The sequence below is a fragment of the Cryptomeria japonica genome, chromosome 9 (assembly GCF_030272615.1).
Source record: "Cryptomeria japonica chromosome 9, Sugi_1.0, whole genome shotgun sequence".
NCBI classification, from domain to species: Eukaryota; Viridiplantae; Streptophyta; class Pinopsida; order Cupressales; family Cupressaceae; genus Cryptomeria; species Cryptomeria japonica.
The window spans coordinates 221,162,461-221,234,549 of NC_081413.1; the positions used below are offsets into that span (position 1 = coordinate 221,162,461).

Below are 72,089 nucleotides of genomic sequence, written 5' to 3' on the forward strand. Positions count from 1 at the left end.
AATGAAATCACTGTTTTTATTGATTATACTCAAAAATTTATTATTTTTCTGCTTTTTCTCAAACATGTACGTATTTGTACGGTCACTTGATGCCAAGAAATGTACATGGAATGATAGTATTATAAGTTATCTTTCTATTGCATTTTATTTGAGGAGTTTTAATTAAGTATTGTGGTTTTTATAAGCATTTCTTTGTAATCTGACTCTACATGGGCAATGACTTTCCTTAGCATAAGAAATTTTTGTTTTGGCCATTCCACCTATTGTATGGAACTATAACTCAGTGGAATGGCATGTCACATTGTATATTTTTTGTTTCAATGCTTGGTAGGGTTTAATATTCTCCTTTGATGGCACTGTGATGATGCCCTAGGTAGATTGAGACACATTCTCAAGTGAAAATGAGAGAAATGAAGTGGGAAATGGATGAATAGAAATTGGGAAGGGTGATGTGAGTGTTCTAAAAGTATGTGCAGACATATTCTAAGGTGATTGAGTAGTTTAAGTGTAGGAAAGTGTGGAAGTGGGATTTCTAATAAACCCTCTTGAAAAGACATAAAAAATAAGGGTTTTGTGAAAATAGTGGAAGATGAAGGTTTCTTGATCCCAGAGTTGGTGATTGTGACTATTTAGGGTCTTCCTAGACTATGTAAGGTGATTTGGTGGGTTGGTAGTGGAGATAAAGAGGGATTCCTTTGTAAATTTGGCCTAATTGGGCCTAGAACGAAGTAGAGCATTCAATGGTTTTCTATTTCTTTACAAAACAACCTAGGTTGGTTTCCATCTATGTTATAGGGCTCCTCAATCGATATTCAATAGTGTTTTCCTTTTTTGCCTAACGTCATTGTATAATAAGTTTATGTGCCAAGTCTCAAATTAGGGGTACAAGGCAGGTAAGAGTGTAAGGTGGAAGGAGTTTCATTGAATTAATTCAAAGGGCAGTTTTGAGGAGTTGAGTTGAGTTGTTTGGGCCATTTAATTTATAGGTTTACATTGAATCATTGTATATTCAGGGGTGCACACATTTTATGTTAAGCACATGCCTAGTCAAGAGGGATTGGTGTCTAGTTGCCAAGTTGAGTCAGGACAATGAACACCATTCGTAAAGTCACTTTTTGTTTTTGTTTGGAGGTGTTTAGAGACCTTCTACATCTCTCCATACCTCCACGTCAAATAACATCAAGTGTAGCTATAAAATCCTATCCAAGAATATACATACAACTGCCAACAAACCACCAATCAAGAATCAATCCTACACCACCAATACATCACTATCAAAAGCTCCCACTAAAAGTGTAACCAATAAATAACCAAGCTATCATGACATCATGATAAATCACATGCTACAAGTCCTAACACCAACTATCCAGGTACCAAAAACATAATCCATCCTCTCATCTCAATAAAAACACATCAAAGCATAAATGACTACAGACAAAGCCAGCTAACAAGCATGCACCATAATAAATCAAACTTGGTGGATATAGACAGTCCACAACCAAGTCACCCACTGCAATCAATAGATTGCACATCCTATAAATCATACAACTCGTAGATTGAATCATTGAACATGCAAACTCATCATCACATTAGTAACTGCAAACTGAGATATCAAGGAGAATAATCATGTAGACCACGTGACTCAAACACCAAATCAACATCTAATTTGATTTTCCAAACATGTCCACAACCATATACCATAGCCAAGGAACCAAATAAGCATCACGGAGATAAAAACAACCTCCTAACATCAAACCAAATCACCACAAACATGACTAGGTCGTGTCAATGCAAAACATGTACTTGCATACCCATGACACCATAATCATAACCAATGTTGTACCTACACTCAACTGTAACCCACATAAAACTCCAAGTCTCAAACCATGTCCAACCATGTCCTCAAACCGAGAACAAACTGTGTACTTTTAAACCTATACCAAGGAGTACCAAATCGGATAATCAGTTGTAGCATCATAAATATCTCATAAAAACATGTACTCCCTCAAGGTTTTGTCTCATGACTCATATGGAAGCACTTACACTTACCCCCCAAATCTCAAGTACCTACAAGTGATCAAACAAGTACACACCTCTCCAAACTTATCAAATTGATAAAATAACATGAATGAATAGTCAACTAAACGTGCTTTCCAACGCCTATTCGAAATCCAAAATCTAATTTCATATGAAAAATTATGACCAAAAATGTGTAAAGGAGAATATATGGATTCATGACCCCAAAAACTAATTAAAAAGGTAAGATCATGATACCAAACTTGTACCATACTATAGTGCTTAGAATCATCTTTCGAATGAGTACAAGAAGTTCAAAATTCAATATCTCGGGTGAAAGTTATGCTCCATTGAATCAAAACAACCCATTTCCTTTTATGGAAATAATTTGTAGATTTAAAAATTTTCCGTTTCAAATTCACATTTTCCAGACCTGAAATATTATAAATCATGGTTTGATAAAATGTGTGGCAGATTTAATTTTTTCTTTTAATGACATTAAAAATGCATTTAACATATTTTGTGACGGTTTTATTTTATTGTTTTTAACGTGGGCGTTTACACCCGCCACGAGGTTGCTCCCTAGGTGGTATTGGATTGGGAGACAAGCCTCGATGGCCAGTACCCCTGGCGATAGTTGTGGCAGTGTTGTTGTAGTACTGCCACAGTAGTGCGACAATACTGTCGAAGCCCTCTGCACAGGGAGCGTGGGCACACAGGGTATGAAATTTTCTTCCCCTCCCCCCTCCCCCCCCCCAACATGCAATTGTTATATTTTTTTCTTTCAAAAAAAAAAAATTCAATCTCCCAACGCAAAAGATAATTAATTTTTTTCAATTTTATTTTTTGCAGGTTGAAATTTTCATCAATTGGACAAATATTTCATTTTCTAAATTTTGCAGATGGCTGTCACAAATTTGATAGCCGTCAAGGTCAACCATACAATAAAAATTGCAAAATTTTCAACTTTGACAAAATAAGGCAAATTTTTTATTAATTTTCATTTCTCAACCAATTTGGATCCAATGGTGAGGTCCATTTTGTCCCACGGAGTTATTTCTGTAAACTCCCCCCAAAAACCATCACTTAAATGTATATCCAAAAGAAACCCTTTTGACCCAATATTTTCCAAACCCCAAATCTACAAACAATCCATCACGATAGCAACCCTAAAGACCTTAGATCTGCAATAAAACAACCTACAAGTTTGCCTCATACCTTGTAATGTCTCAATCTTTTCATGCATAGTCATGGCTTCCACTTTGCACCTCTTCCACTCAATTTAGGGTTATAACTTCAAATCAATCAAGAAAGCTTGGATACATTTCATACAAAACCCATGAGAGAAAAACATGCATACAAGCTCACAGAATCACAACAATGCAAAAATCAAAACAGACAAGCCACAAGATATATCTTGTGAAAACACTCATGAGGGAAAAAACCAGCCTCTACAAGCAACCATACTCCATTGTATTAATCAACCATAAAACAACATAGAGTTACAATGAATACCTCTAAATCATCAAGCCCTCCAAAGCATTCACATGTGTCCAAGTATGAATCCACGCATCCCATGCCATGCCATGCTTCACAAATGCAATCCTCCAAAGGACTCAATAGAATGACAGCCCAAAACCACTAGCCTACCTTAACCACTAAACATGTGCTTGCTTATATAGACCAAATCACACACAAAAATAACTAGTTGTACAGTAAAACCATGTGCTTACCTATCCGTTGACCCCACATTTAATATTGGTTACTACGTTTTCTCTCTTTAAATATTTTTTCCAAATATTAAACAAATACAATACAATAATCCTAATGTTACAATACAACTCATCAAGTGGTCCTGAGAATATTCCCAAGGAATTTCTACATGCTACATGTCCATGTGCAACATCAAATAAATAAATATTACATTTACAACATTATTATGCAAGGTGTACAACACATATCTTTCCAACATTTTTAATTATAGATTTTATTTTATTTTGTACATAAATTTAGTATGATTTTTATTTTTGAGTTTATAATAATTTTATTTAATACAATACAAAACAATTGAAAAGGGTTATTAAATAGATAAATATTTTTACTAATCTTTTCTATTATATATTGGTTAAAAATATAATAAATACTAATTAATTGAAAGATTGGTTAATATTGACTCATATAGTAGATAATTTATATTTGAATTTTTAATACAAATTCAAAATAACAAGCTTTTAACAATTGACATAATCAAACAATTTAAAATTAAATGGTCAAAATTTAAAATTATAAATAATTTAAATAAATATTAAATCAAACAAATCAATCAACATGAAATTGCAGACCAATGAAGACTACGAAGAGTTGTTTCACTCCCTTAGGGATAATTGGAAACTTATTGAATGAAGCTATTTGTCCTTGGTGGTGTTGCTTTATTTCTTTATGTTTCTTATTGTTTTTTTTTGTTGCTTCTCTAGTTATGCTTTTTGCACAGGTCTACGTGCCACCTTCTATTATTTCTAGTGTTTAGTTGTGTCGTCAAGCCTATGTGATTGTTTTGAGTTTTTGGGCTTATGTGCCCCTCTTGTTTTCAAACCTTAGCTTTATTGATGTTATTGTGAATGTTTGGGTTCATAGTTCTTTCCTTGCCAATTTTATCAAAACAAGACATAATATTTTAATAGCCACAAAAATAAAAGTTTAATACATAAAATAATAAATAATATTTTCATATAAACACTTAAAAAATGAACATAGAAATATGATTTAAACAATTAAAAATATAAAATACAATAAAATATTTAACTACTTAATAACACTTTGAAAATGTTATATTCTTCTAAACTTGTAAATAAGTGAAAATTCAAAGATGCATTGGGTGGGAATGACTGTTTCTATGAGCACATATATTTACTAAAATGGAGGGTGGTCAAATATTATGTTTATTTTTATTGGATTGAAGAAAATAAGAATAAAAATAGCAATAGGTACATAGTCATGCTAGAATATAGTCAAATCAACCCACGATCTCTCTATTACACTTTTTCATAACCTTTTCATTTTCAACACACTTTCCTATTAAGTAATTGAAATAAAATTGTAGTTTAACTTAACACAAACCAACAATTAGAAAAATAAAATATAAAAGAAATTGATTCACAAAATTAATGCTCATATACACAAATTTACATGGTTCACAAATACATGGTTACATCCACAAGAAAAGTAGAGTATTCATCTTTTATCATTCATAGTGGTGGAATAACTAAATTCCTTATCCATATGATACAATGTTCCATTATCCAATATATAGATGCATATAGAAAGGAAGATGAAATTTTTTTGTTGAATCTTGGTCAAGAATGAACATTGGACTTGACAACCGAACATTACTATTTCATCCTTGTAAATTCCTCAATGGCATGGATGCTTGTTCTTTCAACACTATGGAGAATGTGTAATTCATGAAATTCAAATCATGTCAATTTTGTTTTTATATGTTTAATATAATTTGATGTTGAATACATATGAAGAATGTGATAAAGTATTTGACAAACTTACTAGAAACAAGTATCATGGTCATAATTTTTAGATATTATACTAAATGATAATTATTTTGATTCATAAATCTTGATTTGTATAATTTATCATAATTAACATGCTAAAACTTTTATTATAAAATTTAATATTTTATTGTGATTTAATATCAGTAAGGTTGTTTGATGTGTGTTTATCTATCATAAAGTAATAAAAAAATAATAATTTTTTTCTGAAATTATGTTACAATACTTATTGATATTTAAATTGATCTCTACTTTATAAACGACTTTTTCATACAATGTTTTAAGTAACATTGTGAAACAAAAATAAAATTAATCTTCAACAATCTTTTGATATTAAAATGTAGTATATAATTTTCTATTTCTTCCCTCACTTTGGAAAATTATAATTATTTAATTTCTAAATCTAAATTACCAATAAGTAATTAATTTATATATTTAAAACTATTTTATTAAAATAATAGATATATTTAATTGACATTAAAATTTATTTTTGATTCGTAAGAAAGAAAGCCATTGATCAAAAATAACTCATTACATTTTGGAAATAAAATTTAGTGCATCGTCCCTCTAATCCATCCCAAACCCATCATTGTAAACCTTGCTCACATAGGTACCACTTAGGGTCGAGTACATTGAAAGCTATTCTAAAATTCCTGACAAACACACTGTCACCACAAAACAATAATTGATATTTCTAAAAATAATCTATCTACGTCTCTTACTAGAGATATCCAATGCTCTGACGAAGAGAGAAGAACACTGGTTAAAAAATTGGCACTAGACAATCCGAAGGAGTCATCTTTGAATGTGTTGGTCGTTGTTTAGAGGCACTAGACACAAGACACCAAGAAGGTTAGCAAAATAGAGAAGCTTCCCTGCGCAGGTCAGCGAACTTCCACCATCCAAATGAAGACCACGAAATCATCAATCCAGATCCAATTGATATTGGTCTCAAATAGCTTCATTTCCTTCAAAAAGCTACATCATTTCTCTATACTATCTATTCTAGTCCAACTTCGCCCTTTCCAGGTCAAGCAAAAAAGGTAACCATTCAACCACGACATTCAAGACAAGCAGCCTGAAAAGCTCCATAGGCTAACGAATTTTTATGCGAGGATGGGCGAAAATGATTACTATTGGCATGTTAATTTTCCCCATTGCTTCTTGTAGACGTATAAATATGACCACATTCATAAACAGAGTTGCCGATGCAATGGTCATTATCGCCTCGCTTCTACAAATTCCAGATAAATAGGATTGTTATGAATTCTTGGTGGAGCAATTGTTTTCCCCCACCTATGACAATTCAACATCCCAAGTCATCTGAGCCCTAACCAATTCTCATTCCCCTCTATACGGGAAGATATATTACTATCTCAAAAACAATACCCTCTCACCCGACCTATCTCGCAACCAAAAACGAAGCTTCATCCGACAAGTCACCCGCTATACCTTAACCGCTGACACACTTTACTATCGAGGTCTAGATGGTACTCTTCTTTGATGCCTTGATCATAATGAATCTGACTCCGTCTTACATGGGCTTCACGAAGGTATTTGTGGTATACATTCAAGTGGTCCTACTCTCACCATGAAACTTTTGAGAATGGGATATTACTGGCCTACAATGGAAAGAGAAACCTATCAATTTGCTAGGAAATGTCCTAAATGCGAAATTCATGGTAACCTCATACATGCACCAGCACAGGAGCTACAACCATTCACCACATCTTGGCCTTTCTGTCAATGGGAACTTGATCTAGTGGGAAAGATTCATCATTCCTCCTCAAATGGACATAAGTTCTTTATCACCGCCACTGAGTACTTTACCAAGTAGATCGAAGAAGTCCCAATGACCACCGTGACTAGAAAGAAAATCTCATCATTTATCCTCAACTATCTCATTTGCAGATATGGCATCTCTAGCTCCATTATCATGGATAATGGGCGTCCTTTCAAGAATCGGGATGTACGAGAACTATGCGAGCAATTCAATATCCAACGCTTCTTTTCCACACCATACTACCTACAAGGGAATGGCCAAGCAAAAGCATCAAACAAAACAATCCTAAAAATCCTCAAGAAAATAGTAAATGATGCTGGCAAAGAGTGGCATGTACAACTCAATGTGGCACTTTGGGTATACAAAACAAGTATTCGCACACCTACAGAAGCTACCCCATATTCATTGGTGTATGGTTCATAAGCAATTCTGCCACTTGAGGTAGAAATCCCATTGCTTTGAGTATCTTTGAAAGGCCTCATTATGGATGAGTATCGAGTCAACAAGCTGCAGGAGCTAGAGCTTCTTGATGAGAAACGACAACGTGCCTATGACCATCTCAAAGCATATCAACAACGCATGTGTCGAAGCTATAATCACAAGGTCATCCCAAGGGCTTTCAAAATTGGTGATCTAGTCCTCAAAGAAAATCCTAGAAATTAGCAAGACTGAGAAAAGAAGGGGAAATTTGAACCCAACTGGTTGGGACCCTTTGTTATCATATCTACCTATGGATCAGGAGCATATCAGTTGTCAACCTCAGAAGGGGATGTGTTTGAAGAGCCAACCAAAAGTCTCCATCTAAAGAAGTTCTACACTTGAGTCGTCCAATGCACGGATCAAGCGAAAAATTCAAAAAAGAAAAAAAAAATTAAAAAGTATCAAAAAATTGTCACTAAAGTGAAAACCTGGCAAACAGGCACTTTATGATACAAAAAATAAATAATCAAAAAATCAAAGGGTGCAATAAAAAAGAAGTGGTGAAAACCTGGCCACATGCGCTATTTGTGAGAGATTGGCTCTTCCATCTATATATACTCATTTTAAGCCTATAGCCATCACAACATTGCTCACAACTACCAATTAGCATTCAGGACACACTTAGCGTCGTCACTATCCCTGCTTCTCTGAGTCAATTATCTTAAATCATATTCCACCATGGCTTGGTGATCGCTATATATATCCATAATAAAAGGTTGTGTCAACACTTGGGGCAAAATCCTGATCTCAGTAAGGTCAAATCCATTTCAAGTTCCATCACACAGACAACTAGCAATAGAGAAAAACACGTCAAAACAAGAATCAAAACACATCTCGGATAACAAAACCAAGGCCAATGATCAGAATCCACATCAGGCTTTGGGACGAGCTCGTCAGCATCAACTTTCCAACTCAGTGCAAAACAAGAACACAATGGATGATTTTTTTTCTGAATAATGACTTGTTTACATGTAGCATAAAGCTTTGACCATTTGTATCTTGATTTCTGAATTATTAGATCTCCTGAGCTACTCAAGGATGCACTAAGCTAAAGAAGCAACAAAGGAATCTGATATTTTCTTTATCTGCTATTTGCGAGTCGATCATTGATATTGTGTAAATTTGTCTTAAGACATGATTGGAAACATATCATTGAAGACATTTCCTATTTTACACATAAAAATGGTTAACTCTTGTCTGTTTTACGCAACCAACACTCAGGTCGTTTTGGTTCAATTATACCTCGATGCTTGTGTCGTCTTGCAATATCAAAACCCATGTAAATTATACTCAGGTCATTGTGGTTCAATTATACCATGATTCTTGTATTAACTTCAACATATCAAATGTTCAATGATGACAAAAAGAGTACAACAAGTGACTAACAAGAATGACAACAACAAAAATAAAGTGATCATTTAGTTGCATATTAAACTTGCATTTAGTCGCATATCATATTAAATTTGCATTTAGTTGCATATCGTATTAACCTTGCATTTAGTTGCATATCATTTTAACTTGCATCATTATCATTTACATCTCATTTTCAAGATACATCTCACATCATTATCATTATCATTATCATTATCGTTTACATTTCATTTTTAGGATACATATCAATAAAACAGCATCGCATTATCAAAACACATCTATATCCAAGATACCATCATGAACCAAGCATCATAACATCATCATATATATGTCTAGGCATCTCATTAATCTCATAAGCATCATCATATTTGTATAAACATCAATCATCATCATGACACATCACAAGTGGATCAAGAAAATCGCTATATCATATATCAAAAAGGTCACAAATGTACATCTTAGTCGCATGTCTATAAGTACAACAAATGATCAATGTAAAAGAATGAAGTGTGGCTATCTCCTAAGGCAGACGGTCTCGCAGCAGATGTCCCTACTCTCGGATCCCCACCAGGCATATCACGCCACGTTGGTCATGTCACCCCTCTACTCTCCATCTGGGAATGACTACGCTCGGAGCGAGTAAACGCCACTGCAGCATTACTCGGAGCTCTATTCTCTCGCGGGACCATCTCCTAATATAAACGCCTATAATACTCAACCTCCTTGGCTGAATAATGGATCTCTCAGTGTGTCCCAGAGTGAACCACATGTGCCTGCTCTATCCAGTCTGTCAACAAGGGCCTCTACTCGTCCCTGCCGCTCAATGATTGTATCCCTCTCGACTTGTAGCTACGTGATATGTCACTCCTGTGCTAATGCCTGTAGCTGTTGGACCGAGACCTGTAGCGCTCTAATCTGTACGTCCAGCTAATGGGATGGCACCCTGATCTAAATGGGAACCTATGTTATGATCCCCGCTACACCTGTCCCTGCCATCGACGTTGGTTGAGGTAGAACATCTAATCTCCTCCTCTGTGCACGCCACCTCCCAACCCCATCTCTACCTCCACCACCCCCTCCTCTCCCATCTCTACCTGCAAAATCTCCTCCACCACCACCTCCACCATCTCCTCCACCACCACCTCCAACATCTCCATCTCCACCTCCGCCATCTCCTCCATCTCCACGTTCGCCATCTCCTCCACCACCACCTCCTCCATCCCCCCTACTCTCCCTCATCCTGCTCTCTTTGCCTCGGTCCAACTCGCCTTTGGGGTTGCTCCTCGTCATCATCATCAAAAGCAGGCAACGCCTCTGTTGGATTTGATATTTGTGCCACTGCATGTGCCATGAAATAGGTCGAGAAATCCTCTATCATACCCGTATCCACAACCCCGACTCCGTAATCCTAGATCTCTCCTGTCAAGGTCATGTACTTGGCCACAGTTGTTGCGCTATCTAAGGTAGGCCCCCACTCCGACACATCCTGTTGTCGACGCGCATACAAACAGGCTCCCTATGGCATCCCTTGTTGTCTCTTGTAATGCCTTTGGACCTGACTATGTAGATACCTCTTGATAATAAAGGGCATCCGCCCAATCAAATACCTGGACATGTACACATAGGTCATCTCCGGCCCATCCTCCGCGCACACCTCGCAATCCATATATGGTCTCCAGAGGACCGTATCGATGTCATTCAAAGCCTTGCACCAGTGCTTTAGTTTTCCCAGCTTACGTTGGACAACTATACCTATATAACCATAAGCATATGCTCAGCCAACTGGTCTATCCCTGTCTGCAAGCGGTCATGTCACGGGTAGGTTCTCCCAAGCCCACACCTATCAGAGTGTAACCTTGGCTAATAGACTAGTGTATCCCAAATACACTACCTGGTGAAGCTCTTTGTATAGATGGGCCAACATACAAGACCCCCATGCAAACCCGCGTCCTTGAGTCACCATGTCCTCCAAGACCAATCCCCATCCAACAGTCAATCCCTTCGACCTACGGTCAGGACATAGGAAACCACCGATGAAACCTATCAGTACTGATGGCAGAGGAGTGTAACCTAAATCTAAAAACTCATGCCATGGGATATCGTAACCACTAATGTGCTCATCTTGGAACACTTGTCGGAGAGCCTTTGTGCCACCCTCCTCGATTTACTCGTATGGTAGCAAATATCCTACCACAAGAATTCGTAGAATCCGATAATAATCCTCTAGTGTAACTGTCATCTCACCGATCACCAAATGAAAGGTGTTCATGTCACTATGCCACCTCTCTGCCAAAGTTGTCAATAGACTTCGGTTAATGGTATACCAGGGCATATCTAGTAAGGAGGATAAACCACATCTCTCTATCACATATCTGTCAATTTGTGATAAGCGTGGGATAAGTGTCAACGGCTTCAAGAATCGTTCCCGAGACTGTAACATACCAAGATCTGCCTATAAAACACAACATATCTATCATCAATTCTCGATTTGATCAAATTTATCAAAAACAAGTCATCTCAAAAATGAATCATATCAGCAAGAAACATATCAACATCATATCAGTGAACCATATCAGTGCATCATATAAAGACTCATCAATCAGTCAGTGAACCATATCAGTGCATCATATCAAGACTCATCAATCAATCAGAGTACCATTACAAAGCAATCCATATCAGCATCATCAGTGTAACGAAATCAGGACTCAAAACGATATCAGGACCCATATCGAATCACAAAATTAGGACCCATATCGAATCATGACTCATAACGAAATCAGGACCCATATCGAATCAAGACTCATAGGACCCATATCGAATCAAGACTCATAACGAAATCAGGACCCATATCGAATCAAGACTCATAACGAAATCAAGACCCATATCGAATCAAGACTCATAATGAAATCAGGACCCATATCGACTCGGATTCATCACGAAATCATGACCCATATCGACAAATGATCCATATCAACAACTTGATCCATATCGACAACTTGACTCATATCAAAAATCAGACTCATATCGAAAATCAGACTCATATCGACAACTTGACTCATACCAAAAATCACTCATATCGACAACCTGACTCATCAAAAAGTGACTCATCGAAACTTAAAACCCATATCGAACACAGACTAATATCAAACAACATATCGGAATCACGCATCATAACAAAATAGGGCTCACATCGAATCACGGTCCATATCAGACAACTGACAACGTCTACACAACCTATCCAATTCATTGGACTCGCGACGCATTTTCAAAAACAAATTTTTCAAACTTTTTTGTCGTACGCGCTAAACCAGGGCTCCAATGCTCTAAGTTGCCACGTATGCGCTAATATTTTTCGCGTATGCACTATCAAATAAACCCTATGCACTATTTCTTTATCACATGCTACAACTTGGCTTCAATGCGCTAGCCTGTTTACCCGATGCATTGTTTTACCCTATGCACTACATGTCATACCCTTTGCGCTAAACATTGACCCCTATGCGCTAAAACGCACTACGCGCTAACCTACACCCCTAAAGCGCTAGCATTCGGAACCCAGACACTAAACCTACCTAGGGTTTGCTATGCACTAAATTTTGTTTCATATGCACTAATTTAGGGACCCGATGCGCTAAACCGGCAAAATCCGACACAAAAAAAATAAAAACGTGACAAAAATCAATGGCATTAATCAAAAAAGATGGGGATTCTAGTCACTTACTGGTGGGCCATATACGGAAAGTCTCCGGTATCGTCTGACGCACTCGAATCGATGAGAAGTGTATGGAATCGGCATCGTGGTCAGAGCTCCAAATGTCACAATCACAAGAAGACAAGTGTGCAAAAGACTTTTCAAAATCACTTTTTGCCTTCTTAAAAGGGTAACAAATAGGGTTAATAAGTGGGGCATATATTTTCACACCACTTTTCCAATTATTAACCTTATCCACATCATTTTTTCAGGAGATGAATCAAATTGTGCATCCGACATTATCCTATCACAATCAACTCGACATATCCTCAATTTTCCAAATTTTTCACGCATGCTCTTGATTCATCTCCCGAGGGGGCATCATCATATCAATTTCATATCAACATTAATTCCATATCAACATTTGCATATCGAATCCACATCTGGGGCATCATATCGATCAATTTTTGATAGCATATCCAACGACTTTCTTTGAATCAACATGTGCACACACGCCACTTCAAAGAGGGGCAAAATGTAGACGTATAAATCTAACCACCTTCCTAAATAAATATTTAATATTTATTTAAACCATATCCCCTTATTAATTAAATTCTATTTAATTAATTTCTTTGCATTCATCTATTCGATTAAATAAATTACTCAATTTATTTAATTAAATTCAGATAAACCTTTTCTAGCCTTTACTTAAATAAATCACTTTATTTAATGAAATCCCCTTTCTCCCTTTTTAATTAAATTTACATTTAATTAAATTGATCCTTGCACATAAATAAATCTAATTTATTTATAAAATTCTTCCACTTGTATTTATGCAAGTTACATCTATTTTAGTTGAAATAAATCAATTTAATTTTGATTAAATCCTCTTTTTTTCCTCACCCACTTGCATTTTCCTACATCTCCCACTTGCCTCCTTAACCTCTTCTAGAGCCTTCCAGATTCTTCTAAACCATCTTAATTAGCCTTAATTAACCTTAATCCTATCATTTCCCCAAGTTTGAGGTCGTCACTTCTCAAAATTGGAGGAAAGTCTTCTAAAAGCAAATAAAGGCTTTATCCATTCAACAAGCTAACTTGTTGAGTTCCCCCAAATTTGGAAGGACTCTGACAAATTTGTCCCCAAAGTCTTCCTAACCATTAATGGTTAACCCAACATTCCCACGTGGTTAGAGACTCTCTCTAACTTAACCCTCAACTAACCCAAGGGTCTCATCAAACACTCATGGCTTTGACCCTAGTTATCTTTTTAACCCTTGCACAAGAGTTTACCCCTTGGGTAAAAGCTTTATCCAATGGATAACTCTAACCTAACCTTAACCCTTACCCCCTAAGGCAACCTTCATGTCTCCTCGGGCATTTAATGTCTCTTGCATCTCCTCTCAAGCCCTCTCAAGGTGACATTTGTCAACTGGGGATCGGATTGAATCCCTCACATGGATTGATAACTTTCAATCCTAGCCCTTGTTGAGATTACTCAATCTCAACCATCCATTGCCCTATTTTGCCTATAAATAGAGCTCTCATTCCTCATTCTCCATATCCAAGTTGTATGCATCTACATTATAGTCTAGTTTACTAAGCATTTTAAGCCTCTCCTTGTTAAGATGTCATCATAGCATTTAGAAGCATTTTTCCATATCATAGAATATTCATGCTAGGCTAGTATATCATGTTTAGGATAATTTATTAAATCTTTTATTATATCATTATCTTCATCTTAGCTTAATCATCATAGTTTTAACACATCATATAGATCTTAGAATGCATTCATGCATATAAATCACAAAATCACTCATTCCTGGAGTTGTCATTCCTAAGTCATTTGCTCAATGATCTGAGAGCAAAGCATTGGCTTTAGGGATCCTGTGAGATAGAGAACAATGGGACACACCTTGAGAAGTTAAACTAGTCTAATTTAGTTTATACTTGCACCAAAAGTCTCATTGGTATGTAGGTTATTGTATCTTGATTTATTCGTTTTGATCGCCACGTTTTCATGTGTACACTTCTATACTTTTGGCACGTTAATTCAAATGCAGTGTTTTCTAGTTTTGCATGAGTATATGTAAATATTTCTATTTTTAACTTTTTTTTCATGAATTCAGAACTTCTATTTATTGAGGCAATTGTAGTGCTTTATTTGTGTTGATCTCTATGATCAGTTGATTCTTAATCTTGTGATCATGAGAATTTGTAATTCATTGAATAAATATTAAATTTTATTAATCATTGAACAACAATTTTTGCGTGTTTATTGTTATGTAACAATTTATCTTTGTTTTAATTTCCTCAATTGCTATCAAAGCTATTAGATTTTACAATTTCACCCCACCTAAGAACTCCACTCTAGTCATTTGTCTCACAAGGGCCAAGACCAATTTGTCTGAGCTTGTTAATGTATAGGAAAGCTCCAACAAAGAGAGAGGCTAGGTCAAAGTTCACCTTGTATCTGTCTCTTGAGTGGAGAAATTCCCTACCTAGGACTAACCTTATTGCTAGTATTTGAAATCTGCCCAAATCTTTAAAGGAAGACTTCAATCTCTGATTCGACCCTTCCCCAAAAAAAAATGCCATCTGCCTCCTAGCACACACAGGTCTAATGGGAGTTTCCACGACCACTGATCTTTGAAGAAAAGCTAGCACGCATGACCTTATATATTTCCTTTCCATTGATGCTCTGCACGCTTGACCTTGTATATTTCCATTCTATTGTTGCTCTGCATGCTTGAAATTAATGCAATAATAAAGTGTTGATACTCACCCAAAACAAATGTTTCTAAACAATACTTAAGATTCCACCTATGCTAGCTGTGAAAACAAACCTAGACCTTACCCTTGAAAATATAGCTACTCCTAAGGACTCAAATATGTAGATTCGACCTTGTGCTAATTAAAATCAAAGGGACCTCTTCCTTCACCATTAAGCACAACTCCACCCTCTCTGCTCTCGAGTTAGCCAATTTCTCTGCGTATTTATTGATTAGCACAATAGCATATCTTATTTGATTATCACATTTTGATATCATATTATTATTTTGTTAGGCATGACTAGATGTTATTTGCTAACTTAGTTTAGCACATTATAATATGCTATTACGTTGATAGGCACATTATTGAGACATCATGATAAACATGTGTTAGATATTACTTTCATAATTGCTACACTTATGGATCTTATGAACTCTAACTATCATTGATGATTATGTGCATGATTATATTATAATGTAAATTATTAGGATGACTATGATAGTTTCGTGAAATTATTTTAGCATGATTACATGCATATACGCATTTTAATGTGGATTATTAGAGGTACTATGCTGGTTCATAATATTATATTCATGTGATTTTTTCACATGTTCCTATTAGAATGTGGATTATTAAGTATATCTATGAATGCTTCATAAAAAAAATGTTTTATTATTTTGATTATGGTTTAGATGCATGAATTAAATGATGTTCAATGTGAATGTGAATGTGAATGCAATAGATATAAGTATTTATTATTGAACATCTTAACATTTGAGTCCAAATTTTTCGGTGCCTAATTCCATAGGCAATACAGTTTTATCAAGAAAATTTTAAAAAATTAAAAAATTAATTAAAAAGTAAAGAAAATTTAATTAAGAATATATTGCATGCTACAGTATAGAAAGGAAAATTTAATAAGTCGGAAAACTAAAGTGATTGGATTGCAATTGCTAAAGAATTCAAGGATTAAAATTGGGTCAAGGATTATTTTTAATTGTTTTAAAATTTAGTAGGGACATGGAGGTAAGATCTTATATGAAAAAATTGTAGAGAATTTCATTTAGGTTTAATAAAATGAATGTAGATTTTTGTTTGTTAAAGAGATGATATAATTTTTAATTTTTATCTCTCCTTTTTAACATGTTTATTTCATCAATAATATATAACTAAATAGACTAATTATTCATGAAAGAGAAATAGGGAATTTAATTTTGTATATGTGATTTTAGAAAATTTATTATGAAAGCATTGAAATTTGTTTCATCTAGATTGGAATTTAAAAAGACATCTAGAGATTTCTTGAGAAAGAAGAGATATGTAGAAACAAGGAAGTATCAAAAAATTAGAAAGGTTTTTGTTTTAAAAATTTTGAAAAATGAATTAAGAATGAAAATTAAAACAAATATTGGTTCTCAAATTTAGTGTGTAAGTTTGAAACTTATATGTAACTATGAGATCCATGATATGATTTGAATTTTTAATGTTGATACAATTACAAATATTGTTCTTAAGGAAATTAGTTTATCATTGTATGGGGTTATTTTTATGACTAAATCAATAAAAAAAAGTATCATACATAATATTCAAGAGATTTTTTTTACATGAAATTGAGGAGTTTGGGAATTGGGGATTAAAAATGTAAACTAGATTACTCATTGTATGGGGTTAGTTTTGTAACTAATTTAATAAAAAAAAAAATTATCATACATAATATTTGGGAGATTTAAAAAAAAAAATTACATGAAATCGAGACATTTTGGAATTAGGGATCTATGTTATTAGAAATGAGAAATAAAAATGACAATGACAAAGACAACATTAGAAGAATCTAGAGGTCACATGTAAGAAAAGGATATATGTATATATGTATATGTATAATATGTGTGTGTGATTTCATCATAGTTTTTTATTGTATTAAAATGAAAAATACAGTCAAGTTATATATAAATTCAGTTTGATTATTAAATTTTATCTCACATAAAAAGATGCAAAAGAAAAATATTAAAATATCTTTATAATAATATTAAAAAATTGAATAATTTTTAAATGTTTTCAATTATAAAATAAAACAAATTATAATTTATTTAATAATATATTATTTTTTATTAACACATAATTAAATAAAATCAAAACTATTTTTAGCAATTCCATCCAGTAAAACTATTTTTAAATTTTTTATTTTTTTAAAGAGCAGCAAACCTGGTTCTTATATGATGAATCTGTAGTAGTTTAATGATAAAAAACCAATACATAACTCTTACTCCTAACGAGTTTGCTGGTAGTTAGGTAGGAAAAGTCTAAAAAAATCATAAATAAAATTGAAGCTGTAGTGTAAAAAAAAGATAAAAGTTTATTAAAAAATATTAAGAGTCCGAACTTCGTGACAATGATTTGGGAACGCCCCAGACAGCTTGAGACCGCCCGCAATAGGAGACACATTTCAACCGTTGAAATGTGAAACACTGCCCTCATTTCAAGTTTAGGGTACCTAAGTTTGGGATTAAAAAGCTTTAAGTTAAAGTAATATTAAAAAAGATACCGTGGTTGGGATAATTTGTATTTTATGAATTAGTATCTTCTAGAACTTTATTCATAGTATGTATTTCAAGTTTTCTAAATCTTTAAAAATGGTCATGTCAAATTTATGAATTTTAAGATATGATTAATTTGATGATTGTATATCTATGTGAAATTATTAAATCTTTGATTTCTAATTGTTGGGATAATTTGTATTTTATGAATTAGTATCTTCTAGAATTTTATTCATAGTATGTATTTCAAGTTTTCTAAATCTTTAAAAAATGGTCATGTCAAATTTATGAATTTTAAGATATGATTAATTTGATGATTGTATATCTATGTGAAATTATTAAATCTTTGATTTCTAATTTAATGGGCTATTAAGAAAAGACTTTTTCCAATAATATTATCTCTTATGTTTTGAAGAAAAATATAACTATAACAAACTTAACATTTATCATATATTAGAATAAATTTATCCAATAATTTTGTTGAGGTCATTTTCTTCCATCTTTCCTTGTAATGCATTGGCACTGATTTTCCCTCCACTAAAAGAAAAGACCAACACCATTTTAAAGTAACGCACTCAAAAGTGGCAACATCTATCCAGCACCCATATTGTACCATTGACCATATTTAATAATTAATTAAAAAATAAACACTTAAACATGGTGAATGGTACAATATGGTGCTGCACAGACAGAGATCTCAAAGTCGACCATTCATGTCACTCCTTACAGCTCATTGTCGCATCATTCCGTATCGTGTAATATCAGAAACGAAAGCCATTGTCTCCTAATGCCGCCACGAAGCTACTCCGAAATTTTCTGTCGAAAAATTCTATCGACTGAAGGAATGACTTGGACTAGTTTCAGCCAATGCATTATCGTCTTGACGAGTTATTCAGGGTCTCTTTCTTTGAATGCATTCAAGGCGGCCATTGAAATCGACACTCCTTACTGGCGGTTATCAAGGGCGAAAGCCATTTTCACGAAGTGCCACTGCTAAGCTACTTCGGAATTTTCCTCGAAGAAAATTCTATCTACGGAGGGACGAAAATTCTATCCACGGAGGTAAAGACTTGGATTTTTCAGTCAATGCATATCGTCTTGACGGGATTATTCACGTTCTCTCAGACTTCGGAAATTTCTTCGTATGAAACAACCCAAAACAAATCTGGTTTCTACTATATTAGCAACTTTGCTCACTGAGAAGGAAAAAGAACTTGACTAGTCTTTAAATCTGAAGGAGCTTCCCTAGATTTCTCCAAATCGAGTTGCTCTGTTTTAGTTCTATTTTGCAATCATGCTCGGCCAAGCACTCTCTTTCTTTTCATGCATTATCACCTATATGCTATTGCATTTGCTTCCCCACTGCACTTCCCTCTCGCCAGAAGGCGTAATTTTGCTTAAAATCAGAAAGGGAGATTGGAGGGACACCAGTAATGCTTTGAGCAACTGGGATGAGTCTCACCAAACTCCATGCGCTTGGAAAGGAATCTCTTGTGATACATTCAACATCGTTACTGGTGTTGATATCACCGGTGCGCTGATTTATGGCAACTTGACTTCTGCTATATGCACCCTACCCAATCTCACAGTGTTGACTCTCCAAGCCAATGCTTTCACCGGTCCTTTCCCACATGCCCTCCTGCTTTGCAAGCGCTTGCGAAAGCTCGATTTGTCGAGCAACCAGTTTGCTGGAACGCTGCCCAGTCATATCTTCCAATTGAGTGAGTTGAGAGTCCTGAATTTATCATATAATGCTTTCAGTGGCTCCATTCCTCCAGCCTTCGGAATACTGCCAAAGATGGAAGCTCTCTTCTTCAACGAAAATAGCTTGAGTGGGTCATTCCCTAAGTTTTTGGGGAATTTGGAGTCTCTGAAGAACTTCGCGATTGGCAGTAATCCTCTGCGTCCTGGCGTGATACCGAGAGAGCTTGGCAATTTAAAGCAGCTGCAGCAGTTATGGCTAAATAATTGCAGCCTTAAAGGAGAAATCCCGACTTTCCTGGGCAATTTAACGAAGCTAGAGGACCTGGATATTTCTGAGAATCATCTCTCGGGCATTATCCCGAGTTTCCTGGGCAATTTAACACAGCTGAAGTGGTTAGATTTGTGGCAGAATAATCTCTGGGGTGATATCCCGACTTCCTTGGGCAATTTAACGCTGCTGGAGAACTTGGATTTGTCGCGGAATCTTCTCGGGGGCCATATTCCGACCAGTTTAATGGCGCTCTCAAATTTGAGAGTACTGTATCTGTATGCAAACAACTTGACTGGACGAATTCCGGCGGACATTGACCGAATGGCAAGCTTATCCAATTTGGATCTTTGTCACAATCCGCTTTACGGCACAATTCCTCGTACAATTGCCAATCTCACAAATCTGAGTGATCTTCGCCTGTGTTTCACTCAGCTTGCCGGGACGATACCTGCTGAGCTTGGCGAGCTACGATACTTGAGTGTGTTGATGCTGTACAATAACAAGCTTAATGGCTGGTTACCCCAGAGTTTGGGTACATACTCCAATTTGAGAAAAGTTGATCTGACGGAAAGCGGATTGGAAGGCCCTCTGCCAAAGAATCTGTGCATGGGAGGAGAACTGAATCCGTCCTTTGAAGACTGCAGTTCGCTAGAGCATGTGGGCGTCGACAACAACCAGCTGAGTGGTGTGATTTCTCCGGGACTATGGGGGTGCTATCAATCTCAAGAAATTGTTTTTATACAACAATAAGTTTGAAGGCAAGATTTCACCTACAATTGGCCAAGCGAAGCATCTGACACGATTGAAGATAAACAACAACCGGTTCCAAGGAAGAATCCCTGCACAAGTTGGAGAACTGACAAATCTTCTAGTATTTGTAGCCAGCAACAACCGTTTATCAGGACCCATTCCCCACGAGCTCGGGAGCTTAATTTTGGTAAATATTCTTTATCTTGACCATAATTTTCTGTCCGATGAAATTCCAAAGGAAATAATGTCACTAAGGAAGCTCAATCAGCTCAATTTGGGTCACAATCGACTTACAGGCCAAATCCCTGCTTTGTTTTCAACCGAGATGAATAATCTTGATTTGTCAAACAATTTGCTTTCTGGAGCGGTTCCTCCCCAGTTGGGACTATTGATAATAAATGTTTTCAATGTTTCTAACAATCACTTGTCTGGATGCATTCCCGACACTTTAGACAATCCGGCTTACAAGGAGAGCTTTGTTGGCAACCCGAGGCTATGCGGAGGTCGGAATTTGATGCTACCTTCGTGTTCCTCTGCACATAAATTGCAACCTCACAGTTTGGCTAGCATTCTGTTGCCACCATTACTTATAGTATTCGTGATTCTAGCCTGCATTTATCTGCATTGCTCATCTCAGAGGAAACCAATTAACGCACCATCATGGAAGATGACGCCATTCCATTCGACAGAAGTAGACGAGAAATACATCTTGCGCAATTTGAAGGAAACCAACGTGATTGGATCCGGAGGTGCTGGAAAAGTTTACAAGGTCATTTTGCAGAACGGGCAAGCTGTAGCCGTAAAGAAGATCTGGAAAATAAGCGGCTCACGAGGAATTTTTAAAAGAAAAAGTGACGAGGAAGGAAATAAAATGGGAGAAGTTGAAGTTGATACACTGGGACTCATCCGGCACACCAACATCTTGAAGCTTCTCTGCTGCATTTCAAGCGAAGAGTCCGATTTCAAGCTGTTGGTATATGAATTCATGTCCAACGGAAGCTTGTTCGAGCGTCTGCACTGTGGGCAAGGACCGGAAGTGGCGCTGCAATGGCGGAAGCGTTACGAGATTGCTCTTGGCGCAGCTCGTGGGCTTAGTTATATGCATCACGATTGCTCCCCTCCAATATTGCACAGGGATGTTAAATCTAGCAACATCCTGCTGGACGCAGATTTTGGGGCTAAAATTGCAGATTTTGGCGTATCCAGATTGCTTGATTGTTTGGGCGAAGACTATCCGGTGTCTAGCTACGTAGGGTCGCACGGATATATTGCCCCAGGTACGAACACTCACTACGTCCGGTTCCGATAATTTTCTTCCACATATTATCCCCTTTAGTTTTTTATTTTATTTTCTTTTGTTTATGGCAATGTGGTTATAGAATATGCGGATCGGCTAAAGGTGAACGAGAAGAGCGATGTATACAGCTTCGGAGTGGTAATGTTAGAGCTGGTGAGTGGGATGAAAGCTACGGGTGAGGCGGAGTATGGAGAGGGCGTGGACATCGTGGATTGGATACACAACAGAATTTTAATGGGTGGGGGAGAGATCGCAGTCATGGACGAGCGCACGGTGGAAGATAATTGCATAGAACAAATGATACGCGTCTTGCACTTGGGATTGGTTTGCACTAACCGATTTCCAAACCAGCGGCCTTCCATGAAAAAAGTGTTGGAGGTGTTACGGAGATGCGGTCGGGATAACAGCAAGGAGACAATTGTGCATCTAGAAAGGATTTCAACTACCCACAATGAGAACGACATCGAAATGGTTTACTTTTCAGATGAACCGAGCTAGAAAATTGGTTTGTGGTTTTCCTCGCTTAGTAGATAGATCGCCGCCTCGATCCCACCATAGTTTGGGTTTTGTCGGTAAACGAAATATCTTGTTAGAGAAAAGTAAAACATGCGTGTTTAATAGGATTGCAATGTAAAAATATTGTAAGAATGCTTCAGTAATTCCTACGCAATCTTAGGATAACTTAAGAAGTATTTGTTAATTTTAGTATGTTGTAATGTTGATTTAGCTTTTAGAATTATGATTGTAATTTCTAAACTATTTTATGCAATCAAATATTAGGTAATTTTTTCTTATTAGAAAGATGTTTATATAATCAAGTCATCATCTCATCTAGAGATGGAGAGTTTCTTGAATATTGTAGTATATTTATGTGTACATCAAAGGCATCTCTTATTTGAGATGGACGCGTTAATTTTTAAAATCAATGGCTCAAATCTCAAAAAAGTGTATGTAAAAAATTTGAAACAATTTTATCCGTCGACTTTTTCACCTTCCTCATTGGTTGTACGTGCAAATACACCATTTTCTTGCAAAAATGTATGTCTTCTTGGATAACTTTGTAAAGGACGCATCATATGCATCCAATGGCCATACTTTTGTAGTCTTTGTCAGTACATGGCAGATAATAAATTTGTGAATTCTAAAGATGTCCAAGATTCTGTCAAACACATGAACCCTAATTAATGCTGACCTCCTTGGTTACCTCCTGCAAGCACGAACCTAGTTTATTAATGTCAAATGTGCTTAAATTAAATACAAAAAACGCCTAACTTTCTCACTCTTCCTCTTTGTCATCTGACTTTATGAATATTGAAGTAGTATTGGCCAAAAGCTTTCAAAGCTAATAGATGAAATGACAAATTATCAAAGAAATTGAACCTCAAGTTCGTATACACAACTTCACGATGGAGTTCATTCGAGAAGGCAAGGCTTTGATACCACTTTAGAATACTTCATACAAAAAAAAGATGAATTGGGCAAAATTCTTTTAGAATGTCCTTTGCATTTTGTATTAGGTTGCATTCTAGAGGGAGTAACTGTAAGTATGTGTATCAAAATTTAATAGATTATAACATTTTATACTATTGAATTATATATTTGTGGTGATTTTATAGATTGATTAATTAAATGTTATAATAGACATACAACTAATATAAATAATGATAAAAATAAGTAAATAAATATATAATGAATATTTGAAAATTAAATATCTATACAATTTAATTTATTTTTAATGGTTATAATATTTCTTATTGTATTTTATATCACATTATAAAATATTATAAAACTTTAAATTTTTATGGTGCAACTTTCTCATCCTTATGATGGATCATTAAGTATGATCTGAAATGATGATGCAAATAAAAGTTTACACAATTAAAATTAGAAATTAAAATAAATAAATAAATACAATCTATAATAATATAATATATACTTCATATAATACAAATTAAATTATAATCAAATTATTATAATTAATAGTTAACAAATTTTTATGTAGTACAAATTAATTACATATATAATATAATGATGTATGGTATTTGATATAATATAAATTGTCTTTATTACATATTGTATACTATATAATGTAAATTATTAAATATATCTTTAAATATTTGATATAATATAAATTGTCTTTATTACATATTGTATACTATATAATGTAAATTATTAAATATATCTTTAAATTGATATTGCAGTTATATTATTATATATTATATTCTACACTAGAAATTATTAAATATATCTTTAAATTGATATTGTAGTTATATTATTATATATTATATTCTACACTAGAAATTATTAAATATAATAGATAATATATATTTTTATATAGCTCTCTCTCTCTCTCTCTCTCTCTCTCTCTCTCTCTCTCTCTCTCTCTCTCTCTCTCTCTCACACACACACACACACACACATTTCCTCCTTCCATATCTCTCTACTTCTCTATCCTCTCTATTTCTCTTCCGTTGTCTTCCCTCATCTCTATTTATTTATCTTACCCCTCTCTATTTATCTCTATATCCATATCTCTCTCCCTCCCCATCTCTATCTTTATATATCTCATTGTCTCTCATACACATTCTTGTTTCGCCCTCGCTATCTCTATGTCTATCTCTTCATCTCTTTGCCCCCTCTCTCTATCACTTGTATCTATTACCACCTTTATCTCTTACTATTTGCCCCTTCATCTCTATCTTTCCATCTCTCCCTAGATCCCTTTATCTATAACTTATTATATGTCTTTCTCTCTTATTCACTCCATCTCTCCTTCTATCATTATTGCTCTATCAAAGCACATATATATCCCTCTCTCTACATCTCTCTATTTATCAATTCCTATATGTTCATCTTTATATTTCTCTATCTCATCCTCTCTCATTCTCTCCCTCTTTCCATCTCTATTTTTCATCTCCCCTTCTCTATATATTTATCGCTCTCTCAACCCCTCATCTTTTGAAAGGTATATCTATCTCTCTATCTTTCCTTCTTTCTACACCTATCTATTTGTCTTTCTATCTCTTCCTCTCTCCTTGTCTCCCTATCATTAAATCTCTCTCTATATCTCTCTACTTCTCTTTCCTCACTCTATTTATCTCTCCCTCTCCCTCTTCCTCCCTACATATATATCTATTATGTATATCTATCTCTTTCACTCATACACACACACACCTTGTTTCTTCCCTCCTTGTTTCTATCTCTCTATAACTCCCCTTTCCACCTCTTTTCATCTCTTTGTACCTCTCTCTATTACTTGTCTATGTCATATTTCTCTCTCATTATTGACCCCTCTATCTCTATCTCCATATCTCTCCCTCCCCCCTCTCTATCTAGATCTCATTTTCTCTAACTCTATTTGATTCAGTCCATCTCTCCTAATTTAAATCTTTATCTCTCTATTACTCTCTTTATCTCCCTCTTGTTCCTCTCTGTATCTCTTTATATCCATATCTCTCTAACTTTATCTCATTATCTCTCTTATTCACTTTATCTTTCCTACTCTCGATATCCTTCTCTATCTCTCTATATTTCCCTCTATGTTCTTTCTCTTCTCATATATCTCTATCTCCCCCTCTTTCTCTCTCCCTCTCGCTATCTCCCTTTATTTTTCTCCATCTCTATTTTTCTATCTCTTCCTCTCTATGTTTTTTATGTCCTACATAGACCTCACCATTTATCTCTCTCTTTCTCTTCTCATATATCTCTATCTCCCCCTCATATCTCTATCTCCCCCTCTTTCTATCTCCCTCTCGCTATCTCCCTTTTATTTTTCTCCATCTCTATTTTTCTATCTCTTCCTCTCTATGTTTTTTATGTCCTATATAGACCTCACCATCTCTCTCTTTCTCTTCTCATATATCTCTATCTCCCCCTCATATCTCTATCTCCCCCTCTTTCTATCTCCCTCTCGCTATCTCCCTTTTATCTCTCTCTCTCTCTCTCTCTCTCTCTCTCTCTCTCTCTCTCTCTCTCTCTCTCTCCATCCTCTCTCTTCCTCTATATATATCTCTCCCCTCCTCCCTCTTCCTATATATCGCTCTATCTCTTCCTTTGTTTCCCTATATCTCTCTATCTCTTTCTCCCAATGCCTCTCTACATCTATTTTTGTCCCCCTTCCTCTATCCATCTATCTTCATTTCTATCTCATTCTTCATCTACCCCTCTTCTAAACATGCCTCCTCTCTCTATCAATCCATCTCTCCCCTCTATCTCCTATGCCTGTATCTCGTTATCTCTCCATCTCACACTACCCATTTATATCTCCCTCTATGTATCTCTTTGTCTCCCTCTATTACTTCTTATATTTATCTTTATATTTATGACTCTAATTATATCCTTCTTTCTCCCATCTCTATACATTTATCTCTTTCATCTCTTACACCGTAGCGTATAGGACTAGGGGTTGGAAGTATTTTAGAAGCATGAAAATTGATTATTTTTTTATTTTAGCCTACTTAAATTTACAATTTTCATTAGTGACGAGTTTGACCATGGATGGAGAGAGTGTCAGAAGTGTGAAAGAGTGGGGGAAACATGGGAGCACTTTAGGGGACCATGAGGTTGGTGTGAGGAACTAGGTTGACTGCTCACACGTATGAGCATGGAGAGAGGGAAGAGAGAATTTACTTAGTTTTCAAAAATAAGAAGGTGATTCATTCTAAGATGAGGAGATTGTAGCATTGAAAATATATATTCTTGATAGTAATATTGTTGTTCTTGGGGGAAGAATTGAGAGTGAGAATTGAATAGTATCTAAACCACTCTTCTTAATGGTTGTATCAATGAGTCAAACAAAGGAGTATGAATAAATCTAAATTTCATGAAGCCTAGAAAATGAAATTAGTTTGAGAGACCTAAAAGGAAATTATGTATAATAACATTCATAGAAAAATAAAAGGTCACACGAACACTTCCTAGTGACAAATCTGATTTCCACATACTGTAACATATAAAAATTTGAAAATACACCAAAAAATATCAAATTTGAAAATATATAATATTCATAAATCATAATAAAGATTTTTACTATAATGAATTACCAAAAACCTTGCCTAGCAGAACATTATAAACCAAAACCTTGTCCAAGAAGCGGTCTTCTCCTTTTTGGTGAAAAGGCGTACATGTGTTGAGAAGTCTATGATATATCTCTGTCAAGTAGAAGCTGAGCAGGCATACGTGTTTGCGCAAGCGAAAGTATAATGTGACCGCTACGATTGCTATAACGGCAGCAATCTAATTAGAACAAGCTTTATTATAATATGAAATATACACACAAAAGGAAGACGTTGTGTATTTGATGAGTTGAATAACTTCCAGTATTCGGAATGCTACTAGGAAACTCTAAGAATCTCTCAACTAGTAATGCACTCCGATAAACATCTGAATGTTGTAAACATTTGCTTGTGTTTTGAATGCTCACAATATTACGCAGGAGATGTGAATGAGGGTTGTATACACTTCAATCCCATGTTCGTGTCCATATTAGCTGCCTTGCAGATGCCCTAAAAAATTCTGCTAAAATGAAACTCCACCTTGTTGTGGTTGCGTGGGCGAATAAGCATCTAGAAATAGAGTTTTTTGTAGGAGCAGTTTACTAGTTTTAAAGGGACTTTTCAAACACTAGTATATGCAACAATTTAAGACTGTTGTGAAATATGTCTTCAATCAATGTGCAAGAGCTGCAGATTCAAATGCAGAATGCATTTAATGTATGCTCAGTTACGTGGCCGGCATTTTTAGGAAATGTTTGTTTCAATCGATGAATATAAAGGAGTTATGTAGCGTGAAGAGCCCATTCGCTCAGTGACTTTCAATGTTTGAAGCGTGGAGTGTAATATATAGTGTGAGGTGCATATATCTAATCTCTAGCTTGTTGACGTTTTAAATGCACCAAAAAACACATCAGTGAGGGCGTATCAAGTACAAGGGTGTTTTGAGCCATAAAAATTGAATGATGGTATGCACCAAATGTGAGCACGGTTTGTTCATAGGAATATATTCATACTGCTACATGGATATTGGAGAAAGAACAGTGATAAAATGATTAGTAGTGGGTGAGCTCGGTAGGAACGGGCTCCATCAATGGTAATATTCATAGTAATATGTGTTGACCTATGTTGGTGTTTCAAAGAATTGTTTTGGTTATGACCATTTCTTGACTTTGTGACAGCATATCCTGGTGAGGTCTACTAATATAAGGAAGGCATTAAAAGGTGCATTGGTTCCAATTTTTCACCTGATAAAACCTTTGCACGAATAAGGCAATGAACTTAAGTTTTCACCTAGGTTAAAATTTTGTTTTAAACAGAGCAGAGGCAATATGATGATTTCACCGAGGGTAATTATTTCAGGTAGAGATGAGATAAGTTTGGGAATTAATTTGCCAACATAATTCTAGAAAAATTAGTTTTTTCCACCAAATCTTAGAATATACTCATGGTAAAGGTAAAGGCAAGGGAGGAATAAAATAAAATTGTTGTTGTAAATAAGTGTCACATGTGAATTTGTTTTTACCATGAAAGAGATATAATGATGTTACAAATGTAATTTTTATCTAGTCACAAATATGTTTTCATTTAAGAAATGGGAATCGCCCGAAATCACCTAAACTTGGCGATTCCCGAGTCGAGTCGGCCTCGGCGAGTCCAGGGGGCTCAGACTCAGACTCGGACTTGGCCGAGTCAAGGGCCAAAAATCGCCTAGACTCGGACCCGGCGATTTTGGCCGAGTTTGGCAAGCCTTGACTCCCAAACTCAGCCGACGGCATGACATTTTAAGTTTTAAAAAAAACACAACTTGCAATATGTTTTGAATTGATTTTTTTTGTTTATATTAATATTTGAACCTAAAAGTGAGCTTCATTTCATTCATTTGGCAAAATAAGAAGAAAAAGGTGAGTTGTGAGGAGAAACAACGGTTCATTGAAGGAAAAAACAACAAAAAGGAATCTCAAGATTTCATTCATAAATCACATTGGGGCTGCATTATACTTTCATTTGGTGCATTTAATGATGTTATTGTGTCTTCAAGGTGTATTTAATAAAGGGTACACGAAACAAGTTTTAAATCTTTAAAAATCTCTAAATTTCTTGAGTTTTTCACTTTGCCGAGTCTAGCTGAGCCTGAGCCAAGTTTTTTTTGCCGAGTCCAAGTCCCGAGTCGAGTCGGCCTTGCCGAGTCCGAGCTGAGTCCGAGTCCTGTTTCTTTGGTTTTCATTATGTGAATTGAAAAATAAATTCACATACACATAAATTGATAAAGGTAAAATGTTACAGCAAAGTGTTTTCATCATCTATGGTAAGGGTAAATAGAATGGTAAGTGGAAGGTAAAGAAGATTATGATTTTGCCAATGAGTTTAACATTTTCTGTTGTAAGAACATGCCAGGTGGAGCAATATTATTTCTGAAATGGAATTATTTTGTTAAGGATAAAATGCTGGAAGTACCCTTTTCATTAGTTGAAAAGTAGTGTCACGAGAATACAAAGCCAAGCATAGGGTTGAAAACCAAATATTCTGAGTTGCAATGTAAATGGAAGAAAAGGGTAAATTTAGAATATTCTTCAGGTTGCTAGGTGTTAATGAGGGAAGACAAATTCTTTTGTTGCAGTAAAGAAAGAATATTTGGATGGAAATCTAAGGAGAGAAAGAGGATTATATTTTGGTTGAAAATATAGTAGAGGGAAAATTAAAGTTTCCAGAATCATCTGGAAAATATCAAATGTCATCAGGCGATATAATTTGGAAACTTCTCTTCTTCTATATCTTCTTTCTTCTTTTCATTTGTATAGATTCTGGACATTTGGCTTTTCAGAAAATAAGAATAAAAAATGCTCAACTTAGGATTGGACTTAAGTCTATAGCGAAATATATGTATAATTTTTTCAGTACTATCAATTAGTTTATGCAGAAGTGATGAAAATGTTGTGGAGATTGTCTCCAAATTATGTACCCAAATTCATATGTATTAGTAAATATCAAAGATGTTCTAATTTGTCACCATAGTTTCCCTAGTATAAATGTGTAGTTTTTGTGTTGCATTCTTTCAAGGAAATAATTAAAAGACTTTATACAGATTGTAGTGAATTTGAGTATCTAATGAGGATCTGTAAGAATGATTTATGTAACTACAAAAGAGGCTGCATTAATGATAGGCATTAAGTCAATAATTTGAAGTAAGATGCTATATAAATTTGCATCTAGGATATTATATTTGACTCTATACCCTAAGATTAGGTAGATCTAGGATATTTCTCAAATCTAGTTCAACAACATTCAATTTTATCAAAACCTGTTTTAAATTTTTTTTGTAGGTTTTACGTTTAGTATACAAATTGTTTAACCCAATTGTTGAGTGAATGTTAAAAATACCAAGATTATAGAAGAATCAAAGTTAGTAGACTTGGTTTATTTTAATGGGAATTATCTGCTCTAAAATATAATTACAAAGTATATGTTAAATCCTTGGGCATTATTAGGTTCACCCACCTTGGTCTAGCAGTGCCAAAAGTGTAAGAGATTTTAGTCTTGTGACCGAATCTCAACTCTACTAGGGAGACAAGTGACAAATCCATTTGAAAAGAGTCTGCGAGTTGAAATCTGTAAATTTGTTTTAGATTGGTGAAAATTTTCAAATCTGCAATTTTTTTTTGGTTGCAACAGTATTGATGACATGTTTAAATGACTCTACTAATGGATAAACTAAAAAAAATTATACACCTTAAGTGGCTTTCAGCTATTTGAAGCTAATTCCTCTATAAGGAGGTGACAACTCTAATTAAATAACCTGAAAAATAGATGATAAGAAGCTCTAGATATATAAAGCTATCAGTCAGGAAAGAAAATCAACATCTGCTACAACAATTCCATGTACTTTCATGAATTTCAATGAAAATATTATTATGTTTGAAAGTAGTTTGTAAACGGCTTTAAGGATTAAATGTTCCCTATTAGGTGAAAATATCACAAAGAAAGGGAATTAGTGGTAGTAAAATTTCCATACTTCTTAGTTTATAGAACTGTAATTCTCGTATGTGTGAGAAGTATGCATATTGAAAGACATGTGCTCATTTAAGAGAGATCTTAGTTGTAGTAAAAATTTGTATCTCCTTTAGTTTTAAAATCTCTCATTAGAAAGGAATGTCTATGAGAGTGCACACATTAACATGCACTACTACATAGAGGGGGGTTTTAAGACAATATTTGAGACAATTTTTGAGTGAACTGTCTTAACTTAAGACAAAATAAAACTTGTGTATTGTCTTAAATATTGTCTTTAAGAGAGTATCTTAATAATCTTATATTATTGTCTTAAAAATTTATCTTTAATAAGACAATAAAAAACACCAATATAATTGTCTCTTGAGAGACAAATGTATTTTTGTCTCTATAGAGACTATAACTATAATAAAAAATATAGTCTCTATAGAGACAAATATGTCTTCAATCCCACTTATTGTTTTTCTTAAGACGATAAAATATTCTCATTGGAGAGAATACCACTTTTGTCTCTGTAGAGATGATATAAAACAACGAATTTTAAAAAAATAGCTCACTATTCAGATAAATCAATATTGTTAAATATAAACTACAATATCATTGATTAATTCATGTTAGGGCACAATGGATTTGAACCACCATCCTCAAAGCAGGTGCTCTTCCATTGAGCTAGCACCCTTTAAAGAATAATTTTACCCTTTAGAATCTTGGGTCTCAAAATACCTTTTGGTTTAGTAGTGAGTTTTAAGTCTGAATAATGGCTGAGAAAATATGACCATTGCCAATCATTTTGTGTTTTTGTATTGAACAACTTTTCATTGCCTTGAAAATAAAACAATTATGTGTTTATTAGACATCTTACAATATCTATCTAGCTCTAGCAACACAAAGAGAATGTACAGAAATTTTGAATGATAAATTGAGTTTGTGAATTGACACCTACATGGTCTAATTCTAATCCTCAGTGTGAACCTATTCAATGCAAAATTCTAATCCTCAGTGTGAACGTATCCAATGCAAAACAGGTGTAAGTCATCAATCCGCAAATTCAAAATAAGTTGCAAGAAGAATCACTACTGAAAAACCTTCAAATTGATGGTTAAAACTGATACTAAAGAAATTGGAAACCTAGTGATTTGTGAATCCCTCAGAGAAAAGAGGACTCTCCACCTACCTTTCACACTCCAGTTGGATGAAGCTCCAAGAGCCCAAGGATTTGGGCTATTAAGCCTTTTAGGAATACCAACATGCACACTATCATATGCACTGTATGAGATTGTTGTCCACAAAACAATCGTCGTGGGCAATCCATGATCTGCTCAGAAACTCCTTAACAACCCTGTTTAAAAAAGCAATCTGTTAGTTTCAATTGAGTTGATTAAAATCAAGTCTCATAAAAAACGATTTACTTTTGCCATTACTCTCTCCCTTTGACTGTGTCCTATTACGAAAGGTGTCATCGTTAAAAAACAAAAATCTTCTACAAAAAGATAAAGATGAAAAATCAAGAGTTGAATGTAATATTTGTGGGCAACCCCATTTCAATTCAAATTACAACTTGAAGTAAACTATGCTAAAATAACATATGGCATAAATACAGAGTGATCAAATGAAACTCGAAGATGAATGTCAACCATAGGAGCTGACATAGTAATCACAAGAAAGCAAATGTTTAAATGCAAATACTCCAACAAGAGAAAGTACAGGACGCATAGTTCAGTAGATAAGTGTAAAGAAAGACTAGTTTTCCAAAGGAAAGCACATAACAAATTCAGACCAGCGATACTTTTGACCAGTTGCTTAGGTAGTGTTGTCCAATTTACACTCTTGTGAAAATTGCACACATAAGGTCGGTACATAGAATTTCAAACTTTATCTTTGGTCATATTTGGAATAATTGGTGAACCAATTATTGAACCACAGAAATAATCTTTGTCAAAAACCTTCTTTTTGTAACCATGTTGTCAAATGTCAAAAAGTCTCAAATTTTAGTACTTAAGGATTCAATATGAGGTTATGGCTTTAACTTGTAATAATAATATCATTAAAAGGGGGGATGAAAGCACTTTCCACGTTGCATAGAGTTAAAAGAAAGTGCATCTTGAATTTTGGAGAGAATTAAAAGATTGGTGTTTCACTTTCCTCATTGTTTTCAAGGTTTTCTTTCAGTCTTTTTCAGAGCTCTCTGTTTTTTGCCTTTTCACCATAAATGTGGAGTCTCTTTGTGGGACAAATTTTATGAAGAAGTTCTTGTACAACACGTGGTGATGCCAAAGATCAGTGATCTTCAACAGCATGCACAAATATATGCTTGGAAGCGGCATATTCACTGCAAGTGCAGATACTTTGAGTTATCAAGAAGATTTGCGTTAAGGTCGGGTTTCAAGTCCCTCCTTTTGACATTTCTTCTTTGTTCTGATCTAGATGCATGCATAGATTGATTCGATAACTATCTTTTAGAATGAGATACAGTTTGTAACAAATGCTTCTATTATCATTGGTATGGTTTTCAAGTATTTTGTGAACCCGTGAGGGCTTGTTCTTCTCTGTGTACATATAGAAAGTTGTGCGAAAGACTTTAAAGTCATGTATACAGTTATCTTTAAAATTTTAAATAGTCTCAAGACAACACAAGTGGAGAAGCCTTTATACCTCATTTGTCACAGTGGAATATGAAAAGGACAGCTTTCTCCAGATCTAGGGTTCGGGTAGAAGATAGTGAAATGATAACTCACAGTCATGGAAAAGGGTTTCAAAATCCTAAGTCTAGGACTAAGCCATAAAGATCAAGGACAGATCAGAAAGATCCCTGTCATAGCAAAGAGACACAGTAATGGAGAAAGCTTCAAAGATTCAAGAGCAGTGCATGTGAGCAGCTAGTCTACAGTATAGACGTGTATGAAAGAACAGTCATCAAAGATAGCACTTTCCACAACAGCCATAAAGAGAGCTACCTTTATTTGGGTATGAGAGAATTATTAGTTACAGAGGAAAGAAACCTAGCCCATTATGTGACAGAGAAGAACTCATAAGTGTGAGGGTCTGAGGCATCCTAGTCACGATCATTAGGATGTTAGTAATAGAAAGGGCCTTTCACTGTGTAAAGCAGTGACCTTCATTAAAAGAACAATGATCTTCATCAAAAGAAAAAGGAACCTTGATCAACCCAAAATCACATTGTAAAGAGTAGTGCAAATGATCATCTTGACAGAAAACTACAGTAGCATGTAGCAGTCAAGGCATTGAAAGGCCAAAATCTCAGATGAAGAAAGGAGCCAGTGTAGAATGAGAATACAGTGTGACTGAAGGGGTCACCACCATAGGCAATACATCAATGCACAGCCCTAAGGGTAGTGAATACACAGTCTCCAAAGACAGTATAAAAGCAGACCAAAACAGAGGTCAAAGAGGGTACAGTGCCAACACATAGTGATTTGAATAAGAATAGTGCATTCAAGAACCCAAAAGCAGATCTAGTGACAAATATCATTTGTCACTGTTACAATATTCATTAGAGTCTATAATCTCAGTTAAGGAACAGTCAATGAGGGCAAGCTCATAATGAAAGCATATTGATTATCCAAGATTACAAGGTTTTGGAGCAGCCATCCAAAGACAGTATAAAGGCAGATCAAAGTCACTGTGCCCGGTGACAGTGATATAGTAGCCTACAAGATGGTGAATAAGGGTCTATAACAGTCACCGTCAGACTTGAGGGAGTACCAAGAACACTATTGTAGTCTAAAGACAGTGGCATCAATGGCATGTGATATTGTCAAGCCACAAGGAGAAGCTATACCAGAGACGGTCTAATGATCATCAAAGGCAGGGGCATGCATGCTAAAATCATTGTCAAAGCAAAATTCTAGATTTGCTAAGAGCTACAGCTAATGCGCATTAGAGCAGAGAAAAGATAGTGTCAAAACACATGATTGTAGAAGCAAAGCATTGTTATTATTATAGTGTGGTATCCTAAGCATTATCCAGTAGATCCTTGACAAAGCAATTTTGCTTTGCATACAATGAATTTGGAACTCCAAAAATGCAAAGAGTCTAGAAGATATGTTAAAGTACAGGAAAAGATACCTTCAAATGAGGACAAACAATCTATACAATGCATCAACAGCCTAATGAAAGATAAATACAATACCATGTACTAAGAACAATGATGGCAGAGGTTTATGTAATTAAGGAGAAAGCTCACTACCAAGTATGGATAAAGGAATGGTCATAAGGTTTTAGCAGTGTCAAAGATAGTAAGGACTGTGCCAAACAAAATGACAAGATCACTCTCATATTAGAACAATCAAGAAATGTAAGCAAGAATATCAATGATTAAAGGTTTTAACAAGATAAATTTGAAGAAGCCACAGTAACAGTCCTTGAAGGAGCCATAGATAGTGTGAGATAAATGGAGGGTATGTCATCAATGCCCTTATTGTGGATGTTCAAGATACTTGAACTCAAATGTGCAATATGAGCAACAAAATCCTTTCGAAAGTATTGTTGCAGTGACCAAGTATGAGAACTAGGGTTTTCAGAGCCATCATCAAAGGGTATCAAAGATATTCATGGAGCAGACACACTTAATTCAGTCTATTCCAAAGGACTGCGTGGACATACATTAAGGTCTTAAGGGTTTACAATCATGATGGAACAAGGGTTTAAGCAACAGTCTAAGACAGTACCCTCTGATTTCCATAAGAAAGCAATGATACAAGGGCACATAGACAGTCATGTTTTTAGGGACATCCATGAGGGATTAACAGAGTTGTAGCCCAAGATGGAAAATACACCTTTTCTTCTTATCATTGCAGTGTTTAACCTACCAATAAAGGAGGACGCAGTGGTCTTTTTAACAGTCACATTACCACAAAACCCTATAACAGTGAATGTAGATCCACTTTAGACAACTATAAGGTTGGGTGTAGGGCAAGTTTGAAGCATTCTAAGGGATTGTTGCTATCAAAGAACAGAGCAACAAGGAGGATAATGACAGTTCATAAGACCTCCAGTGCAGCATTGAAAGGGCAGTGATCTTAGATACACAAGAATCCAAATAACTCAGTGAACAGAGCAAATACATCTTAGGGGCATTGAAGTCATGAAGTATATATTACAAGGATTTCTTGAAAGCATATGATTGCAGTCCAGTGATGAGACATACTCTTTATTGCAAGAATAATAGGCTACAGCAGTAGCACTGACTGGCATCCATAGAATAAAGGACAGTCATCAAAGCTAATGCAGGGACAAGAAAATAGTCCTAGATCACAAAGTAGCAAGAGTATCAAGGATATTTCTTCATAAGAGTTTCCAGTCATGGCATTAGGACAGTAAACATAAGAATGTATGTTCATGAATAGGCATTGAATGCCTTCAAAACCACTGTCAAGTCCATTATACTATTTATGTGAAGAAAGCCAGTAACAGAGCAATTATTTACACTCAGACCAATGCAAATCAGTATGACAGAAGCCAAAATTGCATTAATGTGAAAGCATAATCAACAGTCATGAACAGCTTACGCAAACCAATAAGAGATAAGAGGCAAGAAGCAAATGACCAATGGTAATAACTGTCTTCACAAATGTGCATGTGACTGTCACAGTATGACAGTGAGATAGAAAATTTTGCCTTGCAAGGCTAAGAGAAAGGTTGGCAGTGTGTTTGGTGAGAGGAAGAGAAGTGTGGAGACCCTAGGAGGGAGATTTGAGACCACATCAAAAAGAAATGCTTGAAGTGGAGAAGATTGTTCCAAATACCTTGACTGTCTCAGTCATATAGTCATCAAGAGTAGAATTCTCAAAACAAGGTGTTGATTGAATTTCCAAAGGAGAGGCCAAGATGTTTTGATCACCCTTGAAGGAGGTCTAACACATCGAGAACATAGAATTTGAGCGTCCAAGTGGCATTGGTGTGACCTTTTGGACCTATGGTACTGACTGTCATAAGCATAACAGTTGTCTCAGTCCTATTTCGCCAGTCATTTGGTATGTTGCAAAGGAAGTCCAAATGGAGTCTTCAGTTGTCATATTAAAGTGGAAAGCTTGTCTAAGGTTTCCTAATGACAATAAAGCCCTAAGAATGATGAGTCTCTTGTTGTGAATGGTTGCGTACTACCTTTGGGTTCGGGGACTAGTTGAAGTGTTGTTATGCTAACCGATAGATTGATCATGAAGACTCATTGCAAAGTAAAGCCCAACGTCATGTTTTGGACAATGCCCCACCTGATGTTGTAAACCCTTATGGTCCTCTGCATCAAGATCAAAGGCAACCACATTTTTAGATGTCAAATCCTAGCTTGCATTACCCATGGCACGCATTGGAATTCACAGCACAACCCTGCCAGACTCCTTAAAAATTTGTCTCATCTGCCTTGGAACCCACAGCCCCTTACATGACCAACTAGAGAATCTTTTCCATTCCACTTCAACCTTCTGAGTATAGCAGTACATATTGGCCACCATAAGCCCATGGAATTATTTTCTAGACACGACCATATCAAGGGAGTAATTACAAGAAATACAAATAGGATTTGGCCTACACTTGTTCAGTGATTCATGGGCATTTTTTAAGTTACAGGATAATCTCTTGACAAATGATAATAAGTGCCATGCTTTTTGTAAGAACCTACCAAGGGCTCTCAACTCTAACAACAGAGATTTAGTTGAACCTATTGCGTTTTATGTTTTGTACTTTGCAATTTCTAACAACAAGGGCTAGTTTTGAACAAATAGTATGCAAAAAGCAATATTGGAAAGAGCTGGAAATTAATTGAACTTCATAAAAATAGGATTATCAAACCCTTATTACATCCAATTTGCATAAACACCTTCAATAAAGAAATCAGACAAGACCAGGAAGTTTTATTGTCAAATACTTCAAATTTATGAAACCCCTTATTTGTCCTTGCTGCCGTACAGCAGTAAATAATAACAGCAAAAAATTTATCAGTCCAAACCACCCGGAATGGTGAGTTTAGCAGCTCAAACTGAAGCTACCAGCTAGGCATCTCCTTTAGGATTTATTCAGAATTTTCGGACTCCTCCTTCAACAAAATCGTACCCTTTCAAGGAAGAAAGGTACGGCAGATCTGCAGGCCGTACATGCACAAAAAAACCCAGCTCTAAACACACTTATTTCTGCCTCTGCTCTAACTCTGTGGCTGCAATCAATCCTTTGCATAAAATGAATAAAACCCTATCTAATCTGCCCAATCTTGGTTCCTGGATAAAACCAACTGAAAAGCAAAATCAACTGATATTTCACAGCCTCTAATGCTAATGCACAGAAATCCACCGTTTTCCTGTACCAATACTCTCAGATCATCCGCAAGAAGAAACCCCTACTGAAACCCTCAAGCCAAAATCTCCTCATAACAAACTCAATATCAAATCATCACATAATGAAAAGAAGACCTAAAAACTTCTTTTATCTCCTCCTTTAAGGTTTGGCGCAATTCCCAAGAAAAGTATGATTTGGCATTTAAATGATGTTTTAACTTTTAATATTTATTTTTGACTATTGAGGCTTCAAAAATAAATCATTTCGAGTTTAATATTAAAGTGGCCCCATCCGATGAGAAATAGACCCTCACTTAAGTTATAACTTAAAGTGACTTTAAAATATTAAAACATTAAAGTTTGCCACATAAAATTTTAATTAAAGTAATTAAATATTGATATCTCTCCAAGTACTCATCAGAAATGCCTGTCGTCAAAACTGGAGATTGCCAAACAATACTCTGTCACTGCTCATACTGTTCAATCTGAAGATGGAGAATCAGTCTCCAAGAGACCCTCTAACCAACCTCATCAGCCTACGAGGGTCAATGATAGGCCAATACAATCATCACACTTTTCAATATTCGTCAAACTCAAAGATTTGAGGTGGACTACATGGGCTTGTGTTATGGAGGAGCTTTTCATCTTAACATGACCAATAAATGGAAAAATCTAGTTGGTGGAGGAACAAAGAAGAGCTACTGCTTCTTTTTACTCTCATGTTTTTAATCCCTGTTTAGAAAGTGTGACATTCTATATCATTTGCATAGGTAAAGGTGTAAGAGGTTATGAAATCTTGCATGATGACTCACCTAATTAATTACTCAATATTTGTAATCAGCTTTGTGCATCGCCTTTCTTTACCAATTTTCCAGAAATTCAATTGGGTCTCAAAATTAAGCTAAATTATCATAATGGAGGTTTTTCTCTGATGGCAGCTAAATCAACTTATGGTCCTACCAAAAATCAGTTCCAGTAGTGCTAGAGTGTTCTGGTCTCTAATTAGTTGGCTTTCAATATTTAATATTTATATTAAGTCATGGGTACAATTTTCATCTTCAAAGTTGGAGTAAATACTATAAGTGAATGCATCACCCATCTTATTGTGTGTTGCGGTTAAGCTTCAAATTCTAAAACTGAAACAGAATCTTAAAAATATCGTAAAACAGATGTTGAAATAAATCCAAATATACATAACATGCAACCATATTGTGTATTTTCAATTACTGATTGCATTATGTAGTTCAAAGCATGCATTGGAGAAAGCAGATTTTCAACACCTTATTGATTTATTGATTGATTGATTTTGTGTGAAACATGCCTTAATTGATTTACTAGTATTCCAATAACTCGTTGACTGACCTGTCTGTGTTGATAAGCTGGTGTATCTTTCTTGTTTTCATAAGCTGAATAGCCAACACAAGCATACTTAAAATCTTCCAAGCTCCGTCCCTCATTTGAAACCTCTATATCAGACCCTAATTCAACATAGTTTGGTACCGTTCATTCAACATTTAAAATAGTAAGCATATTTCGCCAATGTTTTTGCTCTTCTTACCTATTAACTTCAATATATAAATTACATATATTGAATGTGTAATGGACGAAGACCTAATTGGAGAGGCATAAAAAGAACTCTGGAAAGAAATTCCAAACATGCAAGCAGCAAGGAAACAGAGAAAATGTATGGTAAATCAGAAAAAAATAGTACACAGAAAAATAAATGAGAAATGGTACGAAGACCAAAAGAGAACTTATAAGGCTTATCTCCCTTAAAGTGCATATCATGCACTATCTACTTGAAAAGGCTTTGGATCTTCCACAACGTTACCAGAGACACCAGAGCTTACAATTTTTTAACCAAAGATTAATTGAAACTTCTGTCATCATAATTAAAGATCCTGCTGCAAATCTGTCTTTAGGCACTACATCAAGCAGTTGTCTATTCATTCATTTAAAATTAAAAAACATTAAGACAAACTAGAATCCATGAGTAATTTTGTGTAAGCTCTAAACTACATGCATGAATACAAATTCAAGAAACTCGTGATCAAACTAAACAGACAAATTTTACTTTCTCTTTGTTCAATTTCAAGACTGCATCCTGTCAATCACCACATATACAGGGTGAGTTGGCGTAATATGAAAGCACATGTACACCATAGTGGAGGTCAAATGTTTGAATCCATAAGGTGGTGGAGTTTTACAATTTAGTATACAAAAATACAAAGGTAAATAGAGATAAAAATAGAGTTATCGAATGTTGGCATGATGAGGCCTAATACATTGACTTGGTGTCTCACTTGGCAGTGATGTAACCAAACTGCCTTCATCAGTCATTCCTATTTAATGCCTGTATTTTAGAATATATACCCAGATTGTTTTGCCTCAAGCAATTTGATTGTCAGCTAATATTTTTCCAACAACATTTCAAACTATATGTTGACCTACAAGAAATGTGAAACTTTGCATTATTATTCTGCCATGCTAGCTTTGTTTTAAGGCGTGTCCTTAGATTGAAGCTTACATATTTCCATTTCCTTGCATTGTGTTGCTTATAACTTCTTAATACTGCTTCTTTTGCAACAACCAAATTCTGAAAATAGACAAATTTTGATACTACATTATTATTTTCTTGTTGGATCTTTAGCATGGGAGAATCGCCATTGTAGAATGCCATCATAGAGCCTCACAGTAATGATATTTATCTGATTACAGGAAAATAAGATAACAACCGAAATTAAGAATAGAATTTCCATGTAAAGGACAAGATCAGCAGGAATCCAATTGTATTGTTCAGTCTGCTACAAATATTTTTTTTGCTTTTCCCAGCCCAACAAATATCTAGCAAGACCATTCTCTTTCCTAGATAAGAATAACTAACCAAATCAGTAATACAGTACTTTACCTAGTCTAAAAGCTAAGAGAGATGTTATAAAAGCAGCAGAAAGTGATATCAAAATTCAAACCTTGGATATAATTTCTTTAATTCATACTTAATCCCTTGTTTCATTATCACATAGCTAAGAGAGATGTTATAAAAGCAGCAGAAAGTGATATCAAAATTCAAACCTTGGATATAATTTCTTTAATTCATACTTAATCCCTTGTTTCATTATCACATAGGGCCCTCTATTTTGTATTTCATTGATTGAGGCTCTTCAACGTTATAACCGCTTTAGCAAATGTTGAGTTTTGAAAATTGATAATATATGTGAGGTAGGAATCTAACAATTTTTTCCCAATTAAGAGGTTACGGAGCTCAACCAACTGGTCAAGAGGTAAGCTATGTACAGTTTTTGCAAACTATTCAATTGTATTTTTGCAAAGCAAAAACCAAGGGTCCATAATTAAATAACCAATGTGGGATGTTAGGGTGCTTGACCAATAGGTCAAGATATGAGTGATATTTTTTCACAAACCAATCAATAGCATTTTTATGGAGTAAAAATTGAGATAGAAAATGCAGGATGGAATTAGAATGCCATCTTGGAAAGCTTCAGAACCTTGACAGATTCTTTAGGAATGACTCCCGCAAATGGGCCTCTGTTTCTCAGCATTCAAATTATCACATACACACTGCACCACGATCTCCTTCTTTGCTTCCAAACTATGAATAGAATTGTTCTCCTTCCCTTGCTGGATGCACCTGAAAGACCTTGAAGAATGACTTAAAGCAGCAAGCATGTTCCCACTTTCCTTCCTTCCTCATCCATGGAAAATTTGACATACTTTGATTGTTAAATATTAAATTTTTGGGCATAAGAAAGCCAGAACGCATCCTACATCATTGTTTTAGTATACATGATCAGTCATTCTTGAGTTCAGGACTATTTTCAGGATATATGTTCAGGATCCAATTGTCAATTTTGATTGCCTTCCAATAAATGGTACCATGGGTGCACAATGCAACTCTGTTTCAGTTCAAGAATCACCCAGTTTATTGAGCAAATAATATGAGAGAACTTTCAAGATTCTAATGCACCTCTATTTCATATCATCTGTTGATGATCTCTCTTTATATCTCATCCTCAAAGGTTTGGCCTCTCCCTTCTCCCAAATCCAATTGAAAAAGAGGCACGCTGAATGATGTATGTGTGTGCAGTGGAAAAAAGCCTAAATTTGCAAACTTATCACTCATAAGTCATAATCCTTTTACTGCTTGTGATTATTCAAGCGCTGAAATTTTGCCAGACTAGCTAGTTGTGACCATTAATGTTAACTTGTGTTTCATTCTAATTTCACACATCAGTGCAAAATGTATGGCTGCTTATATAAACTCCTCACTGTTTTTTTCAAAGCACCGTTCAAAAAGCAATCAATAACCTTTTTAAGGAATCATTTCAAAGCATATAACATTCTGGAATTTTCATTGCAATACAATTTTGCAAGCGGAACTACAAGATAGAGTTTTACAACATACAAAATAAAGAATTAAGAACCAAATTGAATGTAATTTATTGTATATCCGTAAAGTGGGAAAAGTGATGAACATACACATACTTATCTGAATAGTGTCGTTGTACAAATGCAATCAAAAACATTTTCTTCAGAATACTCCAAAACCCTCTAATTAAGCAGAAATTTTCAGACAGATAAATTTCTAAAGAGAACTATAAAAAACAATTTCAACAGCATTTGCAATAAAAATGCCTTTCTGAAAAGGCTCGACACTCAAAAAGTAGTCTAAACACATCAAATAGGAGGAGTTAAAGCAGTAAAGTACCAGGAGTATCATAAGGGAGTCCTAAATTCAGACCCCGGTAAACACCATAAAGTTTTAATACAGAGAATATAGCATCCAAGTCCCTGGTCCAATCGCAAGGGCAAATGATAGAGTTAAAATTGAATTATATCACATCCAAATTGGGGTAAAGATTTAATATTGGAATACATATCACATCAACTTGCTGGTTCAAATCCCTTGGATACATGATGTAGCGTTAAAATTGGATAAAATTCCACATCCAACTTGGATAAAATACCACGTCTAGATGCAGCCTATACAACACAAAGGAAACTTACCAAAATATTTTTAAAGTGATAGGAACCTAAACAACCTAGAAAGTCTAACCCAGAAGTTTAGTGCAAATTTAATCTGACCGAAAAACTTTAATCCAACCAAAGTGATTGAAAAATGAATAAATTAAAATTTAGAACCTTCATATTTTTATATATCTCCGTAAGAGACCACTTCCCAAAGAAAATCACAGAAAAATCCTCCAGAATGTCTTAAAGACCCCCAACGGTGATACAAAAAATACTTACACAGTTTTCCAGCATAGGCATTTCCTATTTCTATAACATCTAAAAGATGCAAATTCATTGCAATTTCCTGTAACCATAGACATTTAAAGTCCGCCAAAATTCATGAGAGAAGTTGGAACCAAAAAATAAGATGAGGGATAAAACCTAACCTAATTTGGGAATATTTGCAGGATAAACATGAATTGGCGTACCTTGTTGTAAAGCCCTGTTGAATCCAACGCAGAGAGGGTTGCGGTTTTGATCTTCAACTACGAGGAATAAATACAAGCAACCATTGCAAGACTTGGCCTTATTAGTGTTTTTGTTCGATCCCCCTTCATTTGTACTGCTGTTATCTTCTTTGCTTATTTCGAATCCTCATTCTTCGCCCATGGGGTTTCGAACCCTCCACCTCCCTAGGCATATATTACCACTACTGTAATCTGAAATAACAGAGACCACGGCACGCATTGGAACTCACAGCACAACCCTGCCGGCCAATGAGTAGCGCTCATGAGTGTGAGAAGCCATTGCAAGGTACAGCCAAAGGCACGACCATGCCGGAAATATTCAATGCAGGAGCAAAGCTTAAACTAGCCATGGGTTGAAATTCCCTAAACACAAAAAAAGGAGGGGGAAATTTCCTAAAAAATTACCAATTTTTTTCTGCACAGCCATAGTCAGGGCAAAATTAGTACCTTCTCGAGTCCTACAGGATGGCTGCCCCTTCCTTCACAAATCGGTCTCTCCCATTGATTCTCGGTTGACTCTTGCCGCTCTCTGAAGGAGCCCTCGAATATCGAAGGAGCGTAATCCTTCCCACTATTGAAAACTGCATGCCGAAAATGATGCCACGAGTTGAGCGAGAGGAAATGAAATGTTTTAGTTTTATTCTCTTAATTTGAGACAATTAAATTTTGTCTTAAATTAATGTCTTAAACACCTCCCTTCTGTAGTAGTGATGTATCAACAATATGTGAATCCCACTCTGGTCCCTAGTGCAACCATGGTTTGTAATCAACTCCAACCATGCAATCAAAGGAGTTTCAACATAGGAAGATATAAAGCTCTTAGTGCTGCTGGAATATTTTGTTTTCCAAACCCTATGCTAGTTGAGATCAAAGACAAGATTCCAAAGTATGGTGGTACATAGTTTGAATCAACAAATAATAACATACAATAATTTACTAATCTAATCGATGATAATGAAATGGATCATGAGTTCATGCATTCATGAGCAAGGGGATGATTGTTAGATCGACAACCATGTTCAATTTATTCTTGGGATGAGTCCATATCAGCTTTTAATGAGCAGTTAGGTGAAAGAGTTTTTAAATTTGCAATGATTAGTGATTTTATGAACATCCAAGTTGAAGAAGATGAATTGGTTCTAGCCTTCAACTTCTAATTCATGAAGATGCTAAAGAGAATTCTTGACAACATTAAACCTCATGATGCATTGGCACTATTCATTTACTTCGGTGCATTTGATAGAAAGATGAGCTATAGGTTGAGAAGTGAGAGTCCAAAAAAATTGCATGAAGCATATGAGATAGCCATGGATATTGAAAAGGTTGCCAAATACAAAATGAGTATTTGAGTCAAGCCTAAGAAAAGACATCCATATGTAAATAAACAATGTAATTTAGAGGTAAATAATGGAATTCCAAACATTTAGCAGCTTGTTGCTCTAGCTTGTAATTCATTCCATTATGATGGCCATGTATCTCATGAGGCAAAATTTGAGCCAAGATATGAGAAACTGTATATGACTTAAATAAATATGTTTCAACCCATATCCATACCTCGTGTACTTACCCAGAGTTATGCATACAATCAACCACATAGTGTGTGTACACCTAAAACTAATATTGCAAGTGGTTGTGAGCTTCTTATCCCAATTCAAGAACCACTCAAAATTAGGCATGTGAGCATCTAGGTAATGGGTATACACACATGAATGATAATCCAAGTCAATATGAGCCTACCATCTCAAGTCAAGTAACACTTATTAAGGATAATAAGATTGAACCTTAGATTTCCTATCAGTAGTATGCAAGTGACATTGACTCCACAACATATATTCAAACCTTAATTGATAATGTGATAGGGGTATATTCATTTAATGAAGTTATTGCATTAAAAAAGGTTCAGGGGAAACATTGTGATGAGAATGATTCAAGCAAGGTATTCAAGGATGTTGATGTTGATGATATGATACATTCATTTCCAAGCAGAAAAGAAGCAAATAATATTGGTCATGTGCATGCAAATACTAATAACTTTGCTAATGATGACTCATGTACTTGCGCTTATTCTAATGTGACTTCCTTTGATGACTACAATCATATTATTTATTGTTTTAACGACCACAATAGTATTTATGGATCATATTTAGAGTCTCTATCAGCATATGAAATTGATGGTGACTTTGGTAATATTGATGGTCTTACTAATGAAGACAGTAAAATTATTGAATCCCCTCATCCTCTTTCTATGTATAGAGATGATTGTGTTGGTTATGAATTTGTTACTTAAAGTGATAACATAATAAAATTAAATAGAATGGATGGGTTCCAAGATGAGGTTGCACATGAAATGAGTGATCATATATTGTGATAAGCCAATGGACATGGTATGTATAGTTGGAAGTGACTTTCAAGGGTTCCCAAATTCATTGTATGATGAGACAATAAAGGTGAATAATCCCATATCTTTCCATGTTGTGCTTGAAAATGAATTTCATATGATATCAAACCCATTATACGATGAGATAGAAGCATTTTCAAAGGATTTCTCAATATTGCATCAACTTATGAAATAGATATTGAATCATATGCTCCAAGTGAATGTGGTGTCGATTCGCATGTTGTTGATGTTATATACTCTTTATCAAATGACCCACTCATGCATCATGATGTTTGCATTGATCAAGTTAGGGTGTTACCCTTAATGGAAGATGTTGAAGAAATAGGAATTATTTAAGATCAGTTTACCTCATATTTAATTGATGCGACAAAAATTCAAACATTTGTATTACAAGGTCAGAAGATGGGACAAGCAGTGACAAGGATTGTCAATGTTTTTCAATTGACACCAATAATATTTATGAGATGGATGTAAATAGTTATACAAATGAGGATATAAGATTATTTTAACTTCCTGACAAAAATGGTGATGAATCTAAAAAAATAATTGTTGATGAGAATTCAGATATTCATGTTTACATGAAAAAAACTAAGGACATGTATGGAGTTCATTACAATAATAGTCATGGTCAGAAGAATACTTGTGTTGATTTTAATAATGGAGTCCTTTTAGATTTGTATGAGTTTTCTTTTGAAAACTTTTCTATGAACATGGGAAAGGATTTGAGAGAAGAACCAAGTATGTTGTTGAATAAGGTTGGGTGCCATGACATTAGGAAAGAGGTGATGTACGAAAGTTTTTGTTTTTTTGATCACCTTAATACCCATTTCGTGAATCATGTGTGTAAAATTGACAATGAAAGTTGTTACATTAAATATGAGTATGTATCATTTGTTGAGTATAGAAAGTATGTGTTGTTTCATGATAAATGCTTTTAGTTTTTGCATGGGTGTATAGTGCATACTAATAGAGGTGACATTGGCAATGGTATGTTTTGAAGAAGGGTTGGTAATTTCAGTAGTAATGAGCATAGCTAGGAAGATGACAATGATGTTTTAAGATTGGTCAAAATGCAATTAGATGGAAACTATATCTTTGATATTGGTAAGTACTACTTTTACATTTTTTGGTGGCTTGGGGCCACCCATTGAAGCTTGAAATATGATTTTCAAAATAAAGCATATAGTGGTTAAGAAGCCCAATGAAGTAGGCAGTAGGTTTTCTTTTACCAAAGATTTGAATTCTTCCCATGCTTGCAAGGGGCGTGCATCCCTAACCAAGAGCCATTATTGGGACCTTCAAAATTTAGCAAAATTTGAAGGGCCCATGATGAGGAAATTGATTGCAACAATTATTAGAACCCCTACAAATTTCTCTCAAGTAGCTTGTTTTGGAGGTGAAAAACTTCAAATCCTTAGGTATTTCATAAGTAATCACTTTGGAATCTTGTTTACCTATTATTAGAGAGTGTCCATGTTTGCTTCAAACTTACCAGAAACAGATTTGATGAGTTTTTGAGGTACCTATTTTGGGGGTTCTCAAAGGGTTTGTTATCTGCACATTACTAAATTTGCCAAAGTAGCCATTTTTCAGAGAGTAACATTTTTCTACTAGTTGATTGTCATTGCAAAAGGATTGGTGCTTACAATTTGTAGTGTCCACCCTTGATTTGACCTATTTTGACTAGATTTGACTTTTATATTATACTTGATAGACTTATTTAGACTATATTTGATGATTTGGATGATGATTACTCATGTGCTTCAGTTACTTATTATTGATGTCAGACACTATTGGACATATGTTGTTTTGATGATCTATATGGATGTTGGTACTATCATGATTGATCATGTGATTTGATGATATATGTACTTGATGGATTTTATATGCTCACTATGTGATGGATTATCGATAGATTTGATTTACCATGGTTGTGATGATGATTATGATTACACTAACCCTCCTTCATGATTACATTTGATGAGATGTTTATGAGATGTGTTTGTCTATTGTTTGACTGTCTCCATGATAGAGATGATTCCACATCACTCATTGCGAGCGGGATGTGTCGTCACGATTCTCTATCACTCACTTGTTCTATATATGTATATGTATATGTGGTATTGTCGTTTTGTGGTTGCAAGACTTTGCAGGTACCAGACATCGACTCCACCTGGCTTCACAGGTCTGAGCGTGTCTTTAGTTCCAATGGCTTATGTGGTTCAGAGATGGCATGAGTTCCCCTCACATACTCTAGGTCTAAGTTGTTCACCATGAGTAGTCAGCGTCTTGGCCTAATTCGCCATGTCAGTTAGTAAGGTTGGTCTTCTTGGTATTGTGAGTTCGGTTTATGTCGGTTTATTTACTTGATTATGTTAGAGTAACTATGTGGCTCTTGATGTGTGGTTTTATATTTAGTAATGTTTATTTTAATGTATTTAATTTATTAGTTTTGAACATTTAATTATTTGGCATTTATATTTATTTGATAATTAAAGTTTATTGATTTTATGATTATTTAATATTTGATAAGCCTTATTGTTGTTTACTATTTATTTCATATTTATGATTTAATCTTTAATGGTATTTGATTGTTTAATTATTTATTTGATTTTCTATGGTTTAGTATTTATTTGATATCTTATATTTATTTGGTTCTTTATTTTATTTTATTAGCTTTTGGTTTATTTAATTTTAATCCCCATTTGGATTATTTATTTATAGCTTATGTTTATTTGATAGTTTGACTTTTATTTCCTAAGTGGGGTGTATGAACACATTAAATTAAAATAATAATAAAGCATTCCCACTTTGCTGGATAAGTATATTTTATATTTACTATACCTACCCTTTACTCTCATTGGTTAAACTCAAAATGGGAGAATAAATTATAATATATGGAGGGTTGGTAAAATATATTTTAAAATGAAATATTTTGATTGGTCGAGATTGAGGCTAGGGTTTTTGGTTATTGTTGCTTTTTATTTTCTTTCCCGTGATAGTTTTAGGGTTGGCTATTCTCTAGAATTTTTTCCACCAAGCATTCTTCCCTGGCTTTCGATTTCTTTTACTCTTGGTTTTGGCTGGAGCTTGGTTGGATTTTGGTTTGGCTTTGTGGGAGCTCTTCTTCAGCTTCAATCCATCACTTTAGGTTGTAGGTTGGAGTTCTTTTACTTTTTCATTTTGATTTTAATGATTTCTCTGTTGGAAATTGACACTCAATTGGTTGGTTTCACTATGTTGTCGTTGATGGCAACATGACAATTTATTTTGGCTTCATATTTTGGGTTAATTGTGTACTAGCAGGCACTTCACAGACACTACACCGGCACTGGCACCAACACCGGCAGGTTGAAAGGAATTCTTTGGTTACCGGTAATGCAGGGCAAGATGGTTTAGAATCAGGTTATCAGTATTGGAGGCCGACATCTTTTCGATCTAGCATCGACAATGGTTTTTTGATATTCATGTATTTATGTTATCAAGACGACATGTATATTGTCATTGTAAATATCTTTGTAAGCTGACATAAGGCATGATAAATTGTAAAGGGTATATAGGTCAGTTGACTAGATCATTTTGACATATCATGTGAATATGTATTAGGAAGGAAATAGTGAAGGAGATGCGAAATATATGAGAGAGATCATGTAAGTGAGGATATTTATGTAAGGGGTATTCTGGTAAAGGGTTTAGGGTTTTGGACTGGAACAGACAAAGCTTAATTGAAACTGTATTCAAGCATAGAAGATGTTATCTTTGCAGTTCAATCATTTCTCCAGATTGTAGTCTGGATTTGTATGTAGTCAGTGAGGCTCCTTTTGTGATTGAGCAGTGTGCTCTAGGCTGTAAACTTTCTTACAAGTGTAGGCCCCTATATTTTGTAATATCTCTTCATATGGCCAGTGGATTGATATTGTGGGTCACAAATCCCACCATGGTTTTTCCTCTTTGAGGTTTTCCACGTATAACTCTCTATGTTATGGTATTCATTTATGTGATTGGCTTATTGGTTGCTTTACTTCTTTCAATTTTATATGTACCAGTGTTACTAGTTGGTGTATACATGTTTTAATAAGGTTAAAATTGATCATTCCGGTAGAACATTGATTCACCCCCTATTAGTGTTCTTGGATTCCAACAATTGGTATCAGAGCCTTGTGCCTCAAAGGAAGTTTAACAGCTTGAGGAAGATCATGAATCTGGAATCCATAGATATGAGTTTGGAGAAGCAACTTGAGGTGGCACTTGAAGATTATGATGCTAAAAGGATGAAGAACTTAAAACTACAAGATGAATTGAATTCCTTAGAATTCATTCTTGTCCTACAGGAGAGGTTGTCATCTATTCAAGATAGGAGGAAGGAACTTTTACAAAATAAGGATGATGAAGAGAAAGATGCACTTAAGGAACAGTGTCAGAAGCTGAGTCAAGAGAACATGGTTATGAGAAATGAAATGCAAGCTATAACTATGAGGATGTCTAAAGAGATTGAAGACCGAAAGAAAAAGGAATAAAATCTTGTTGTATCTTTGAAGAACAAATTTGAAGAATGTGGTAGGTTGGTTCATGAGAATGATATGTTGAGAACTGATTTAGTACAATCCCAGAGTAATGAACAAGAGCTTGAGAGACAAATGATATTTCTGAGAGATGATCTGACTATTGCAAGTGCGTATAAAGAAAAATTCAAGATTAGTTCAACACAACTAGATGAGTTATTGAAGAGACAAAGGCAGAATGGTGATTCCAATGGACTTAGATTTGAACAAGGACAGAGTTCCAGTACTACAAATGAAGATCAAAACCATAAGGCACCGGTAAGGCAATTTAATGCTTATAAATTTAATGGTAGATGCTTTGTTTGTAATAAATTTGGTCACATGGCTAGGCAATGTAGAAATAGAGAAAATCAGAACCCTGATTCTGCTCCCGGTCAATGTTCTAAATGTAATAAGTATGGTCATAAGATAGAAGATTGCAGAATGAATGTAAAATATTATGCATGTGGAAAATTTGGACATATGGCTAATCAGTGCAGGTCAAGCAATTATACCGGTTTTAGCAAAGTAATTCAAAAGAACAATGTTACATGTTATGCACGTAGTAAGGTTGGACATATTGCTAAATTCTGTAGAAGCAGAAATCCATCGGTTGGTAATGGAGGATCAAATGAGAAAGGGAAAGAAAAGGTTAATGAAATTCGGCAAGATCATACCCAAAGATGGGTTGGGAAGTCTGAAGATCAATTTGTAGATGGTAATGCTCTGGTTACTTATCAGATAGAGGAGGTTGCTCCTGCACTGACAGGTAGCTCAACCGGTAACTAAGGCAGATGCCTTAGGGGTAGGCAAAATTCATGAAGATGTTGTCCTGGAGAAAGGCGGGAAGATAAAAGAACTAAAAGTATTCATTGAGCCTATTGCAACAAAATATGCATCTGAAGATGACACACCCATGGCATTCAAAAGGGTAATAAGGAAGAAAAATGAAGAAACTAAGGTAGAGGCTAAAAAGCAACCGGTTAAAAAAGTTACTATCAGGGTACCAGCACGGAAGAAAGCACCAAAAGTAACACCTTCAGCCCCATCCGGTATTGGAAAGAGAAAGAAGAAGGATGACATTGATCTAGCAATTGAATCTGGTAATGTAATTGTAGTCACACAAATCTATCCAACTTAATTAAATGAATATTTGCTATTTATTTGATTAAAAATCCACTAGCCATCAGTTAATTAAATTAATATTTAATTAATTCATCTTCAAAATATTCTCCCATTAATTAAATAAATTATTCAATTTATTTTAATTAATTCATTGAATCAAATTCCAATCAATTAAATGAATAAATCCTATTTATTTCATTTAACCCCTTTTCCTCTTTTAAATAAATTAAATAAAACATTTATTTAAATCATTTATCCCCCACCCCCACTTGCATTTTCCTACAAATGCAACTTGCACCTATTTATTGAAATAAATTAATTTTATTTTAATTAAAATCCTATTTTCCCTCACCCACCAAACCCACTTGCAATCCTAACCCCCTTCTAGATTCTTCTAAACCCTTCCTAATTAACCTAATTCATCCCCTAATTATTGTCACATTCCTAAGCAACTTGGAGTCACTTCTCAAAGACTCCAAAGTCTTTGAAAAGCAATTAATGCTTTGTGTGTTCAACAAATTTAACCTTCAAAAGTCTTCCAAACCACTAATGGCTCTTACATGACCATTTATGGTTAATTCAACTTGCACTCATGCGTCTCCTCAAGCATTTATTACTTTGACCATGGTTATCCCTTTTACCCTTGTACAAGAGTTTATCCATTGGATAAAAGCTTTATTCTTTGAATAAAGAATTTATTCACTCAACCCAACCTTGACCTTAACCCCCAAGTTGACTCCTAGGTCATGTCAAGCATTTAATGTTTATTCCCTCTCCTCTCAACCTATCTCATATTGACACTTGTCATCCTGGGATTGGGTTGAAAGCCCTCACATGGATTGAATGTCATTCAATCCTGACCCTTGTTGAGATTACTCAATCTCAACCATCCATTGCTCCATTTTTCCTATAAACAGAGCCCATTTCTTCATAATCCAGATCCTGAAAACTTGTATGCATTTAATCTATAGGCATTTCTAGAGAGAATTTAGCATAAATCACTAATATCTTGTCATTTTGGTTTAAAATAAATCATTTTAGTATCAATAGCATCTAGTATTAGCTTTTTATTCACATTTAGAGCAAATACTTCAATCTCAAACCTCCATAAGCATCCATAGTGCAAAAAGTTGTTGAGAGCTACACTAGTTTGGAACTTAGAGAGGAGAGGAACAAAGGAGAAGGAGCTAAGAGCATGGTAGAAGGCATTTGGAGATGTCTTCTTGCATTTACATTCATAGTTAAATGATTTTACTTTGTTTTTTGTGTCTCTTTTGATATGCCTGCTTAGATTAGTCTTTGATTGAATAACACTAACCTTGACACTTGTTTCTTGTGTTTTTGTGTGTTAAATGACCATAGGTTTTAGTCTAACACTTGCCCTTTTTTCAGAGCATCATTTGGTGAACCCGACGTGAATCCAAACACCTGAAAAAAATAATTTTTTTTTATAACTAACATGTTTGAATGTTGAACTTGACACACAAGTTGCGCTTTAGCGCTTTTGATTGCATTGTAGCGCTATTGCAACTTGTTATTCTAGCGCTATTGTTCTTACAATAGCACTATTGTATCAAGTTTGGCGCTATTGACCTTGTTTTAGCGCTTTTAAACTTGTTTTAGCACTTTTAAAATTGTTCTGGCGCTTTTGCGTTTGCTGTCAAGTTTTTCTTTTAGCATTGTTGTCTTTGTATTAGCGTGTTTGTGTTAAATAACGCTTCTGTTTAAACACAGAGTAGCGCTATTGTAACAGAACGTTGTAAAAAAGACCCTGTAACCGAAAAAGTAAAATTTCTTAGGCTTGTAGAAGCCCACCATAGGTTCGGTTTTTACTAACTGTTTGCTTTTTGTGTAGGTCTAAAACTAACTTCCTTAAAAATCAAAAACTTATTTTTGGTGTTTTAAAATTGAACAAAAGCAATTTTCCCTTTTCTTGCAAGTTAGGATAAATTTATTTTTGGTGCTTTAAAATTGGACAAAAACAACTTTCATTTCCTTGCAAGTTAGGATCATTTGTTTTTAGTGCTTTAAAATTGAACAACACAAATTTGCTTTCTTGCAAGTTAGGATACACACGTTATTTGGTGCTTAAAACAAAACAAGACAAATTTCTTTCTTGCATCAAGCTAAAATTCACACTTCCATTTTGGTGCAAATAAAATTCACAATCAACTTGTTTCAATTTTTGCAAAGCGGTTTACTTCATGCATACGTGCTTCAAATTAAGTTGACCAGGATTTTCAAAGTTTTAGTTTACTCAAACCTTTGCATTTGAAGTTAAAAAGAACACCATGATTGTTGGAGCAACATCTCCAAATAGTTAAACTCACATTGTGATGACAAGTTAAAAAGAACAAGTGAATTTCGTGTTTGGCACACTTGTGCAAAAGAGTTGGTCGAGTGGTCCTACTTCTAACACACACTATCCTCTCCCTTGGCTCTCGTGTAACCAGGTGCAAGAGAAAAGTGTTAGTAACACTCAAATTTTATCTTTTTAAGAGAGGTCTGCCAAGGGATCGACACTCTTGGGAATGACCTCACGCGGTAAATCCTTCGAGCCGCTATAGAAATCAGGTGAGAGCGAAAGTTGTAGCCTTAGGTATAGCTATTCCTACAGTGTAACTCGCTGAAAGGACAAATGGGCCCTACCACAAGTTACAAGGCTCTTAAGTGAGTCACTGCAGAATGAACTTATGTCTAAAAACATTGAACATTACTAAACACCTTTAAGTAGTAGCTCACTCGTTCTATTGATTGAGGATATTTGTGATATAATTTAATGCAAGAGCATAGATGGTTTTGCTCCCAAGATACTCACCATATATATTTCCTTGAGTAGAAACATAGCTTTTTGAAAAGTCACTTGTGGCTTGATGAAAGTGGTGACTCCCCCATCATAGGGATCATCTATTTGTTATGCTCGTGCAAGACTTAGTATATCACATCTTTACCTGCCACGACAGGATTCATAATGTATGTAGTACCAAAGTCGAAGAAATATCAAGATGTGGGCTAAATTTATCACAACTGGCCATTTGACCTTAGGGATAAAAAGTGTTTGAAGTGTCTTCGTTTTTAGTCAAGACCAGTGCAAATTGAGTCGACTTCAAGCTTTTGGAAATACATCTTAAAATACATCTAAAGGAAAAGGGTCATAAAAAGTCCAAGGATTGGGTTGATCTAGACCCATACTCATTTGTGCCTTTTGAGGCAACATTCTTGTGTTTGTGTGCTTGCTTTGTTTTCTTGTCAAAGAAACATCAAAAACTAGTTCCAAAAACAAAGTGATTCATCCAACATAAACATTTTCAAAATACTAGCAAAAGATCAAAAACAAAGAGCAAGAGTATCAAATTTTATGACCATTCTTCATATCTTGAGAAAGAAGAATATTCATCAACATGTCAACTTAAAAAGAAGACCATTAAGCTCAAAGGCTTTAATCAAAAGGAGGAAATTCTTCTATCTTAATAGACAAATCTTTGTCTCTCATAGAGCTTTCTTGCGTCACATGCGTCTTTATATTCAAGGAAAATCAAACGAATTTGATCAAGAGTCATTGAATCGTAGAGCTTTTATGCAATATAGAGCTTTGAGTTATCACAAAAACAAAGGAGGTAAGATCAATCCTGCCTTCTTTCCCTACATTTGTATCACCTATAACTCAGTTAGGGAAGAACCCCCAACCCCTGAACAAGAAGATGAAGAGTTTGTTCCTTTTGTTACACAAAGTTTCTATTGAAGTTAAACATTTCATCCATCATCCCATTCACACATCATCTCATTCATTTCAACTTTAAAAACACCAAGAGGTTTTTATCCTAAGTTATCTTTAGATATTGCTTGAATCAAACACAATTCATCACTTTTAGAGTGTCTCGACATCTAGGATAAACTCATCCTAAAGAGGCATTTCTACGCGGGTTAAAACTAGTCTTTGAGTGAATCCTCTCATTACTAGGTAGTTGAAACTGTAACACATCTCAGATTCCTCTAAACCTTATCACACCAAACTTTGTCAATCAAACACAACAAGCAATTCAAGAAAGAACTTTGGTAATATCTACCTTTAGTGCTAGAAATTCATATGCAAAAAACTCCACCAAACATAAATCTCTCATTTCATCAACAACTCATCATCATTTTCACTCAACTTCAACAAAAACTTATAAACAAAATGGCTCCTACCCAAACACGGTCAAGGCAACAAGAAATGGAAATTGAGGAAGAAGAGGAGGAAAACATCAATGAATTCCAAGAAGCTCTTGGAGGAAACATGAATGAAGAAAATCCAAGTACTCCTACTCATGCGGCAATAGAAAGGGCACAACACAACCCTCTCTTTAATAGACTTTTTGATGAAATACTCAAGAGCAATGTTGATGATCACTTCTTGAGACTTGCTCAAGAGGGAGTCAAACTACCCTCAGACTTTGATGTTGAACAACTACGACAAGCATCAAAACACCAAAGTCGTAATAAGGATGAAAGAAGACGAGATCCCATAAGATATAACCTTCATCAAGGTAATCCACCACTTCTTCCTCCTCCTCCTAATGATATAGACATGTTGCGGCAACAAGTCGAAAAGCTTGCCCAACAACTTCGTAGTGGTGTGAAAACAAACCAATTTTCACTTGATGAAATTTGTCCCTATCCCTTTGATAGGAATCTTCATATGCCACCTTTTCCACGAGGGTTCGAAACACCCAAGTTTGAAAAGTATAGAGGAAAAGGAGATCCTCGTGATCATGTTCGAGAATTCCATTCAGCATGCCTAGAAGTGGCATACGAGGATACATACCTAATGTGACTCTTTCCCCAAAGTTTGGGAGGAACAACCACATCATGGTTTTCCCGGTTACCAAGTGGCATTAGGACTTTTGAGGAACTAATCCAGAAGTTCCTATCGCATCACTCACACAACATTGCAAGGGATGTCACAATGACAGATCCGTGTAACACTAAACAAAAACCAGGTGAACTATTCTCAGTCTTTCTGCAACGATGGCGTCAAATGTCTAGTAGACGCTCACTTCAATTACTAGAACATGAATTAGTGGAAATATTTATTTCCAATTTAAATGACGAAATGGAATTTCACTTGGACCTCAAAGACATAGATTCCTTCAATGACATGATCACAAAAGTTTAAAGTGTGAACGGGTTCTCATCAAAAAAGGGCTGATCAAAATCTACAATGAGCCAAAAGATAACCCTCGCCCACGCTTCAATAGTGACAAACCAAACTTATGGAACAAAAAAAAGAATGTCATCAATGACGAGGTTGTGGATGCAAGAACCATCAAAAGTGCACAACCTGTGGTTCGATTTGCAGGATAGAGTCCCCTACCCAAGACTAACACAGTGGCTCCTCCAAATCAAGGACGCATTACATCTCAAGATGAACCCAGACAGCATCAACAAAAACCCAAGCGAACATACACTCCCTTAGGGGAACCCATCGAAACTGTGTTACGTCAGTTGGTTTCTCAAAATCTGGTCACCTTACCCAGAACATCAAATTATGAACCTCAAGTCAAACCCGCATGGTGGAGAGATACTGAACATTGTGATTTCCATCGAGGAAAAGGACATAAGACAAGCAAATGTCACAGATTGAAAGATCTTATTCAAGATCTTATTGACCAAGGTGATATTGAAATCGAAGGACACGACCCAAAGACAACAAACAATGATCATCAAATGTTCAAAAATCCACTTCCATCACCAGATCAAAGGGGTCCTTCCAGTTTCAGGAGAAACACTGATACCACTGATTATACGCAAGTAGCATATAATTACACAGTAAACCACCTATATGATGCCAGTGAACAAGTTGCAACCATTACCATCAAGAATCCACCCAGTTCTGATTGCAATGTTGTTACACGTCGCGACAAAGTTACCATAAAAGCAGCTCCACAAGGTACCACATCAATCCCAAAGCAGTATAACCTTGTGGATCAATTAGATAAAATGCCCACACTGATATCTATCTTAGAGCTATTGCACCTATCTCCATCTCATAAAACAATCTTGGACCAAGCTCTCCAAGAGGCGTCAGTCCCTGCTAACTTGAATACAGATTAGTTCCAAGCCATGGTTGGAAGTCTAAAAGCATCCCCTTGTCTCACTTTTTCCAAAAGTGACAATTCATCCTTCTAGCAACCACATAACGCCTCACTCCACATTGAAGGATTTATCAGCCAGCATAGGATCAAGTGAGTCTTGATCGATAATGGAGCAGGCCTAAATATTTGTACACTACAGTTAGTCACTGCACTGGGATATGCAACTGAGTCAATGGATCCCCGCAAGAAGATCACAATCAAAGCTTATGATGATGCAGAGCGTTCATCCAAAGGAGCTGTTGTACTACCAATCTGAGTGGGCCCTGTGGTGAAGCACATCATATGTCAAGTTCTAGACCTTCCTCTGCCATATAATTTGTTGTTGGGAAGACCTTGGATACACGTCATGCAAGTTGTTCCATCCACTTACCATCAGTGTATCAAGTTCCCACATAATGGTGTAGAAATTACAATCTTGGGAGATGCAAACCCCTTTGCATATTGTCATAACATAAATCATCAACTAGAGATTACCGTTCCCAACAATAGAGAAGCCATCTCATCCACCTCATATGTAAGTCCAGCCTCTCTTTCCAGTTCGAACACTATTATACCCAAGCAAGAAAAGCTCAAGATGAAAGTAGCAAAGGAAGGTCCTGGAGAATACAATCTAAGCCAACTATTTTGTGTTGGAAAAATGCCCACTTCTCCCAGAACTCATGGTAAACCACAACAGGTACTTCATACACCAGTAGTCACACCAGCATGCACTTTGACAACTTTCATCCTTGGAAAGAGTCAAGAAGAAGAGACCAGAGATGAGGACTTAGCAGAATGGATCTATAAAGATCTTATCACCACGGACATCCCACAAGCTAAGCTTCCCACAAATCAATATGGAAAAGGCCTGCTCATTATGCAAAGAATGGGTTATGATGGTCAAAGTGCCTTAGGACTTTGCAAGCAAGGACGACATGAGCCACTGCCGACAGAAATGAAGCCTAAAGATAACACAGACTTAGGCTTTCAAAAAGAAATCTTCCCTAAACTCCAATTCAAAGGGAAACCTAGCAAACCGTTGTATCAACCTATTACAAAGAAATCACCTTTAATTATCAAAGCAACACCACCCATCACTCCACCAATCAAAACAACAACCCCATCAACAGCAGCAATAACCTCAAAAACATCCTTAGCAGTAGCCACTATATCTGAATTTCTGGCAGTATCAACAAAACTGACAATTCCAACAGAAGCAACAGAGTCAACAACATCCATACATCTTGTATCAGATTCATTGATCTCCATAATTCTTCCTGCAGCACCGATCATTACATCTACAAAGATACATCAGCCGATCACACCTGCAGTATTTAACTCAAAAGATATCCCAGAATGTTATAACAGCCAGATCATGGACAATGACTCAGAAACTGACTCACATGAGTGGGAGTTTGATTCAATATACCTAAATACTTCAGACGAGGAAGACACATCACTACCTCCACCCCGCAAAGACATCCCTTTTTACGGAGAAGCACAAATAAAGACCACTTGGGTTCCTGAACTGGAAACATCTTCCACAGACCCTACGTCACATCTTGTGCCCGATTCTAATAGGGAGAGTACCATCGACGACCTTGCCCATAATGTCTTAAACCTCACTGAAACATCTCACGAACTTAACCTAATTGATGAGATAATGCCAATTATCCATCCTGAACTCATCGAGTGGAACCAACCTAATCCCCCATGCCTTGTGACCACTTCCAAAACGATGAGGCAATCATTGACTTCTTGGAATTAAGGGATAACATACCAAGCGGGGATCATAAAGATGGATTCACCATAGAACTAAATAGCACAACATACTTTGGGGTGGATGCCAAACCTTTCAACTGCAAAAATATAAGAATAAAACATGGATCTTCCAGTGAAAACCACATTGTGGCACTATTTGATCCTACAAAAGTAAAAAGAAAGAGCGAATCCAAGGGTGAAAACCTCTCTGAGGCACCTGAGGATGAAAGGTTTGACATTCTCCCTTCTAGTACACAGCAGGAAAGATCAACGATTCTGATCAAGGAAACAAAAGAATACAATGTAGGGACTCCTGAAGCTCCTCACCACATACATCTGGCATCTCTTTTGACTCTAGAGGAGCAGCCCAAGTTTGTTGAATTCTTCAAGAAATGTCAGATCAACTTCACATGGTCATATGCAGACATGCCTGGTCTCGATCCAGATTTAGTAATGCATCACCTCACACTAGTAGAAGGAGCTAAACCTGTCAAGCAGAAGCTTCGCAAGATGCATCCCCAGATTGCAGTCCTCGTCAAAGCGGAACTTAAGAAACTCCTGGATGTCGGTTTCATACGACCAATTGATTATGCCGATTGGATCTCCAATATTGTGCCTGTCGGTAAACCAAATGGGGGCATTCGTATATGCACTGACTTAAGAGATCTGAACAAAGCATGTCCTAAGGATGACTTCCCCCTACCCAACATCGACATCATAGTGGACCTAACAGCAGGACATGCCATGCTTTCACTCATGGATGGTTTTTCCGGATACAATCAGATAAAAATCGCACTAGAGGATCAGCATAAGACAACTTTCACATGTCCATGGGGAACATACTGCTGGAATGTAATGCCTTTCGATCTAAAGAATGCAGGAGTGACCTATCAAAGGGCAATGACCACTATCTTCCATGATATGATGCATACCATAATGAATGATTATGTTGATGACTTACTGGCAAAATCACTCACAAGAGAAGGCCATCTAGAAATATTGGAGAAATTCTTTGATCGACTAGAACAATATCATGTTCGACTCAACCCAAAGAAATGTGTCTTTGGAGTAACCTCAAGGAAACTTCTCGGATACATTGTCTCCAGCAAAGGCATTGAGGTCGACCCAGCAAAGGTCAAAGCAATCATAGATATGCCACCTCCAAAGAACATCAGTCAGCTAAGAACACTACAACGGTGACTATAGTCCATCCGAAGATTCATTGCACAACTGGCAGATAAGTGCCATCCTTTTACACACCTGCTACACAAGAACATCTGCTTTCAATGGGATACCAGATGCTAGCAAGCATTCCAGATGCTTAAAGACTATCTCATGAATACACCATTGTTGATCCCACCGGATCTGAGTAAGCCTCTACCGCTCTATATTTCAGCTACTACTATAGCATTGGGAGTGCTACTGGCTCAACACAATGAAGACGGAAAAGAGTATGCTATATATTATATTTCTCGCACACTGGTCGGCTATGAACTCAACTACACACCTATTGAGCGAGCTTGCCTAGCAGTGATCTTGGCAGCAACAAAACTGAGGCACTATCTACTGACACACAAGGTACAACTCATTGCTAAGATCGATCCTCTCAAGTACTTACTTAGCAAAGCAACATTGACTGGCCGATTGGCCAAATGGTTGATGATTCTAAGTGAATTCGACATTGAGTATGTTGACCGTAAGGCTATCAAAGGGCAATTTATTGCAGATCAGTTGGCCGATGCACCACTCATAGGCGATCATCCTCTCATTTCCAATTTTCCAGATGAAGAGTTATTCATGATCATAGAAGCACCACCATGGAAGCTATACTTTGATGGTTCATACACTAGGCATGGCTCGGGGGCAGGCATTCTCTTTATCACCCCTCAAGGTGACAACATCCCTAAGTCGTACAAGCTCACATTTCCATGCACAAACAATATAGCAAAATATGAGGCCTTGATCACAGGACTCAGGCTCGCCATACAATGGAAATTAAAAGAGTTACAGATATATGGCGACTCTCAATTGGTCATCCGACAAGTAACAGATGAATATCAGACCAAGGATGACAAACTTATGCCATACAAGCAAATGGTGGACAATCTAAAGGCATCATTTACTACTATCACCTTTGAGCAGATACCCAAAGATCAGAATCGAGCCGCTGACGCTATGGCTACCATCGCATCTCTCCTAGATCTTCCACAGAATTCAACACGCTATGAGTTCTTGGTAGAACAGCTTTGGATTCCCGCTTATGATATCCCCGAATCTGAGATGATATGTCGCCTTGTCGGTTCAGAATCCCCATGGTATGGTGAATTCTACACCTATCTCTACGATCACACACTTCCTCCTAACCAATCGAATAACCAACGTAAAACCTTTATTCACCAAACCGCCCGATATACCATCACCGACGTAGTCTTGATGGTACTCTCCTTCGATGTTTGGAATAGGATGAGATAACAAAGGCCTTGGAAGAGGTACATGAAGGAATTTGTGGAACTCATGAAAGCGGTCCTTCACTAGCCAAGAAACTCATGCACACTGGATACTATTGGCCATCTATGGAAAAAGATTCCTACTACTTTGCCAGAAAGTGCAACAAAATGCCAAGTTCATGGAGACCTGATACATGCACCAGCACAGGAATTGCAACCAATCACAACACCATGGCCTTTTTGTCAATGGGGACTTGACCTTATGGGTAAAATCCATCCATCTTCATCCAACGACCATAAATTCATTATTACCACCACCGAATACTTCACAAAGTGGATCGAAGCTGTTCCACTTACCCAAGTCACCGACAAGAAGATCGCCTCATTCATCCTTAATTACATCATCTGCCGATATGGTGTACCCATGTCCATCATCATAGATAACGGTCTTCCTTTCAAAAATCAATATGTTCGTGAACTCTGTGAGAAATTTCACATCCAACACCGCTTTTCTACTCCCTATTACCCACAAGGCAATGGTCAGGCTGAAGCATCAAATAAAAACATATTGAGAATCCTCAAGAAAACAATAAATGATGTCGGTCGTGATTGGCATGTTCAACTGAATCCAACACTATGGGCATATCGAACTAGCATTCGAACCCCTACAGGCACAACTCCTTACTCATTGGTTTATGGTGCAGAAGCTATCTTGCCTATTGAGGTCGAGATACCATCACTATGGGTTTCCTTGCATAATTTGATAGATGATGAAGCATACAGAGTATCATGTCTTCAAGACTTAGAACTCCTGGATAAAAATGACAAGCTGCATACAACCACCTCAAAGCCTATTAGTAGTGCATGAGCAGAAGCTATAATCATCGGGTTAGACCTCGTACATTTGAGGTCGGTGATCTTGTTCTCTAGGAGAATCCTCGCAACCAACCAAATAGAGAACATCAGGGAAAGTTTGAATCGAACTGGCTAGGTCCATATGTTATCACTGCTGTATTTGGGTCCGGGGCATATCAGTTGGCTACTTCAGAAGAGAACCGCTAGCAGATTCGATCAATGGTATGCACCTCAAATGATTTTACACCTAAAAAGCTATACAGGGCATCAAGCTCCCATACATACTGCAAAAACACTAGGCAATTATCATAATGACCTAGTCTCAACGGGGCTGCTATGATTAACCACAACCATCCATCACACGCACACACTATCAATCGATCAACCAATCAAACATAATCATAACAGACAATTACATCAATTGTCTAAGTCTCAACGAGTATTTTGCTTCATATACCTTGACTTCATCGAACAATTACATCAATTGTCTAAGTCACCATCAGGTCACTTTGATTCACTTACTCAGACTTTATCCTGTCCAAGCAAACAACTGGCATCAACTGTCATGCTTTGACTCGACTGGGGCAATTAAATCGATTGCACCAGATTGTTCAACCAATTTTTATCAATTATATAGCATCACTCACAAGCACAACCACCACATTTTCATCGTATCTCCTGCATGACCTAAGGGTATTCACTGGCTTGTTGTTTCTCCATTTTATCTCCGATTTCTTCTATTTTTCACCAGCATTGCTAAATTCTTCTCTTCTATCACACTGCCAATTTTCATTCTTTTTCAAGAGATCGCTTGATTTTTCAAAAAAATTCGGCCCATCTCTCAAGGGGGCATACCACCCATTAAATTAACATTTTATGGGGCATTTCTTCACACCTATTTTTCTTTCTTTGAAACGACGCGATAAACCGCACTGTCTCAAAGAGGGGCAAATGTAGTCACACAAATTTGTCCAGCTTAATTAAATGAATATTTGCTATTTATTTGATTAAAAATCCACTAGCCATCAGTTAATTAAATTAATATTTAATTAATTCATCTTCAAAATATTCTCCTATTAATTAAATAAATTATTCAATTTATTTTAATTAATTCATTGAATCAAATTCCAATCAATTAAATGAATAAATCCTATTTATTTCATTTAACCCCTTTTCCTCTTTTAAATAAATTAAATAAAACATTTATTTAAATCATTTATCCCCCCCCCCCCCCACTTGCATTTTCCTACAAATGCAACTTGCACCTATTTATTGAAATAAATTAATTTTATTTTAATTAAAATCCTATTTTCCCTCACCCACCAAACCCACTTGCAATCCTAAACCCCTTCTAGATTCTTCTAAACCCTTCCTAATTAACCTAATTCATCTCCTAATTATTGTCACATTCTTAAGCAACTTGGAGTCACTTCTCAAAGACTCCAAAGTCTTTGAAAAGCAATTAATGCTTTGTGTGTTCAACAATTTAACCTCCAAAAGTCTTCCAAACCACTAATGGCTCTTACATGACCATTTATGGTTAATTCAACTTGCACTCATGTGTCTCCTCAAGCATTTATTACTTTGACCATGGTTATCCCTTTTACCCTTGCACAAGAGTTTATCCATTGGATAAAAGCTTTATTCTTTGAATAAAGAATTTATTCACTCAACCCAACCTTGACCTTAACCCCCAAGTTGACTCCCAAGTCATGTCAAGCATTTAATGCTTATTCCCTCTCCTCTCAACCTATCTCATATTGACACTTGTCATCCTGGGATTGGGTTGAAAGCCCTCACATGGATTGAATGTCATTCAATCCCGACCCTTGTTGAGATTACTCAATCTCAACCATCAATTGCTCCATTTTTCCTATAAATAGAGCCCATTTCTTCATAATCCAGATCCTGAAAACTTGTATGCATTTAATCTATAGGCATTTCTAGAGAGCATTTAGCATAAATCACTAATATCTTGTCATTTTGGTTTAAAATAAATCATTTTAGTATCAATAGCATCTAGTATTAGCTTTTTATTCACATTTAGAGCAAATACTTCAATCTCAAACCTCCATAAGCATCCATAGTGCAAAAAGCTGCTGAGAGCTACACTAGTTTGGAACTTGGAGAGGAGAGGAACAAAGGAGAAGGAGCTAAGAGCATGGTAGAAGGCATTTGGAGATGTCTTCTTGCATTTACATTCATAGTTAAATGATTTTACTTTGTTTTTGGTGTCTCTTTTGATATGCCTGCTTAGATTAGTCTTTGATTGAATAACACTAACCTTGACACTTGTTTCTTGTGTTTTTGTGTGTTAAACGACCACAGGTTTTAGTCTAACACTTGCCCTTTTTGCAGAGCATCAGTAACTATCATTCCACCAAAGACTTGGGCAGAGTTACTTGATGAGATTACTAAAGATGGTATGTTAAAGAATGTACAGTTTTATTATGAACATTTAGAGGATGATGGACAAAGAGAAGTAGAGGAAGCAGTTTTGTTATATTTGGATATTTATAAGAAAGCCTTGACATAAATTGAAAACCAAATACCGGCTGAGTTGTATGATATGTTAGATGCTAGAAGACTATTAGCAATGCAAGAAGACAAGCATATAAAGGTACAAGAGTTGTTATCTATTTGTGTTTCTATTGCTCCAGAGGAGATGGATAAGACACTTGAGGTTGCAGATAGGAAAATCTTTAACAACAAACATAGAATAATCAGTCTTATGTTAGGAAAAGTAAATGAGATAATCAAGGAGACCCACAAGGCATGGGTTAAGTTCTTTGAAGAGAACCGTGGTTTTTAAACTTCATTGGAATCTAAGACAGATACTGCATACATCCCGATTGAAGGGAAAGGAAAGGGTATTATGGGTACTTCACCCTCAATTTTGAAAAACATTAAGATAGTGGAAATCAAGCCCTCGCTAGATACAAATATACCGAAAAATGTTGAGATACGGGAAAATACAGAGAGTGTAAAGGTTGATGATGTACAAGATACTAATATTGAGGATAACAATGCTTCGGATATAGATGTATAGGATGAGGTTACAGTTCATAGGGAGGAACCGACAGTTACTGAGACTGCACCAAGTGACGAAGCCACTAGTGCAAGTGAGGAAACTATAAAGGTTAAATCATCAGAGGAGAAGAAAGAGGAATTCGGCAGGGAACCGGTGGTGAGTCCATCATTGTTGTCAATTGACACCTCGTAGGTTGAAAAGAAAAGAAAAACTGAGATGAGTTCTACTGAACTCATGATGATGGCTGCACAAAAAATGATGGAGGGATCTATGGATAAAGGTGTTATTGATCAGTCTATCACTATTTTGCATAGACTAGTCCCGGAGTGAAAGTTTGGCAATGAAGCAAGCCCATCCGACAAGGTTAAGATAATCACTGAACATATTTCAAATTATTTTCAGTCCTTGCAGCAAATTTCAAACAGACAAGCATTGGAGAGGTTCACATTTTGGTTTTGGAAGCCCAAGTTTCTGCTCTTGAGAAAGAAAAAGACAAAATCATAAGAAGAGCTAGAAGTCTTAGAGGTTTGGTGATTCCCCGGTTGGATTCACTTAATGTACATAAGAAGGAGTGTAAAGATATGGTTGGTAAGCCCACACCGACATAGTTAAATGAGAAAGAGTCATTTGCCCATATGCTAAATGGACTTGTATCTATTTCTGACACTTTCAAATCTGGTTGGGATACTTATCTAAAGCTTTTGAAGAAGGCCTATTCAAAAATTTTCAAATATATTAAGCTTCAGTAAGGTATTTTGGGGATATTCATTGTACAGTATCTTTCATTCTTCATCCCGGTTTTGGATTTTTGTTTTTTTTTTAGAAATTTTGATGGCATTGATGTCAAAGGGGGAGTGTATAGATGTGATATAAGAAAAAGGGAGTTGTATACATTAGGGGGAGATATGGAGATATGGAGTATTTTTTATTATGATCATAGATGAATATTCAGCTCAGGGGGAGCAGGTTCAGGATGAAACCGACAGATGAAACCATGACTATTTTTTGTATGAGTGTTGCCATCAATGCCCAAGGGGGAGATTGTTGGCAATTGACACTCAATTGATTGGTTTCACTATGTTGTCATTGATGGAAACATGGCAGTTTATTCTGGCTTCATATTTTGGGTAAATTGTGTACTGACAGGCACTTCACAAACACTACATAGGCACCGGTAGGTTGAAAGGAATTCTTTGGTTACCGTCAATCCAGGCTGACATGGTTTAGAATCAGGTTATTAGTATTGGAGGCTGACATCTTTTGGATTCGGCATCGAGAATGGTTTTTGATATTCATTTATTTATGTTATCTAGCTGACATGTATATTGTCATTGTAAATATCTTTGTAAGCCAACATAAGGCATGATAAATTGTAAAGGGTATATAGGTTAGTTGATTAGATCATTTTGATATATCATATGAATATGTATTAGGAAGGAAATAGTGAAGGAGATGTGAATATATGAGAGAGATCATGTATGTGAGGATATTTATGTAAGGGGTATTCCGGTAAAGGGTTTAGGGTTTCAGACCGAAACAGACAGAGCTTAATCGGAACTATATTTAGGCATAGAAGATGCTATCTTTGTAGTTCAATCATTTCTTCAGATTGTAGTATGGATTTGTATGTAGTCAGTGAGGCTCCTTTTGTAATTGAGCAGTGTGATATAGGCTGTAAGCCTTCCTGCAAGTGCAGGCCCCTATATTTTTTAATATCTCTTCATATGGCCAGTGGATTGATATTGTGGGTCACAAATCCCACTGTAGTTTTTCCTCTTTGAGGTTTTCCACGTATAACTCTGTGTGTTATGGTATTCATTTATGTGATTGGCTTATTGGCTGCTTTACTTCTTTCAATTCTATATGTATCGGTATACCGGTTGGTGTATGCATGTTTTAATAAGGTTAAAATTAATCATTTCAGTAGAACATTGATTCACTCCCCCCTCTCAGTGTTCTTGGATTCCAACATTCTCTGTGTATGCATTGTGTTTGCAAGTGTTTTGGGCTTCGGTTGAAATATTATTGTCGCATGTAAAATTCATCTTTATCCAAAGTATATCAATTAGAATTCAAAGGGAAATCACAAATGCCTATCTAATCAAATAATTCAACAAACAAACAATGAAATAATGCAAATAAGTAATAGGAATGTAAAATATATTAATCAAAACTCCTTATTCCATGATCACATATAGCTTCCATTGTTCTTCTCTTCTTTGTGGTATGATGGCTCTCAGATATTGCGCTGGCAACCTGCAAATGACACAAAGATTCAAAGTTCGTGATTAAGAGGAATTGTGAGTATTGAATGCTCAATTTATAGATTATTGGAGAAAATTTATTGAAAGATGGAACAGATTGATCAAGAGGTGGAACTCAGGTGAGCTCACATGAAAATTGATAGTTGAACTGTTGATTTAGAGGTGAAACAGAATAGATTGAATAGATTAATTGAGTTAACTGATTGAGAAAAAGCTAACTGAAGGAAGAAAAAGTATGATTGGAGGAAAATTAATTGATGACAAAGAAAGCTTTATTTAGAAAAAGCTAAAGTTGGAAGATGGAAATAGAGATTGAAGAGATAATGATTTAATTAATTAATTGATTGAATTAATTAATTTAGCATGTGCTTGTACTTTAACTTAGATTTTCAGTTTAATCTTTGCATAAGATTTATTCAAATATTTAATTTATTTTAAATTCAATTTAGTATTTGAATATATTTAGAACTTGACTTTGATTTCCAATTTGATTTTTGAAATCACGCACATGCGATTGAAATTAGAAGAATTTAGAAGAAATAATTAGCTAATTAAAATTAGAAGAAATATGAAATTAGAATTTGGGGATTTGGAATTTGAATTAGAAGAATAAATTAGTTAATTAAATAATTTAAAGAAACTATTTAATTATTTAGAAATGGAATTTAATTAAATAATAAAGATTATTAAATAAAAGGATTAAATCACAATTAATTATATAATACATATTTAATTAATATTTAGAAAAGGGTTGAATGATTGATTGATTAGAGATAGAAATTGAAAATAGAATTTATTTAAATAATAAAGATTATTTAAATTGGGGAATTAATCAGAATTGATTAAATAATAAATATTTAATTAACATTAGAAAATGGTTAAAATGATTAAATGATGAAAGAATAAGAAAAAGAATGATTAGTAAGATGATGATGAAATATGAAATTAGAAGAATAAGATTAATTAACTTAATTAAAGAATTAAAAAATTATTTAATCAATTAGAGGAATAATTAGTACATGATCAATGAGACATTTTTAGGTGTCTACATTTGCCCCTCTTTGAGACAAAGTCGAAAAGATGTTGTCTCAAAGAAAATGAAAAAATTCTGCCCCAGTGATGCTTAGGGTGTAATGCCCCCTCGAGAGATTGTTTGTGCATTAAATACATGAATGATCTCTCAAAAAAGAAGAATGTGAGATGAAAGATAGAAGAATGGTTAGTTGATTAGAGATAGATATAGGTGATGTGAAGATGATAATGAAATAGAATATGAGAGAATAGATTGATGAAAGAAATAGAACAATGTTAGATGATAGAAAATGATTTAGAAAGAGATGATGAGAAAAGAATCAGCAAACTAGCAATAAGCAATTGAGATGAAATGAGAATGATTGATTCACGAACCTATGTCATTATTTATTGTGCAATATATATTCATCACCGAGCCTTAATATTGAACAATGGAGCTTAGCACATCAGGGTATAGGAACCAAGATGTAAAGATATCTCATTGAAGAAACAAACATGTAACAAACAAGCAACAAACAAAGAAAAAGATAATGCCCATCATGGCTCCTCTAGTCACTTGTGGACATCCCTGAGTAGCATAGGAACATAATCTGTCGCCAAATGATAAAAGATAAAGACTGACCCGAACAAAATTCAGCAGCTATACTGACCTTGTGCCTTCGTTCTTAGTTGCTTGATGTGATGGTTGATAATGTCTGATCTCATAAAGTTGTGGACTCCGTTTAAGACTGACCTGTTTGATTTCGAGTGTATCCTCTTCTGTTTAAGACAAGATAATGATCACTTGATATGGATATGATACGATTGATAAGACAGTTTGATCAGTTGATTGGAGACGTTTGACTAGATAGTCGTATCCTTTGTTAACTTTGTGCGAAGTGTTTGCTGGATATCTGCTAGGGTATTTGTTTCTTGCAAGAGATTTTATTGCAAGTTTTTTTTTTTATTGATTTTTGATTGTTTAGTTCTTTTCCAAGAGCTTTTTTGATGTTTTTGGATTATGTGGATTGATATTTGAATGTTTTTGATTGATTTTTTCAGGACATTATATGAATATTTTTGGTATTTTTCAGGATCATATTTGAATGTTTTTGGATTGATTTTTTCACTATTCTTGGATTTTGAGTTTTTTCACTGTTTTTGGATTTTGAGTTTTTCACTGTTTTTGGATTTTTTAGTTTTTTCACTGTTTTTTGATTTTGAGTTTTTCACTGTTTTTGGATTTTTTTAGTACTTTATATGATTTTTAGGATATTTTCAGGACTTTATATGATTTTTTAGGATTCTTTTAGTTATACCCTCAGTGTGCAAACCTATATGATATGATGATATGTAGAATGTATGTGGAGACAATGAATTTTTGACATGACCTATGTTAATGCAATATGCATGACGAAGATGCATTTCCTATTTGAACAAGGTTAACTGTGTTTGTTTAGCCTTTTGTAATACACCAATTGAAATGGAGGTGCAAAACATTTCATAGATAAGCGGTCAATCAATCCTTAAGGTCCTTTGGAGCATTCAACTTAACACACTTAGTGACTAGGATTTACAGATGGAGACGTAAAAAACTTTCCCATTGGTTCTTGAAACTTTGATCTTCTTTTGCCCATGTGTGTGCAAATGAGTTAATTCAAGCTCTTGTGTTCACTAAAGATCCTTAGCATCCTATATGACTAGCTACGTGGATTATCCTAACTTCAAAAGCATCCCAAATAGAGCCTTGCTGCCAGCAAGCTTTTAGAGCTCCGACGAGGTTATAGACTGTAATTTCTCAAATATTGCTCCATTGCCAACAGGCGTTCATAGCCTTGATGGAGTTACTTGCATGTTCCCATAGTCAAGGTTTTTGTCGCACTTTATATGCGTGATATTTCAGTTATATATCATTGCTCTTTTGCCTTGAGATGAATATTTGGCATAGCTCTTTTTATTTTTTATTTTCTTGCCTTGACTTGTAAGTAATGAAACCTACTTGGGTGTAATAATTTCAGCGACACTGAAGTAGAATTTTAGATTTTTCACTAGTCATATGATCAACTAGGCGTCTAGAATGAATTAAAGATTTTCTTATTATGTTTGAGATATAGCAATTGATAGATTTGGGTTAACAAGCCTCAAATAGTGAAATCACTACCCAACCATAAGTAAAGCGTTGTCACATGGTAATGTTGAAAATGAATGACCTCAGGATCTCAAAGACTTCATGTCTGAATATCTAAGAAAGGAGATGACCCTTGTTTCTCTTAAATGCAAACAAATGATAAAATTAGACAGTTGCCTTGCTTTATTGATGTTGCTATATGAAAATCAATATGATGTGCTTATAAAGAAACTATATGTAATGTAGTGCTTTAAATAAAATGATATGCAATGCAGAAAGCAAAACCTAAACTATCCCATCCCTTAGGTATAATATTGTTTAAGGTGCATGTTGTTCACAGGGTCGAGAAGTTCTGTGTAGGTAGTTCATTGGTCTTTGTTTGAAGAGTTGAATAAAGATGTAT

General features: G+C 35.5%; 2 protein-coding genes and 1 long non-coding RNA gene across 5 annotated transcripts; 2 read left to right on the forward strand and 1 right to left on the reverse strand.

Annotated features, from left to right (window-relative positions):
- Nucleotides 1–19,073: 19,073 nt before the first annotated feature.
- On the forward strand, nt 19,074–20,938 carry LOC131858052 (probable leucine-rich repeat receptor-like protein kinase At2g33170). Its single transcript, XM_059210927.1, has one exon. It carries the CDS (start codon nt 19,502–19,504, stop codon nt 20,930–20,932), a length of 1,431 nt encoding a protein of 476 aa, XP_059066910.1. The 5' UTR covers nt 19,074–19,501; the 3' UTR covers nt 20,933–20,938.
- Nucleotides 20,938–22,934, forward strand: LOC131044515 (receptor-like protein kinase HSL1). The gene is made up of 2 exons (XM_057977858.2): nt 20,938–22,209; nt 22,312–22,934. The coding sequence occupies exons 1-2, from the start codon at nt 21,177–21,179 to the stop codon at nt 22,725–22,727; spliced, it is 1,449 nt and encodes a 482-aa protein (XP_057833841.2). The 5' UTR covers nt 20,938–21,176; the 3' UTR covers nt 22,728–22,934.
- Nucleotides 22,935–31,787: 8,853 nt separating this feature from the next.
- On the reverse strand, nt 31,788–44,634 carry LOC131044516 (uncharacterized). 3 transcript variants are annotated; one of them, XR_009358848.1, is made up of 3 exons: nt 43,974–44,634; nt 39,877–39,992; nt 31,788–32,567 (listed from the first exon to the last, which is right to left on the reverse strand). It is a non-coding gene; the product is annotated as an uncharacterized LOC131044516 (long non-coding RNA). The 3 variants fall into 3 exon arrangements; XR_009358849.1 differs by lacking the exon at nt 39,877–39,992 and having other exon boundaries at nt 31,788–32,200; nt 32,403–32,567; nt 43,974–44,632; XR_009358847.1 differs by lacking the exon at nt 39,877–39,992 and having other exon boundaries at nt 43,974–44,251; nt 44,460–44,628.
- Between the last annotated feature and the right edge of the window lie 27,455 nt (nt 44,635–72,089).

Excerpts from the sequence above, each read along its gene's own strand:
- LOC131858052 (XM_059210927.1), top strand. The coding sequence starts at position 19,502 with ATGCTCGGCCAAGCACTCTCTTTCTTTTCATGCATTATCACCTATATG.
- LOC131044515 (XM_057977858.2), top strand. The coding sequence starts at position 21,177 with ATGTCACTAAGGAAGCTCAATCAGCTCAATTTGGGTCACAATCGACTT. Across the intron at positions 22,210-22,311 it reads GCACGGATATATTGCCCCAG|AATATGCGGATCGGCTAAAG; the intron begins GTACGAACACTC and ends ATGTGGTTATAG.